We start from the raw sequence: 72,089 nt of genomic DNA on the forward strand, positions 1-72,089 counted from the left end.
CACCCTCATACTTACTAGAAGGTAGAGTGAGCACAGCCAAGCACAGGCCACCCAACAACACAGCTGGGCTGTCACAGCAAACAAAGAGCATACCAGTTTAGAAAGCAGACAGTTATGAAAATGATAGTTTTTATCAGAATAATGTGAACTTAATAGCCACTCATCCATTGAGACACCCACTCTCAAGGGCCTCTAGAGGTCCCTTGACCCCACTACAGCATTCTTCATTATTCTATCTAACAGCATTCTTCATTATTCTATCTAACAATTGTGTCAATTACAGATATTAAATGGCACTTTACTTCCTTGTGCTAGCATGCAAGGAAGTGCCTGAAGGATAACACTTCATGCATGAAACATACTGCATAGTTTCCAAACCGGTTTTTGCTGACTTTCTCTAGCACCAGCCAAAGAGAAAAGTGTTCCTCCACATCACAGAAGTGCTTTTTATTTCACACCATTCAGGATGCCGATGTGCCGCCTGCTGTGCAGCTTCTTCTTGGCCCTTATAATACTGAGCAGCATCCCGGCTAGTGTGGATGGATGTGATTATGCTCAGTCCATTTGCGGTGCCCAAGCTCCTGGTGATGTTGTGATTGGTATGATGTTACCATGTCATCGTAAAGTGTCTCTTCAAGAACGGATTAGACCTGAAAGCTTCCAGTGCTCTGAGTGAGTATAAGAACAGACATACTGTATTCGCTACATTAGATGGTATTCATATATGTGTCAGGAAGAATACCTTTTAGTTTTAGTATGTCGATTGTAGTGTTATTAGTTCTCGCGAGAAAAAATATTATATCCCTTCGAATTTATTTTTTCTGACCTTTTTTCCTCCAACATTTTCTGTTCTTATTAAAGGACAATTCTGGCGCAAAACGAACCTAGGGGTTAATAACAGATGTGTACCCACTAAATCGTTCTCTGGGACATGTTATCATGCTAATCGAATGTGTTTGTAGCTTGAAACAAGCGCGGACCGCTGATTAGCTTACAACGCTAGAAAAAAAAACAAATTGTCATTTATACCACTAAAAAGGCTCAAAATATCACCAAACTTCAACGGTAGCATAATGAGGGTCCCTAAATGTTAACCGAAGCATTGAGAACATTGTAAGTGTACAGACAGTTTATTGAACGAAGAGCTGCGGGAGGTCCGTGAAAGGGCTATGAGAGAGAGAGAGCTACCGGTAGTCAATGCCGCAACACAGCCTCGTACTTTGGGAAATTGGTGGTGTACCTGCGGACATTGTGAAGCTATGGCCACCGAACAGGAGTGTCTGTGTTGCATGGAGTGGGACCTGTTGCATCGCGACACCCAAGAGTGTACAGTCTGAAGATTTCCCCTGTCTGATAAACAGGGCTGTACTTGAAACTTTTTTTTCCCGAAAATAAATTGGAGACGGCGACCCAGACCGGAGGGACCAGATGGACAGTTATCCACTGGGTAAGTACACTACAAGTTATGTTTTACATCTGTGCAATTATTTCAGATATATTGAGCAAATTGCTTTTGCTAGTTTGCTAGTTTGCATCGACAGCTGTAAGTCATGACTGGTTTTCAAGGCGGCAGCGGCATGTAAACATGAACACTACTATCTAATCTATCTTTTCAATAAACTGTCTGTGCACTTACAAAGTTCTCAAAGCTTCGGTTAACATTTAGGGACCCTCATTATGCTACCATTGAAGTTTGGTAATATTTTGAGCCTTTTTAGTGGTACAAAATAGCGATTTGTTTTTACTTTCCATGTGCCCCGAATACTAGCGTTAGAAGCTAATCAGCAGTCCGCGCTAGCTTGTTTCAAGCTACAAACACATTCGATTAGCATGAAAACATGTCCCAGAGAACGATCGAGTGGGTACACATTTGTTATTAACCCCTAGGTTCATTTTGTGCCGGAATTGTCCTTTAAGTCATATACATAATAGTATGTGTATATAAATTAAAGAAACACAAGGGGAAAATATATGTGTATATGTATAACTTAATGATGTATATTTCTCACAAGTTTTATAATTTTTTTGTATTTTGAGAGGGGAGGGTTTAATAAGTTCCAAGTTCAATCTACATATTTTCAGTCATTGCTGTTATCTCCTTTGGACTTGTTACCCTATTCGGTAACACTTACAATCATAATAACTACATTAGTTAAGTATCTACTTAATTCATCATTTATAAAGCATTCTTCTTACAATAAACAAATTAGTATGTGAAACATAAACACAGCTATAAATGATTTGTTCTTGATTAATAAGCTCACCTATAATGTGTTACATTATTGTATTTTCATACTTGATGGATTTACAATTTCTAAATTAAGTATTATATGAATTACAAACCATTTATTTGGGCATTGTATGGGCTGAAATATGTGCCACCAGAAACTGAATTTGAATGATTTATATTTGAATTTGAATTGCTAAACTTGAAAAATTGCATTGAAAAACTGAATTTGAATCACATAATTTGAAATTGTATTGTTTAATTTGAATCATTGCATTGAAAAACTGAATCTGAATAGTATAATTTGAAATTGAATTTATTTGTTTGGAACTGAAGTCCAATCAAATTTGATCCTCACTGAAAATTCAACTCTCTATATATCTTCACATTCAGTTCTCACAATTCAGATTCAGTTCACCAAATTCAATTTCAAGTTACTGTGACAGACATCCGGGTAGTTGGAGGATGAAGGAAGAGCAATTGAGCGCAGATCGATAGAGTTCAGTGGCGAAAATACACAGTACGTTTTGGAGTACAGTACCTGCCATGAAACGAGGAAGAAGTGCTTGCCTTGCCTTGACCCAGAGACTCATAGATATATATACTGACTAGCTGTCGCCTTGGCTACTGCTGTTCATTGGAACGAATGTGCCACTATCTTGGCATGGGGAAGCCACTCCTCTACATTGGCGCTGATGTCAATGTAGGCAAGGGTCTAACGGAAATAAAATCACCATAAATCTTCAAAATCTCATGCGATTTTCTAGTTTTTTTGGTTTGTTCCAAAGGTCAGACTTAATAGGTTAACAGATTTAATAGTCACATTCTTCCACTTAAGTAAACTTAAAGTGAACTATCGCTACTTACCTTAGCCTAGCCTACTGCATGCAAAATGGCTACAATGGTGTGACTATCCATATTTGAAAATACATGTTAATTAATTTAAACATTTGAATGGTATTGGTTTACTTTGTACATCAGCAAGCCTGCAATGCCATGTGATGTAAGAGCCAGTCTGTTGTGAGGAGTGAGGAATAGTGGACCCAAACGCAGAGTGAGAGGCAGGCAGGCAGGAGCAAGGTTTGAGCTCGAGGATTTATTGAGAGAACAAAAAACGGCAGCACGGGGGCTGGAAAAACCACAGGAAAAGAATCACACGGAAAAACTCACAAAAGAACGCAGGGAAGGACATGAACACACGCAGGGTGGCAGGACACGGGCACAGACAGACACAATACGATCTGACAAGAGACATAGGGAACACAGAGTTAACCTCTGTGTTCTGTGTATTTAACATACATGAGGTAATGAACAAATGAGGGACAGGTGATACAACAGGTGAAACACATCAGGGCGGGGCAGGACAATCAACAAAGGCGGGAACACAAAAAGTAAAACTAGACATGACAAGACAGAAAACAGACTATCAAAATAAAACAGGAAACAGAAATACACAGAGAACAGAACAGTCAAAACAGGGTAAACAGAAACTACACAATGAACAGGGAAATACGTAAATACAAATATACACAACAGAAATATACAAAACAAGATACATACAGAAATCAATAATACAGGTAACAGAAATAGAACAAAATACAAAGTAAAATACTGAAACCTAACAGAAATGTCCAAAACCACAACACAGTCCCCTGAGTTTATACAAGATGTTTCCACATTAAAACACAAAATAGTTCAATTCAATTCAATTCAATTTTATTTATAGTATCAAATCATAACAAGAGTTATCTCGAGACACTTTACAGATAGAGTAGGTCTAGACCAAACTCTGTACTTTACGAAGCCCCAACTATTACAGTGGTTGCCTCAAGAGCAAGCATTAGCAGTAGCTATTGCGACAGTGGCAAGGAAAAACTCCCTTTTTTTTTGTTAGGAAGAAACCTCGGACAGACCCAGACTCTTGGTAGGCGGTGTCTGACGGCACCAGTTGGGGGAGTGGTGAATGGTGGCAATAATAGTCATAATAAAGATAGTGAAGCAGTGATCACAATGGTAGTCATAGTAGTTCATGTCATAGTAGGGCACAGCAGGGCGTTACGGGGTGTAGTGTGGCACAGCAGCCTGGGTGGACGCGGTTGGACGCGGCAGGACGCAGTCGGACACTGCGGGGAAACGCAGAGCGTAGCAGGGTGTAGTAAGTCCATAGCGTCAGCTGCACCCAGGACCCCGGTGTAGGTGCCACCCAATTCCAAGGCGATGTTCTGGGTGAAGAAGAAGCAAAGGGACTCCGGGGAGAAAACTCCCCAGAGATAGGTTAGTAACAGGCATTTCTGGGACTAAGACGCACACAAAAGGAGACAAGTGAAAAGAGAGAAGAGGGAGCGGCTCATTGTGTCCTTGGAAGGAGCTTCCCACAGCAGTCTAGAGTTATAATAGTATAACTAAGAGAGGCAGGCTAAAGAGAGGGGCCCTGGACCGGGCTCGTACTCTCCCCTGCCGGAACGGGCTTGTACTTCCTGCCTCCCTCTACTCTACTCTACTATGCTGCAACTCCTCACTCCCTAACTATAAGCTTTATCAAAGATGATGGTTTTCAGTTTATTCTTAAATGTGGCGACGGTGTCAGCCCCCCGAACCCAAGTTGGGAGCTGGTTCCACAGGAGAGGAGCCTGGTAGCTGAAGGCTCTGGCTCCCATTCTACTTTTAGAGACTCTAGGAACCACAAGTAGCTCTGAGTTCTGGGAGCGTAGTGCTCTAGTGGGACAATAAGGTACTAAAAGCTCTTCTATGTATGATGGTGCTTGACCATTTAGTGCTTTGTAGGTCAGGAGAAGGATTTTAAATTCAATCCTGGATTTTACAGGAAGCCAATGCAGAGAAGCTAATACAGGAGAAATGTGATCTCTTTTGTTAGTTCTTGTCAGAACACGTGCTGCAGCATTCTGGATCAGCTGGAGGGTCTTGAGGGACTTATTTGAGCAGCCTGATAGTAAAGAATTACAGTAGTCCAGCCGGGAAGTTACGAATGCATGGACTAGTTTTTCAGCATCGTTTTGAGACAGGATGTTCCTGATTTTGGCAATGTTACGAAGATGGAAAAAGGCTGTTCTTGAGGTTTGTTTTAAGTGGGCGTTAAAGGATAGATCCTGGTCAAAAATGACTCCTAGATTTCTGACAGTAGTGCTGGAGGCCAGGGCAATACCATCTAGGGTAGCTATATATTTAGATAATGAAGTTCGGTGGTGCTTGGGTCCCAGCACAATAACTTCCGTTTTGTTTGAGTTCAACATCAGAAAATTGTGGGTCATCCAGGATTTTATATCTTTAATGCACGCTTGAAGTTTAGCTAACTGACCGCTTTCGTCTGGCTTGATTGACAGATATAATTGGGTGTCGTCTGCGTAACAGTGAAAGTTAATTGAGTGTTTCCTAATAATATTGCCTAGAGGAAGCATATATAAAGAGAATAGAATTGGTCCAAGCACTGAGCCTTGAGGAACGCCATGGCTAACTTTAGCGTATTTGGATGGTTTATCGTTAATATTAACAAATTGGGATCGCTCAGAAAAATAGGACTTAAACCAGCTTAGTGCGATTCCTTTAATGCCAACTAAATGTTCCAGTCTCTGTAAGAGGATGGTATGGTCAATAGTGTCGAATGCAGCACTAAGATCTAATAAGACAAGTACGGAGACAAGTCCTTTGTCAGCAGCAGTTAGAAGGTCGTTAGTGATTTTCACCAGTGCCGTCTCTGTGCTATGATGCATTCTAAATCCTGACTGAAAGTCTTCAAATAGACTATTTCTATGCAGAAAGTCACACAATTGATTAGCGACTACCTTCTCAAGGATTTTGGAGAGAAACGGGAGGTTAGATATAGGTCTATAGTTGGCTAAGACCTCAGGGTCGAGGGTGGGTTTTTTCAGAATAGGTTTTATCACAGCTACTTTAAAAGACTGCGGTACGTGACCCGTTAATAAGGACATATTGATCGTATCTAGTAATGTGGTGTTGACCACAGGTAGTGCTTCTTTAAGTAGCTTCGTTGGAATGGGGTCTAAGAGACAGGTAGTTGGCTTAGCTGAAGAGACCCTTAACATTAATTGTTGGAGGTCTAAAGGATAAAAGCCGTCTAAATAAGTATCAGGTCTTATCGTTCTCTCTAGCCCTCCTGCGCCCAATGGTGAGTCGTTGGAAGCTGTGGGCAGAAGGTGATGAATTTTTTCTCTAATTGTTATAATTTTATCATTAAAAAAGGTCATGAAGTCATCACTGCTCAGAGCTATAGGAATAGATGGCTCAATAGAGCTGTGACTATCTGTCAGCCTGGCTACAGTGCTGAAAAGAAACCTTGGGTTGTTCTTATTTTCTTCTATTAGTGTTGAGTAATAGTCTGATCTGGCATTTCTGAGGGCCCTCCTATAATTTTTTAGACTATCTTGCCAATCCACACGAGATTCTTCCAGTTTGGTGGAACGCCATTTACTTTCAAGTTTTCGTGAGATTTGTTTTAATTTGCGAGTTTGGGAGTTATACCAAGGTGCTAGTTTCCTTTCCTTCATCATCTTCTTTTTGAGAGGAGCAACCGAGTCTAAAGTAGTCCGTAGGCAGGCCGTAGCAGCGTCTACAAAGTTATCAAGTTGGGAGGGACTAGAGTTAACGTAACAGTCCTCTGTTATATTAAGGCATGACATTGAGTTAAGTGCTGTTGGAATAGCTTCCTTAAATTTAGCTATAGCACTGTCAGATAAGCATCTAGTGTAGAAACTTTTATTTAATTTCGTATAGTCTGGTAGTAGGAATTCGAAAGTTATTAAAAAATGGTCTGATAATAAAGGATTCTGCGGAAATACTATTAAATCGTCAATTTTGATGCCATATTCTAGCACAAGGTCGAGGGTGTGGTTAAAACAGTGCGTGGCCTCATGCACCCTCTGACTGAAACCAATAGAATCTAGCAGTGAATTGAAAGCAGTACTAAGGCTATTGCTCTCAATGTCCACATGGATATTAAAATCACCTACAATAAGTACTTTGTCTGATTGAAGGACTACGCATGATAAAAACTCTGAGAATTCAGATAAAAACTCAGAATATGGACCTGGTGCTCGGTAAACAACAACGAATATAATTGGCTGTACTGTTTTCCATGTTGGGTGTTGAAGATTAAGAACAAGGCTTTCAAACGAGTTATAATTTAGTTTAGGTTTAGGATTAATTAACAGGCTCGAGTCAAATATGGCTGCAACTCCCCCTCCTCGGCCTGAGCCTCGTGGAATTTGGGTATTATTATGACTGGGAGGAGTGGCTTCGTTTAAACTAACATATTCGTCATGGCCCAGCCAGGTTTCGGTGAGGCAGAATAAATCAATGTGGTTATCTGATATCAATTCGTTTACCAATAATGCTTTCGATGACAGAGATCTAATATTTAATAGCCCACATTTGATTTTCCTATTCTGTTCTGTCGTTGCAGTGGTTGTTTTAATTCCAATTAGGTTGTTTAGTATAGCACCTCTTTTATTAGTGTTTGGTTTAAACGGTCTCAGTCGGGGGACAGACACGGTGGTTATGGGATTATGAATGGGTGATTGCTCTGAAGGGAGCACAGAGGGGCGTATAGCGCTGTATCTCTGATTATTGACTTTGGGAGAGTGTGTCTGGTCAGTGTGCTTGTGGGAGTGTTTACGGGATGTAAACAGTCAATCAGAGGTCTGGGTATGCAGGGCGTGGTGCAAATTTCCACGTAGCATCTGGCTTCCGCGTGTATTGGGATGAATCCCATCCCTGCTGAACAGGGAGCCACGTTCCCAAAACAGATTGAAGTTGTCAATAAAACCTATCCTGTGAATACTGCATGTGAGCTGGAGCCAGGTGTTAAGGGAGAGTAGTCTGCTAAAGAGGCCTGATCCGCGACCTAGAGATGGAAGTGGGCCCGAAATAAAAACCGACTTCCCAGTGCTTTTTAAAGCCTCAATGAGAGTGGTAAAGTCTCGCCTTGTGCGCTCACACTCCTGAATCCGAGTGGACATGTCGTTATGTCCACAATGGACCACGATGCGTTTGATAGAGGTCGGAAATGAGGGTATCAGGTCCATAACTTTAGCCAGGATGTCTGCAACTTTGGCTCCGGGAAAACAGTGTGTGACAGCATTATGAAACCGTAGGTCTCTAGTGATGGAGTCCCCAATAATTACTGTGGTTAGGGGGAAGAGCGGACGAGGAGTGGGGGGGTGTGGGTAGCCGGTGACGGGAGCAAAACAGTCAGTGTCGGTTTCAGATGGGCAGGGAAAAGAAGAGGAAGAATGCTTACCGTTCGGTTGTGGAGATTGTTTTTGAGGAACGTTGTCATTTGGCTGATCCAGGCAGTGTAGGCCACCGGACCGTCTGACTACCGCATCCCTCAGAAGCTTTCGCCGCGCGGTAGCAATCGTCTTCCGTGACGACGGCTGGTCAGTCTGCTTTGAAGCGGGGCGAGCCCGGTGAGCCGCACTGGCCACCACCGGCTCCGACTCCGACAAAGCATTGAAGCGGTTGGAGAGGCTGAGGGCAGGAGGCGATGGAGCCCTACCCGAGGCTCTCTTTCGGCCGCAAACCACCTCAGTCCAGGGTGGCTTGATAACCGGTGTCGAGCAGGACGATGGGCGTGGGCAGGCAGCTGGGTCCCATGGCGCGGTATCCTGGAAGGCCGCCGAGAGAGATGAGATCCGGAGCGACTGATTATGAGCCACGTCCAAGCAGGCGGTTAACAAAGCATCTTTGGTTTTTAAGTCCTCGGAAAGCCGACGAACATCTTCCCTGAGGTCAGCAATTTCTTTGTTTGTATTATTGAACAACGAGGAAATCCTGAGGGGGAGTGGGGACTCGCCAGGTGTAGAGGTAGCCATGAAGCTAGCGTTAGTTTAGCCGGTAGGCCTAGTCTTGATAAATTAGCGTGAGGCTAATACTTACTTACACGTAAAAATGTGTCTTTGGTTTTAAAAACACTTTATTAGTATAATAAAAACTAGGCGATAGAGCCGACTGTTAGGTAGGAGGTTGAAGGCAGCTGCCGGCTGCCTCGTCCCCGCCGACTGCTGTCGCTTGTGGATGACGTTCGCTTGTGGATGACGTGCAGCAGCTCGGCAACAAATCTGACTTGAAGTTCAATAGTGCATTATTATTGGAGTCTATTTTTTTCAACTCTAATCTGATCGTTTGTCTCCTTCCTTAGAGCATTTATATAAATATTAAAGTTAGTTTTGTTTGTGATTTAAAAGTGTAGCTTTATAATAATGTGCAGTAACAAACAAAACAAAGAGACTAATTAATGTGTTAATACAAAGAATTTGTATTATAATCAGTTCACAGATCTGAGTCCAAACGGAAACTTCACCCTTCTGAACTAAGAGTTTCTGCTTCAAAGTGAAATTTAAACAGACGGAAATGTCCAGGCTCACTCCTCCACTATTTATTCATTTATTTCTGCATGTATTTATTTATTTAACGAGACTTAAAGTCATGTTTCGTCATCCACAGTCCGAGTCCCACAAGACTCCCTTTAGGAAACCTGTGATTTAAACCTGTGACAGTCTGCTCCGCTCAGTCCTGGTTCTGGTTCTCCCAGGCTTCCCTTCCTTCCAGCGGGCCCAGCAGTACAGCCTGGGCCTCCAGCAGCGTGGTGTCGGTTTTGGCTCCCAGGAAGCGGGCAGTGAGCTCAGATCCTGCAGCCGCAGACGGACTCTGCTGCCCCGCTATAGTTTCTCTCCGTCCGCCGGCCGCAACACAGTGGACCTTCCTGCCGAAATATACGTACAGGTCGTCCTGGACTACGTGGAAGATTCTCCCGATCACCACTCTGTCTTTGTAACGCCCTGCAGTACCCTGCTATGGCATGAACTACTACGACTACCATTTGTAGTCACTGTTCCATTATCTTTATTGTGACTATTATTGCCAATGTTTATTACACCGCCGGCACCGTCAGACACCGCCTACCAAGAGCCTGGGTCTGCCGAGGTTTCTTCCTAAAAGGGAGTTTTTCCTCGCCACTGTCGCACTATATGCTTGCTCTTGGGGCAATTACTGGAATTGTTGGGGCTTTGTAAACTATAGAGTGTGGTCTAGGCCTACTCTATCTGTAAAGTGTCTCGAGATAACTCCTGTTATGATTTGATACTATAAATAAAATTGAATTGAATTGAATTGGCTGGATCAGCGGGAACCGGCGCAGCAGCGAGGCAAAGCTGTGTTCCCGCCCGGGGGAAGAGACGCTGCCTCCCGCCGCCGCTCAGATTACAGGTCGAAGTCGGTCCCTTGCTGCTTTTTTTTCTTTATTACTTTCGTTCGAACATCCATAAGCAGCACAACAGTCTGGCATCTTTAGTGCTGATGATCCTGCGCCACTGAACTCTATCGATCTGCGCTCAATTGCTCTTCCTTCATCCTCCAACTACCCGGATGTCTGTCACAGTAACTTGAAATTGAATTTGGTGAACTGAATCTGAATTGTGAGAACTGTGTTGTGAAGATATATAGAGACTTACATTTTCAGTGAGGATCAAATTTGATTGGACTTCAGTTCCAAACGAATAAATTCAATTTCAAATTATACTATTCAGATTCAGTTTTTCAATGCAATGATTCAAGTTTAGCAATTCAAATTCAAATATAAATGATTCAAATTCAGTTTCTGGTGTCACATATTTCAGCCCATAGAATTGTCAATGGTTCATAAGATCATTTAGAAAGTCCTACTTTGAAGTTGTAGAAACAGGAAGAACTAAAACTCTGTACTCTCAAACAGAAAAATACTTTGCACATTTATAACATGAGCCAGCTGCGTCAGATAGGGACGATCTGGTCAAAAGTTGCAAAGAAACTGCTGCACATGTTTATTTATTTACATAACATACAGTTACAAATTGACCAGCCATGTTCTCCTGAAGGAATATGAGTGTTTGTTATTTTAAATGAATAATTCACAGAGATACGTTTGTATTACATTGTTTGCATCCTGCAATTAAATAGGCAAATGTTCTATATCACTTAGTGTTGTGTATACTTCCCTTTTCTGTTTAGAAAATAACTGAGACTTTTGTGAGTGTTGAGGTACTGCTGGCCTTTCAGTCTCATTTGTAAATGTTTTGCGAGGCAAAGATAGGCCTCACTTTAGATGAAGTTGAACAAATACATTAATTAACAACTCGTAACTACCTGAATTGATCATGAATTGCAGTATTAAGTATTTCTAAAACATCTGTTAACACACTTACTAACATTAGTGTATGTCTAAAGCATTATGTAGAAATGTAGAAATAAATATACATCTAAATAGTTTGTTAATCATTTACTTACACTTTCTAAATGATCTTATGAACAATCGACAACTGCTAAATAACTTGATATAATACTTCAATATTGATATAACACTTATTTAAATCATTCAGAAAGTATGAAAATACAATCATAAACACATTATAGATGAGCTTATTCATCAAGAATAAAACCTGTATAACTGTGTTTATGAATTACAAACGTAATGTGTATTAATGTAGAAACAATACTTTATAAATGATGAATTCATTATTTAATAATTTTTAACTCATGCTTACATTATTCAGTAGTCTGGGAGCATATTTCTGTTCTCAGTTTTTATTATTTATTTTAACTAAGGAATGAAACAAAGATTACTCAATCAATCAGAAGTAATTCCACAATAAATTAACACTGTACATCTTAAATTAATGATCATGTGCCTTCAACAGAGGCCTTTTTCACAAAGTAGACTTAATGAATAAGGACCACTTTGCTGAGTAGAATCCACATCCACATCAGGTCCTTTCCCTTCTATCCATGTTCCAGATTTCAGAGGGTTTGACTTAGCAACGTTATCCATCCAACAGAATAAATATGCTTTGTTTAAGGGTTGGTTTACATAATTATTACCTAATATTTTCTCTCTTCCCAACAGTGGTAGAGCTAGTTTTTGATTTACATATGCAAAAGGGCTTAAGTTAACATCCTTTCATCCAGTGGTTCTCAAACTTTTCGAGTCGCGACCCCCAAGAATAATGAAGTTGGTGTTCATAACTTTCGTAATTTAAAATGTTTGTATATATACACATGATCTAATAAGACATACATAAATAATTAGGCAAAACACATATAGGCTGTTCATCTACTTTATCACATTACATCTGACCACCTCATGTTTTATGTTCTAAGAAGCCAATTATCCACCTTTAAACATGACTGAGCCTCTGACATGGAAGATTGCTGTGAGAGAAGGTGACTTTCACAAGCATGTTTAAGGCTTAAGCATGGAATGACTACAAAATAAAAACCTCAGTAGACAAAACATTTCATTAAAACTTATGTGTGACAAATACTGTATATGTTAAAAATCTAACCTTTGTTTAGCTGCTTGGTCTAGGAAGTGATTAGCAAACTCTGAGTAGCAAACTCAGATTTATATGTATAGTTTTAAAAATCATGCATGGAAATGTACTTAAAAAAATTGTTGCATCGAGATGCATCAATAATCGATTTACAATCGAATCGTTGGCCTCTGAATCGGAATCGAATCGTGAGGTGCCAAGAGATTCCCACCCCTAGTTTCTACATACCTCCCCCTGCAGAGTTTTGAGGGATTTTTTTGTGAATGCTCTGATTAATACATGTAAACAAATAATGCTTTGCTTTAATGACAGTTTAGTTTTAGTTTTAGCACCTAGTCTTGTCCAATGTGCTTCAGGCTCTGAGGACTTGCTGTGATGCGTTTGTGACTTTTTCTCTCCCCCCCTGACCCCGCCATCAGACCACTTTCCGTGTTCCAGGACCTCCTGATTTACAAATGAAGCTCTGAATATACCACATGGAATATACCAAACTCACACTGTAATGTAAAAACCATTCCCCAGTCTAGAATATGTTTTTTTCTTTTCTCCCCAACTATCTGGAGACCCCCAGACATTTTCTTGCAACAACCTTTGGGGTCCCTACCCCCAGGTTGAGAACCACTGTTTTAAAGCAGCCATATTATGCTCATTTTCAGGTTCATAATTGTATTTTAAGGTTGTACCAGAATAGGTTTACATGGTTTAATTTTCAAAAAACACCATATTTTTATTGTACTGCACCGCTCTCTCTCACTGCTGCAGATCCTCTTTTCAGCTGGTCTCTGTTTTAGCTACAGAGTGAGACCTCTTTTCTTCTTCTTCTTCTGTACTATCTTTGATTGCACTCGCACATGTGCAGTAGCTCAGATGTAGATCATGTCAGCTAGCTAGCTCCATAGGCAGTAAAAGAAAGGCTGTTTCTACAACTTCGGTCAGTTACAAGGCAGGATTAGCTGGGAGACTTCTAAATGAGGGCGCACATGTAAATAGTTCTTTTGTAGATTATGGTGAACTTGTGTGTGTTGTAGCAGTGCTTTGCTATTGAGAATGAGGTAGCATGCTAGCATTAGCATGCTAGCGTTAGCATGCTAACGCTAACGCTACGAGCTAATGGTTGCGGTTAGCCTGCTCGTTTCGGCTTGTGACGTCACAAGCCGTGCCGGTTTTGAACAGCTCACCCAGAGACTGAAGGCAGGACACATTCAGAAACCGTATCTCACTCTAAACAGCATGGATGGATTTTTTTCAAAGTTTGTATGAGTGTGGAAGCACCAGAGACACAAAATAACACCCCAAATCCCAGAAAAAGTGATTTTTTCATAATATAGGCACTTTAATCAATCAAGCTTAAAGTCCCAATGAAACGGAAGTTGGAGCGTCCTTAGCTTCTATGCTGTGATGTTTTTCCTGGGCCAAGTCCCTCCCCTTCCGGTGGACCACCATGGGACCTTATTTTGGAAAAAATATGTACTGTAGTGAATGCGAGCGCAATCATATTTTGATCCTGTTTGAATTGAGCCATGAATTATACCTGATTTAACTCAATTTAAAATATAATTTGCAAGTCAAGAAGTCTCAGTTTGTCATAAAACTGTTGAAGTATCATACTGAAGTGAGGAGTCTTTCTAACATTTTCACAAAGTCGCATGGGTGAGATCTTGCTAAAGCTACGATGCCTGTGTGTTTCGTACTGGGATGTAACGTTACTCAAACAAGCAACAGATCTTGTTTGTTCTTTTGCTTCCCAGTTGATGAATATAGACACTGGAGAAAACATATCAGGTAAGATACCGATACCGAACATAGCTAAGCTAGCTAGCTAGCGAGCAAGCCGAGAATCAAGCTCATTGCTCAATTCAAATGGGATAAAAAAAAAAAGTTCACTGCTCTATGTTCACTACCATACATATTTTTTCTAAAATAAGGTTCCATGGGGTCCACCGGAAGGGGAGTAACTTTGCCTCTCTATAATCTGGGAGCTATTGAGGACTGTTGGCAATGGCTCCACACATATTTCCCCATACCTGCTGTTGCTGTTAGATCAGGAGGACGATGAAAGCTGAATGGGAAACTTTGTATATTTATATAACATATAATATATATAATTTTATATATAATATTAATATAATATATTGTTAAATAGGTGCACAATATGACCAGAGATGTTATCTAAAAGAGTTAAAAAGGCATTTTTGATTACATAGACTTTAAAGTACAATCTACCTCACTGTAATTTTTTTCCGGTTATATGCAACTTAGGCATTTTGTAAGGGAAGACATCCCCCACTTTGAGTCCTTATGTGAGAGATACACTCTTTTGGATTTGTTCTCTCTTTCATCGGAGAGTAGGTAAGCTTATCACCAAATTTGTGAATTACTTCTCCAAATAATCTGTGTCTGTCAACTGGGAAAAGGTAAATCATTGCCATGTTTCCTGATAAAATGTGGGGAACTGCACTTTCCAGTATTCATAGTTCAATTTTAAAGTGATTCACCAGTGTCATTATTGTAAGGTTGTGTTACTCAAATACCGTTACTCCTCCGTGTTTCCAATGTGTGACAAATGTAAATCAAATGAAAATGACCTAGGCCTACTTGTATCTGTGTGTGTGTGTGTGTGTGTGTGTGTGTGTGTGTGTGTGTGTGTGTGTGTGTGTGTGCATGCGTGCGTGCGTGCGTGCGTGCGTGCGTGCGTGCGTGCGTGTGTGCGCGCGCGTGTGTGTCAGCACATGCGTGTGTGTCAGCACGTGTGTATGTTTAAGACTTCCTCTATGAAGTGAAACACTTTTATCCAAAATGTCTGTAAAGATTTACATGTGTACCAAAACTGTAAAATGTTTGCCTTTTTGCCACAGTTCCTCTAGCAAAGATTATTTATTGTTTTTCAACACTCTCCACTTTCAGTTTTGATCTGGTGTCGTTTATGAGATCCTTGGCTATAATCCACGAAATTGATGAGATAAATGCAGCTGGCTTCCTCCCAGGAGTGCGTCTTGGATATCTGATGTGTGACACGTGCTCCTTTGCAAGCAAGGCGTTGGGGAATGTGGAGCACATGCTCGAAAGCAACAAGACTTTAAATGTGAAGTGCAACTACACTGACTTCAGGCCCAAAGTCAAGATTATTTTAGGAGCTTCAAACTCTGATGTGTCCATCGCTTTGGCTGGCCTGCTAAATGTGTACATGGTCCCTCTAGTAAGTCACAAATACTGTCTAATCAGAAAATACTTTGTGCTAAGATAGGTTTAGCACATCCTGAAACATCTTGAGACTGCATTGGTATGATTTGCATATGTACAGTAATTCCTGGTAAAACCTCAAACAAGCATACTTAAATTATAAGTTTGTAACATTTGTAGCAGTCAAGTACTTATAGTACTTACTATAGTACTCTAGTACTTACCAAATATTGAAATATTACTAATCCTATTAAGATTTAAAGATGTACTACTAACTTTTGTAGTTTAAATTCAAAACAGTGTGCTGGCTGGATACCTTGGGATTTGAGGTGACTTTTGGGTGCACTAACAAGTGTAATTTACTTACAAGCTTTCACTTTATATTTACGTTTATTTTTTGTGCATTAAAAAGTATTTTTGTATGATTTTATCTCATCAGCTGAGCAGCACATCATCTGCAGCCAAACTGAGTGATAAGTTACGCTTCCCATCTTTCATGCGCACTATTCCGAGTGACAAGCATCAGACCAAAGCAGTGGCCAAAATGATGAAGCACTATGACTGGAACTGGGTCGGGGTTGTGTATGGGGATGATGAATACGGGAAAGCAGCTTTCCAGAGCTTCCTCACAGATGCTGAGGCAAATAATGTGTGCTTGGCCTACCAGGAGGTTTTGCCTCATTACCTTGATAATTTACAGACCATGCAACGTATTGAGCAAGTCGCCGCGCAGATCCGCTCCTCTAATGCCCAGGTGGTACTGCTAATCCTTAAATCAGATCTGGTGGAGGGCCTTTTTAAGGAAATGATCAGGACCAACACATCAAGGATTTGGATTGCCAGTGATGCCTGGTCCAGGAGCATTTCCATTGCCCGAATGGATAGCATCAACAAGGTTGGGGACATCTTGGGCTTCACGTTTCTTTCAGGCAAGAGTGATTCATTTGAAAAATATCTCAAGAATCTGACAGCAACCCCAGGAGGATACAACTACTTCATTGAAGAATACAAGAACCTGAGATTCAACTGCACCTCAGAATGTGACTCCAAAACACCTCCATCCTATTGTTCCATACCTGATCTCAGGAAAATTCAATCTGGCAATGCATGCAATTTCACGGATCCCCAAGAGCAAAATGATGACTATCTTGTAAATGCTCTGGATACAAGTCAAGCCTTCCTTCACAAAGTAGCTGTGCAGGCTGTAGCAAATGCCCTCAAAAAGCTACTGAAGTGCAACAGTTCATTATGCTTAGGAGAAATAAACTTCCCACCATGGAAGGTGAGAATGTATATAATCTTCAGATGAGAACATATTGAAATTTGAAAGTGTAGCTTCCTTATAATTTAAGAATTATGATGTATTGTGTGTTTATATCCCTTAGAATTCATATTAATAACAGTTACAGTGACTAATCTCTGTAAAATGACGATTTAATTTGGCATACCACCCTTTGCTTTGCAGCTTCTTGAAGAACTGAAGAAAGTTAAATTCGAGTATGACAACCAGACTTTCTTTTTTGATCCAAATGGTGATTTTGAAAATCTTTATGAGCTGATCATGTGGAAAACGGATGGGGAATATAGAAAATTTCAAAGGATTGGGAAGTACAATGTAACTTATGGAAACGTTGAAGTGAAGACAGACATCATCTGGCTTTCAACAGCCAATACCACGGTAAGACAACATCATACTCACAGCATTAACTCATATTGATATGATTTCTGCAACAGTCAGTGTAGTCTGTGTCTATGTGTCCTTATTAGGCAATACAGTACCACGGTCAAGAGAAAAGGTCATGTGGTCACCAAAGGCTTTTAGGGCATCAAACTTCAAACTGCTCGTCAGATCATTAACCAACTCTAAAAAACACCTTCCAGATGTTGGAATCACCATAACTTTCTGAAACAGACAATCCTACAGTTAAGCCCACTTTACGCAGCAATTTCTCACATTGTTGTGGAGGTGGGAAACCAAAACTTGAACATCCCTCGGAAGTTGATTTTATATTCTCTGGTACTACTTCCGTCACGTTTAAATGTGAACAACTGAGTGCAAACACCTTATTGCCTTTAAGAGGAGACTGCAGAAGTTGGCAATGCTAGACCCATTTGTATGATTAATTGCCTTGGGACTACAAAAACGCGTGCAAAGGAGAGAGTTATTGAAGAGAGATCAGGGAGGCAGCAGGATGTAGCCTGGCTATGATATGAGATTTACCGGTGAGCCGGTCTATTTGTGTGGGCTGAATGGGCCACACTCTGGTCGAAATTTATTTTTTGATCGGCCCATAGAGAGAAGAGAGATCACATGATTGGCCCATTTGTGTGTCTATCATGTGAACGCTGGCCATTCATATCCTTGGTCTTTGACTGACCAGCCCGCAGAGAGGAGAGAGATCCCATGATTGGCCCACTGGTTTGTCCTCATCTGAACATTGGCCAATCACATCCTACTATGGCCCACTTCCATCCTAGCGTAGAGAGACAGCACATTTAAGTCCCGCCCCCACCGGCAGCGAAATAACTCTGCAAAGTGCCGGTAGCTAGTTAAAAACTTGAGATTTAAGCATGTCAAACGATTATTTTAGCACCCTTTGTCTACCAGAGAGGACAAATTAGCAGTTTGTAAGCTAATGTTAGTTATGTATTAGCAAGCTAAGGCATTTGCAAACATAATAATAGTTTTCTGATTCATCAACATTCCACAATAACACACGTTGCAGACTGTGTACAAAATGCAGCTTTAGCTTAATTTACAGACTTGTCACTTGTTTACAATACAAGACACCCAGGCTCCACCCTCAACCTTTAGCCATCTTGCCATCAGGAGCCAGGCAGCCTTTTTTACTTTTTGAGTGAGTACATTATCATACTTATCTTACCACTCAGCTAAGTGACAGTATTAGGGGCTGGTATGCAGGGTTCAAAATTAACTTTTTGTCCACCAGCCAAATACTAGTGAATGTTAAAATTTTACTTATTTTGGGCTTGTGAGTCAAGCAAATTTACCAGCCAATTACATATTTTACCAGCATTTGGCTGATAAATAGTGCTAATGTTGAACCCTGATGTATGTACATGTGTTGAAGGGGAGTGCAAAGACTGTTAGTGTCCGGCTGAGTGTGGTGGGCTGGTCTAGTTCTCAAAAGTCCAGGGCTGATTTTTTTTTTTTGAGTGTGGCCATTCGGATACAGTTTGGACTTTAGATGTGATGGTATGACACATTGCAGGGCCTATTTTGTTTGATGTATTCTGAACCTTTAAGAAATCATCTGGGGCCTCGTTTATAAATGTGGCATTCGCACAAAAGAAGATGTACGCCGCTCTCTATGCAAGAATTGGGATTTATAAGAAGCAAACTCAACTGGAAAAGAAAATGTATGGTTCTCTACGGACACTCTAACCCAGGCGTAGGCACAGAAACAAGTGAAATGAAGAAACGAGACACAATAAGAGTCAGTTGTGATTTATGAAGGGAATCCGGTGGGTTTATAAATCAGAATATTTCTGTGCGAATGGACTTCCTATGTTTCGTCTGTATGCCATTTTTTACGCAAATCCGCCACATAGTTTTATAAATGATGCCCCTAGTGACCAGGAACATCCTTTAGGTATCTTTAGAAGCTCAAGTCAGCGGCGGTGTGTACGTACAGTTACTGGAAGCAAAATGGGAATCCGATCTTATATTAGGCTGGACCAAAGAATTTGTCATTTGATAAAACGACAAGTATTTATTAATTTTAACAACTACATCTCACATTTTGTGAGAATGCCTATGGGACACAGGGAAGTTGTAGCTGTTAAATGCTAACACAGTCTCTATTTTACAGTAGTAGATACTCATATCTTTGACCATTACCATACACCCCAGTTTTTTTCAGCTTTTTAGAAAGACCAAGTTTAGTGGAACAAAGACTATCCCAAACATGTACAGACAATCTCTCTACAGACTGATTAGTAATGGTAACTTGCGTTCTCTTTTGCTCTCTCAGATCCCTCAGTCTAGATGCTCACAGCGCTGTGCCCCTGGCTCAGTAAAAAAGATCTTCAACACATCCTGCTGTTACAGCTGCATCCCATGTGTGGAGGGGACTTATTCAGATGAACCGGGTAAGCGTGATTGAAATACTGATTTTATTTTCAAGTTTTACTTCAAACTGTTGTCAACAGAAAGAAATGCAAACAAATGTTATGTTATTTTTAATTAATTTAAGATTATTATCATCTATAATTTATTAACTATATATACTAGTATAACGTCTTCCTAAATTGCATATCATGTGTGTTAGGATTTTATTTCATATTCATTAGTCTGTTCCTGCCTTGCTGCTTCAGACTGCGTTCTCTCTGTAGCCTGAATGCGTGAGAGTGGGGCTAGCCTCTCTCCCACAATGCAATATGCATTGTACGTGGGAAATTATTATTACACATGCTCAGAGTGTTAGTGTGTTTAATGTAGACAGGGGTGTAGCACAACATTCTGGGCCCTGTAGAAAGGCATTTTCTACGGGCCCCTCCCCGCATCCACAGCTATTCATTCTAGCATCTTTTTGGGCCCTCCTCACATGAGGCCCTGGGTACTCAGTCCCCTTTTTTTCCCCAAGTCCGACGCCCCTGAATGTAGATCACACAAATATGATGCCCAGTGGGGCTGACAGCCCATAGCCCCACAACAGCGGCCTTTCATATTTCAGACTTGATTGGCTATCCGTCTGGCGGGTCGCCAACACTTGTCGGCAAGAATAGGGGAGATTGTCTTATCGTTGCTAGCTAACTTTAAAAAAATGAATGAAGTGGATTTCATACTCAAGCACTGAGTTGAACTCTTAACTTGAAGGAGAAACTGGAATTAATATGCCTTGGTGCTCACCAGCCACTGAATATTGTCATCACTCAAATTGCTAGTAAAAGTAACCGCGATTTAATGTGGAGTGGTTAGCATACAAAATAAGTCAAGTTTGCCCTGAGGAAAAACCGCTGTGTCGCCATTCTCTTCATGTAAGCCCTTGGCCTTGGTGAGTGAAAGCACATTTTTATTATCCTGCCTTTGTGGTGCTGGTCCATGCATTGGTCATGTGGTGTTGGATCGATTGATAGTACATTAGATGGTGACGAGTGTGTCCATGCTCATCCATCAAGGTTGTTGTCATGCAATGGATCTGTATGGATCTGTAACCCTAAAAAGTTGTCTGTGCGCTTCTTTATGGCCTTCATGGTGTTGAGCTCATAGCATTACTGTTTGCGTATTGCCCTGTAGGCGCATTTGTTTCTGGTTGTGTCACCTTAAATATTTCACTCTTAATTTAGGTTTGTGACAGTAGTAATTTTACATGTGTGTGAGAGAGAGAGAGAAACAACTACAACAAGGTACGCTCCTCACACACGCACGCACACACGCACACACACACACACACACACACACACACACACTCTCTCTCTCTCTCTCTCTCGCTCTCTCTGTCTCTCTCCCCCTTTGAGTGTTTTGTGGAGCCATGTTGTTGACATGTTAACAGAGTGAGATACAGGGTATTGCAGTTTTGGTATGTAGCCTATCTTTTGAAATGGTTGGGGCCCCACCAAAAAAAGTTGTATCACGTTTACAGAGTATAACTCCTCCCCCCACCCACCCCCAAAAAAAGAATTTCGTGAAAAAAATCGTGATACGAACCGAATAGTGGGTTTGGTGTATCGTTACAGCCCTAGTAGAGGTTTATTTCTCGACGCAGGTTCGAGTTTGACCTGTGACAGTTTCCTGCATCACGTCTTCCCCTTTCATGTCTGAGTTGTCCTATCATTAAAGGCGGATTAAATTACTATTAGTATAAGTCGTTTTGGTGCCTTATCCCCTTTTGTTGGGTAAATTCAGCTGTAAAGAAGTAACTGTAAAGATGGCTAAACGTGAGGGGGGGTGGGTGTAATTCGGCAGGGAGGAGAGCCGGTAGCTCGATGGTGTTTTTTGCCTCCAACGGCGCCTTCCAGGCAGCTAACCCTAACCTTAACCCTAAACATAACCATTGCCGCGCTGCCTGGGAGGAGACGTTGGGGGCAAAAAACACCAAAGACCGAACCGGTAACGCTAACGGAGGTGTAACGTTACGAATGGCCGCTGTTCTGACTCGGGTGCGGGCCTGGGTCTGTTTCCCGACGGTTCAGTAAATTGCCGTTAGCATTCTTAGCACCGGAGTTAAGTGCTGACCGGGTTTGGATTGCTAGCTGGCTGCTAGCTGGCTGGGGGCTGACTGTGGATGTGTCCCTGGGGCTGTTGTGAGCTCTGATCCCGTCTGAAGCCTTGCAGCGCTGGGAGAGTGAGGCAGACAAACAGTTTGTCTTCGTATTTGAATGTTTCACAACTTCCCTTCAGTTTCACTTTATGTGGCTCTTTTGGGAGTTTGTCTTTGCTGCTGGCTGCAGACTTTGCATGGAGCTCAACAGGTGATTGCTAGCTAACGTTAGCTTCCAAGATAACTTGTGTTATTTATACCCAAAGTCAGCTGTTGAAATACACTAGCCTGCTCAGAGGTTGCCTTTAATACGAAAGGGAAATTCAAATGTTAGTACAAGTTATTCACATTTATAGTTTGATCGTGATCTGTTGTGTGAGTCAAAGCTGTGTTATACAGTAGTTGGCTTGGCTCAGAGGGCAGCTAACTGGCTCGGTGTTATGAAACACCATAATCCTCGATGTGTTTAAAAGCTTTGAGAAGATAGTACAATTATAAAAGTTTATTTAGTGTTATTTATTTTAAACTGATTGAAACAAATGAAACTTTCCGCTTGTCTACTACACTGTTTAGCTTGTGCTTCCGGTGATTCTGCCGTACGTCATGGCGTGGTCACGTGGTCGTGGTCACGTGTTTGCAAAGGGTCTATAGTAGGCACCAAAGCACTTTTCCTCTTCGGTCCCCCGACAGGTTGGAAGCGGAATTGTCCATTACCAGTACCATTACCATTATACTTATGTCTCATTTTTTAAAACATTATTTTAAGATACAAAAGAATCTTTGGTGTTGGATCAATAGATATTGAAATCAATCAATATCAATAAATAAGGTCTCTATTGTATTACTGTGTTGCAAAGTGGCATGTAATCAATGACTAAACGATGCCATGTGGCAGAAAAAAAAGTTGTATCACGTTTAGAATAGAATTGTGGGTCAAAAATCGTGATACGAACCGAATAGTGGGTTTGGTGTAGGGCTGAATGATACATCGAATTTTCATCGTCATCGCGATATGAACTAGCGCGATGAACACATCGCAACAGACAGCCTGACACGATGAATAAGGGAAAACAGTTTACACACTGAGACGACGCAAAGCGTAATACGTCTCCATAGCAGCAGGCGGCGCTGCTCTGTATTGTTTCCATTAACAGTCTGATTATTTCACAGAAAATGAAAACCGGCAGCTGATTGGACGAACGCGTCACGTGGTTCTTTTTTCTCCGGAAATTCACAGCCAGACTGTCATGGCGTCTCGTTCAGAATACGATCTCATATTGTACTAAAATAGTTCACCGAAACGTGTTTCTGAAAACATTTTAAGCGAGAAATAGGCCATGCAGTTGCTGAATCTGTCTTCATTTCAGATCAACAAAGGTCAGTTTAAAAGATTTTCGTCGAACGTTAATTTCTTATAGTTATAATGCCTCATTTATGTGTAATTTGTTCAATAAAAGCATGTCAAAAATGATCTATTTGATTTCTTTATTCAGTAGGCTATTCAATGTTTAGGTTCGCAAAGAACCTATTAAAGCACTAAGACATGGGAACAGTATAGCTAACATTCACATTTGAATATTTATCGCAAGTCATATCGTCATCGCAATATTAAACAATGTTATCGCAAATCGCAGCTTTTCCTCATATCATGCAGCCCTAGTTTGGTGTATCGCTACAGCCCTAGTAGAGGTTTATTTCTCGATGCAGGTTCGAGTCTGATGTCAGCTCTCATCCCGTCTGAAGCCTTGCAGCACCGGGAGAGTGAGGCAGACAGACAGGGGTGTGCTAGCTGGCTAAAGCATTAGCATTAGCTACTTGTCAACCAGCACCTTTATAGACCCTGTGCACGTGACGTCATGCTCTACTCGCGCAAATTATGAACGCCATGCAGACGGCGGAAGAGCTATGCTGTGAACGGACGGCAAGTCAAATGCGTACGTGTTCGTGTTCGCTCATATAATAAAATGGTTATTTCTTGTTGTGTGGTAGGCTTCTATAGGCTTTGTGTTATTTCTGGTTTGAGTCATTGTGTTAACAAGGGGAACACACTTCTAAGGTTCCTTCGATATTTAATGTATCACAAGCTGGCACATATTAAATCACTCATAACGTAGAGCTAGCTAACTATTACCCACGTAATGCTAGCGCGTTAGCCTGCCTAAACAGCTTCTATTTAGTTAGGTTAGTTAAGTTTAATTATCTTAAAGTGATAACAACAACAGATCACACCGACGGTTTATTTCTCGACGCAGGTTCGAGTCTGACCTGTGACGGTTTCCTGCATCATGTCTTCCCCTTTCATGTCTTAGTTGTCTATCATTAATCTATCACTTAGTTGCTATCATTAAAGGCGGAAATGCCCATAAAAAATAATCTTAAAAAAAAAAAGCCACTGAAACCAATGTACGACACTGGAGCCCTTACAGGTGTCATTTGGGCTTTTAAGATAATTACAAAGGGATTTTATTTCCATCTCTGTGAACTTCAGATTCCAGATTTGGTGGCCTGCTGTAGACCTAAATAAACCAGAATGGGCTTATTTTACCTAATCTGTACATCACCATTTTCTCTAACAGATCTTCAAAACTGCAAAACCTGTCCCAATGGAACCTGGTCTCTCAAGAATTGGAGTGAGTGCAAGCCAAGAACAGAGTCTTACATGAAATGGAGCGATCCTCACCCAATCGTCATGATGGCTGCAGCAGCCTTTGGTATCTTGCTCTTGTTGGTTACCTTCATTATCTTTTTAGTGTACAGAGATTCCCCACCTATGAAAAGAGCTGAGGTGAGATTGTCCTGTGTGATGATGGCTGGTCTATCAGTGAGCTTTGCAAGTGTCATATGCTTCATGGGCAAGCCAAGTGTACATTTCTGCCGTGCCCGCCAGGTAATGTATGCTATGGGCTTCACCCTGTGTGTGTCTTGCATCCTAGTCAAGGCCTATCGTACTTTCCTGGCTTTCCTTCCCTTTGGTCAGCTGACAAGTCGGCAACTACACAAACTTTACCATCCACCTGCAATTGTCATCATCATAACTACTCTCCAGGGGATCATCTGTCTTCTCTGGCTGATCTTTGATTCTCCCGATATTGATGACACACCTCCACCTCCACAAAGCATGACAATACTAGTCCACTGTGATGAAGGTAACACATATATAGGTTTTGGCATTATGTTGAGCTACATAGCTCTGTTATCATTGATTTGCTTCCTCTTGGCCATCAAAGGCAGGAAGGTTCCACAGGAGGTCAGTGAAACAGGCTACATAATCTTTAGCATGCTAATGTACTTGTTTGTGTGGGTGTGTTTCATCCCAGTCTATATCACCAACAGTGAAAATGGCACTCCTGTGCAGGCTTCAGCCATTCTAGTGTCCAGCTATGGCATCATCTTCTGCCATTTTTTACCCAAGTGCTATGAAGCACTTTGGGGGTCAAAGACAGACACAATGGAGAAGATTTTAAGAAAATGGCATGTCATCCGCAGTCCAAATCTTGATTCTGTGACAGAGATAGATATAGATATCCCTGGAAAGAATACATACTCACAAAAGAGTGACAGATTTTCCATATCAAGTACATCAACTATATTGAGGAGCTCAGGGACACCAAGCGAGATCAGCCATACTGATTCAGTGCTGGACATAATGGATATGTCCAATGAAAAGATTAATGCCTATCTTAGGCTAAGAACAAACATTAGGAAACGCTGTATATCCTTCTGAAAATTGTTCCAGTGAAATTGTATTCAGAATCAGAATCAGAATCAGAAATACTTAACTAATAATCCCAGGGGGAAATTATTATTGTTACAAACTCCAGATATACAAACAACATATATTATTCAGACAACATATATATTAGAAACAGAATATAAATATATTAGGGCTGTCAAACGATTACAATTTTTAATCGCGATTAATCGCTGAATTTCTATAATTAACATATTTATCACATGATTAAAATTCTATTATTTTGCATTTCAGAACAGTGTTTAAGTACATATTAACAATCGAAAGCAATTTTTACCAGTGTATCTTGATTGGGAATCAAATGAATGCAAAGAAAGTTACTTTATGAACTTGATTTTAAGATTTGTAATTATTTATTTACTGTAAACAAAAGAAAAATGTGTGAATCTGTCATTATTGCACAATTGCTCCAAGTACCTAACTAAAAAAACTAAAAATCCCTATCCTTACTAGAGTCAATATAGTGTTTAGTAACTCCTAAATAATGTTGATTACTCACTGACGTCCAGTGATCACAATGAGACAGCGTTTGCAGCACCTTGCAGCTGTTCCAGTGTGGCTGCTTTCTCTGTGTCGTACAGGCTGTGTATGGTGAAACTACTGTCTCCCTCGACGGCAACGAGACAGGTCAGAACATGCCAACCATAGTACGTCTTTAAGACCCGAGTCTTCTACGATGCTGACAGGTCTGCAGTTAGTTGCCACCCATTTCGCAAGAGCTGTAGTAATTTTTTGGGATTTGGTTTCATCCACAAGTCGGCAAGTAGCACTCTCCAGCATGCTAGCGGGCAGCATCATGTTAACTGTACTACTATGTTTAGCTCCGTAGGTGGTAGCTCAAGCTTGACGTGTTTCGGTGATATTTTAATTCAGCTTTACACAACGTGCATATGGCTTTCGACTTGTATACGAGCCGTCCGGGAGTTTTGGAAAATAAAAAGCGCCATTCAGATTGTGTTGCTGCTGTCTTTCTCCATCATGCCTGCAGCCTGCAGCAGCAGGATGTGTTAGGAGGAAGTGGCAGCTTGATGATAAGTAACGGTGCTGCAAAGGGTCAAAATAGTAGCCTGTTAGGCACGACGCAAAGCCGAGTGAAGTGTAAAATAAATTAATAAATGCCGGCATGCGATTAAAAAAAATTTAGCGCATCGCGTCGGCCCTTAATCGCATCGCGATTAACGCGTTAACGCTGATAGCTCTAAAATATATATATATAAGAACAAATGTACAACAAACAAATTTACAAATTTAAAACAATATTCACTGTTCAAATATTATTCAAATATATATTCAAATATGCACTGATATTCAGTTATACTCTCTCTTCTATTCTATTAAAATATTTTAATATTGAAGAAGTTGTTTTTCAACCTTTTCTCGTCACTAAACAGTTTTAATGTCTTCCAGTCAGGTTTTTCGACCACACCATATCACTGAGACTGCCGTTAAAGTCTTCAACGACACCACTGAAATACAGACAGTGGCAACATTTCAGTCTTCGTATTACATGATCTCAGTGCTGCATTTGACCCCAAAATAATAATAGACCTATTGGAAAACTGGGTTGGACTTTCTGGCACATCACTAAACTGGTTTAAATCCTACTTGAAGAACAGGGACTACTTCGTGTCTACAGGTAATTACACATCTGAGGAGACAAAAATGACATGCAGAGTTCCCCAAGGCTTCATTCATAGGCCTCTTCTGTTTGACATTTACATGCTTCCACTAGCTTGGATGATGGAAAACAACAAAATAAGACACATATTTACATAACCATATCACTAGGAGACTATGGTCCAGTGCAAACACTGAGTATGTGTATTGAACAGATTAACAATTGGATTTGCCAGAATTAAAGACAAAACTGAGGTAGTTGTTTTTTTAAACCAAAGAAGAATGATGAAAAGTCGATGCTCAGCTTCAATCTGTAATGGGCAATGTTTAAGAAAAACTGATTAAGCCAGAAATCTTGGTGTTGTCATTGACTAAATTGCAATAGCCACATTAAGACAATTACAAAGTCAGCCTACTACCATCCTTAGACTACATCAATGGTTAAGAACTTATGTCTCAGCAGGATTTGGAAAAACCTGTCCATGCCTTTATATTCAGTAGACTTGACTACTATAACAAATAAAAAATCCATTAGACAGCTGCAGCTTTAAAAACGCTGCTTGAGTCCTCACTAAGAACAAAAAATTCATCACTCAGTCTTCACACTGGCTTCCTGTCTCTCAAATAATTTATTTTAAAACACTACTATTGGTTTATAAAGCACCGAATGGTTTAGGCCCAAAATACATTCCTGACCTGCTGCTACATCATGAACCATCCAGATCTCTCAGGTCGTCTGGGTCAGCTCTGCTTTCTGTCACCAGAGTCAGAACTAAACATGGAGTCGCAGCTTTAAGGTTTTTTGCATCATGTATCTGGAACAAACCTCCAGAAAACGGCAGGTCCGCTGCAACTCTCAGTTCTTTTAAATCAAGGTTAAAGACTTTTCTTTTTGATGCTGCCTTTGTTTTAAATCAAGTGTTTATTTGTTACACTGCACTGTAACTTGTATTGTTGTATTTATTGTATTTTATACCTGTCTTATTCTATTTGGGCTGTTTTTATATTGTCTTTAACGAATGTTTTTAATGTTTTTTTTACTCTTTGTTTTATGTAAAGCACTTTGAATTGCGTTGTTGCTGAGATGTGCTATATACAAAGTAAATATAGCTGCCTTCAACTAGCTTGCCTTGCCTTTCCATTTCCCCTGTTTATAGACACTCTTTTGTAAGATATTTGTGCTGTAAATACATGTAAAGTTAAAATATGTGTTCTGCTGAAAGCTGTTGTATTCTTCTATGCCAAATATAACTCATTTGTACTGTATAGGCTACAACTACAAGTGACATTAAAGTAAAATAAGTGCACCATTTGTCCTTAATCAAAAGTCAATCAAAGTCTTTAGCTTAACAGATACTGTAGCTAAACTGGATAACTTGCTACATAACATGGCCTTCTTTGTGTCAAGCTGATGTGAATTTACACAATGTATAAACTGTACGATCTTTGTGGATGGGCCGCATCACATAAATAAAAAAATAAAATGAAAAAACATGATAAAAGCCTAAGTGGGTGTTCAAACTAATAACATACTTCTGTTAAAGGTCCCATGGCATGAAAATTTCACTTTATGAGGTTTTTTAATTCCCCCAGCCTGCCTATGGTCCCCCAGTGGCTAGAAATGGCGATAGGTGTAAACCGAGCCCTGGGTATCCTGCTCTGCCTTTGAGAAAATGAAAGCTCAGATGGGCAAATCTGGTTACCTCCCCTTTCTCTGCTTTGCCCGCCCAGAGAATTTGGCCTACCCATGAGAGAGAGACATCATGGCTTTCAAACGAGCAAAGTGACAGTTGGTCAAGGCCTCTTGTTGTCGGTCTCCCCTCTTGTTGCACATGCGCATGACATACGTCACGACCAAACGTTAGCGATTGGTTATGGCAGATCCAGAGTGGCTCTGGGTAGATCCAATAGACAAAACTTCAACAGAGTACCCGCCTTCAAGGAAGTTAACACTTGTCAATGGAGAGAGGCCAGACTCTCTGTACAAATGGAATGTACCAGAGTCTGGTAGGGCCAGGCTAGTAATTCTGCACCAAGGCTGAATTTCGGGAAATAGACTTCAGATAAAGTATTAGGGGACCACTAAGGTCTATATAAAAACATCCAAAGAGCACCATGTCATGGGACCTTTAAAAACAATGTGCCTTGATGTTGGTATTGCTTTAGGGTACTGAAATATGATCCAGGAAGTCTTGTTGGAGTAGGCGATTAATGCATTTAAAGGCTCAACAGTACAACAGTTCTGTTTACATTCAGTGTTTCTCACCTAAACAAAGCATCCACTAGATTAGTGGACTGAAACTATTAGCAGGACTATTTATAACATCACGCATGTACATGCACAAGACAAACAAAATGTTGACCCACTCATAAAAAAGACATCACTACAGCACTACTAGAGGTCAGAAACTCCCCAGGTAAACTTTGGGAACTGCACATCAGTATGTAATACTCACAGTCCCCTTAAAAACCGGCAAAACCACAATAAGTTGTATAACGGTAGTTTTGGTGCCTACACTTAACTGTCACTTTTTGATACCTAAACTGCACCCGTACATACCATCAGAAACATAGATATTGATAGCTCTGATAGCTTGATAAAACAAGGACAGATAAAGCATATGCTGTTTATAAAATGACACAGACGAAGTTGAAGATAATCAAAGTTAAATTAACCAAAATATAATTTAAGTAAAACAATTTAATTATAATAATACTTATCAAATACAATAAACAGATCAATCCCTGCACGGACTTCAACTGCAAACTGTCCAGAACATAGATTCCGACAGAACAATAAATAGCTCCTGATATTCCTGACATGATCTCTGTCCTCAGTGGGGAGGTCAGCTTCAGAGAATACAATGCTTTTGTTGTGAAAGCCTGGGAGAAAAGGCTGGAAGGGAAACAGCTGAGAATAACGCAGTTACACGTTACACAACTGTCAGTCAGTCACTACTGATTCACCTCAAAGGTATTGAAGTCGGTTGTGCTGCCAACACAAAGACACACTGGCCACGGTCAACCACAATAGCTTTTCCTCCTGGTTATAATACATTAGAAAACACATCATTTTCTCTCTGATCATAGCTCTCATCTTCTTTCAGCATATATATTCCATTATCCAAGTCTGATCTTTTCCAAACTAAATTGTTACATACTTCCTCGTAACAGCAATGATAGAAAACAAACATTCTGTTCTTTCCAACTCTCTGTGTGAATGCTAATTTTGTACGTCAACAGTCAAAGTCACAATGCAGCTATTGTGGCAGTGTCTTTATGTTTTTGTTGTCGGATGGATGAACCAGTATACAATAATAATGATACAATAACTAGAACTGCAAGCAGTTATGACGGGTTCCAAGCCTCCCACGCCAGTCGCCCCCGACGCCCGGGGGAACCGGAAGCGGAACCCGAAGCCGGGCGGCGGGGAGGCAAACGGCGCTAAACACCGAGAGGCGCGAGCCGCGACGTCTGCGGTACGTCGCCGGCGCAAACGTAGCGGTCGACGGTTCACCTCCAAGCGTGTACGGACCGCCTTTAAGAATGCTCTACAACAAACAAACTTCTTAACCCCCCTGACCGCGGGAGACAGCGGAGAAAAATGAGAGAGTGACCGAGAGGGTGGAGGGGGGAGGCAGGTGTGGTTGTTGAAGGAGCAGGGGAGGCGGTCAAGTTGTTGTAAATGGCGTCATAGGCGCCGATTTATGTTTTCCTCCGTGGGTGCTTCGTGGGAAATTAAGCATCGATGCCACCGACTTAACCGATCACGCTACGACAGGTGCTCCACTTAGCACCAATTGCAATGTTTAATTGCACGGTATGAATGGTGTTGATATTGGATTTAAAAAGTGAGAGAAAAGAGTTGCATTTGTCCACTGTGAAGGTTGTAGAAACTTTGTCAGGTGGGTTAAGAAGTTTGTTTATTGTAAAAAACCAAAGGAGCACGCAAAAATGAAAACAAAAACCTAACGGTAGGAGGCAAACATCAGTAAATATTAAGAAGTGTGAGCTGCAAGGTCTGTGGTATATTTCCATTGCAAATATCCCATTAAAATTGAGTAAAAGGGCCAAAACTGGTCTACGTTGATTATAGCGCCCCCTAATGGCCGATCTTCGCCAAATTTGGTACAGCGCCTCAGAGCCGTATGCCGAACGAGCACCACAAGTTTCGTGGTGATTGCTTTTACCGTGGCAGAGATATTGCATATGCAAATTTTCCCATTTAAATGCATTGAGTCATTGGCCAAAACAAATAAACGTTGCTTATAGCGCCCCCTAAAGGCCGATCTTCGCCAAATTTGGTACAGCGCCTCAGAGCCACATGCCGAACGAGCACCACAAGTTTCGTGGTGATTGCTTTTACCGTGGCAGAGATATTGCAATTGCAAATTTTCCCATTTAAATGCATTGAGTCATTGGCCAAAACAAATAAACGTTGCTTATAGCGCCCCCTGAAGGCCGATCTTCGCCAAATTTGGTAGAGAGCGTCGTAGTGGCATGTTGAACAAGGATCCCAAGTTCCTTGCTGATAACTTTTAATTTGGCCGAGATATGATATGATACGTGTGTGGTAGCTAGCTATGAAAATTTGTTTGGTCGTCAAATGCGCATACTTTAACGTAGCAAAATTCCTTGAGTAACTTTTGGTCAGGTCCATCTGGAGATGCTACCTACCAGGTTTCGAGCTGATCCGTCGCACGGCCTAGGATGAGTTCGAAAAAGTTGGTTTTGCGCATTGCGCGATTTTGCGAAAAAGATTTTAAGCAAAAATGGGCGTGGCCTATATCATGTGATGCAGCTTGATACAAGGAACACGTGGATGTATGGTTTTCTAATGTGCGATGTGTAATGTGGGAGATAAAGGCAAAAAAACATTATAGCGCCACCTAGTGGTCCACATGTGTAATTTTTGGTAGGTGTGGTCCATGACCCATTGTCTATCTACCCTGTAAATTTAAAGTTGTTCACATTAGTGTAAGTGGTGAATCTAGACTTGGGTCCCATAGGCCACGCCCACTTTGACCCCTCAGTACCCCACTCTAGACATGGCCTCAGAAGTGTCCCTAGATGGTGCCCATCAAATTTTGTAAAAATCAGATGAGCCGTTCATGAGATATAAACTTTTTGTACTTGTAGCGCCCCCTAGTGACCAATCTTCGTAAAACGCGTGGGGCACCTCCAGAGGGTCATGGCAAACAAGAATCTAAAGTTTGGCGTTGATAGCATTTATTTTGGCCGAGATATGGGAAAGTTGGTGTTTTCTATGGGAAAGTTGGTGTTTTCATAGTTAGCTACACAAATTTGTTCGTGCGTAATATGCGCAATTTTTGTCCTATCAAAATTCTTTTTATTAACTTTTTGTCAGGTTAGCGCCACCTAGTGGTGGAAGTGGGTGAATGTTTGTGCCTGAGGTCCTTGCGGCGTTTGGGACTAGTCCTGAAAACGGCAACCCCCCACCATGTACGGTTTAGGCTGTAGTCGGAGTTTTACGCGGAGAAGAATAATAATTATGATGATGATGATGAAAAATCAGTAGAAAAACAATAGGGTTCTACAGCCCTGCTGTACGAACGGCATAGCTTTGCTATTGCCGGTTCTTACAGACTCGGGCTTGGACCCCTAATAATAATAATAATAATAATAATACAAGATGAACATAGGCCATAAGGAGCAGTACCCTCCATGGAGAAGGTGGCTAAAAGATAAGATCAAGGCAACACAGAGGGAAGTCAGCCAGCCATCAGAGCTACAGAAAGGTGTGATTAGGAAAGTGATACCTAGGAAGTACACCAACGTGTCCATACCAGAGGCACTGGAGACTGCTAAACAAAGACTTGCAGCTCTGAAGAGCCAGGAGAATAAACAGGATGTTCTCCACTGAACCATCTAAAGTGTACTAAAGTGACAATCAGCCATCTTCTCTACATGGATGACATCAAGCTGCGATAAAAAATTGCGATAAAAGTTGCAATGTCTTGTCTGTACTTTTGTTGCCCTCGACCCTCGACCTGCGATTCCAGGTCAAAAAGTGACAAAGCTGCATTCCGAGTTATTAACAACTTCAGGAAACATTGCCTGCATAGTCCACCTTCCACCTTCACCTTCCCTCTCTCTGTCACTCTATCTCTCTCAAACACGGCCACCCACCCACACACACACGCAAAAACTCCAGAATTTATCAATGAGGAAGAAAGAGTAGATGTGCTTCGAGCCCCTTTTCAGAATTTTTGTAATATTGTATGTGGGGAAACCATAGTAAACAAAATATTATTCATAGCCGAGTATTTTTTTACATACTTTAAAATGTGTCTAGACGTAAATGTAACCAGTAACTATAGCTGCCAAATAAATAAAGTGGAGTTAATCAAGTCGTATCAATTCAAGTCAATTTTATTTATGTCAAATATCACAAATCCAAATTTGCCTCAAGGGGCTTTACAATCTGTACAGCAGGCAACACCCTCTGTCCTTAGACCCTCGATTCAGAAAAGGAAAAACTCTCCAAAAAACACCCTTTAACAGGGAAAAATAGAAACCTCAGGAGGATCAACTGAGTAGGGATCCCTCTCCCTTGACGGACAGACATGCAAAAGATGTGATGTGTAAAGAATAGAAGAATCTGAATTCAAATGGAGTAGAAGTATAATGTAGCATATACTAAAAATGATCAAGTAAAAAAATAAAGTACCTCAAAATTGCACTAAAGTCTACTAAATAACAGACAAAGGGTTAGCAGACACCAGGCCTTGAGCAGTTTAAGCTCCTTCTGCTCTGCTGGCCAACAGCTTGCCCAGTTCCTGTTACTGCGATACACCTGGATGTGGGTGGTAAGGATTACAGAGATGCTTTGAGACAGATAGCTAGGCTCAGGCTTTCTGGGATTCTATGATGCTGTGATGACCCCCTATCTGAGAGTGCAGTTTTTTATAAACTCTTTAAATCCTGGGGAGAGTCAATAAGCCAGCTTGTTTTCAGCAAAGGCCTGTCTAACATTTACACAGTTGCATTCAGTGTCTGAAATCTATCAGTGAAAATAAAGTCACTGCCAAGAATAAGTACCACAGCCATACAGTATATGTTTAGTAGTGTTCCAGCTTGTTTTAGCCTGCATTTTGTGCACTTGATACTGTTCCTATTTGAATCTGCACACATGTTGATGATAAGCTTCCAGTTTCTTTTACCAGTGACACCTGTTTTTTTTCCTATTCTTATTCAACTATTTCTCAGAGGAATCTTTGTCTATTTCTCCCATTTTAATTTCCAGTCTAGTTGAACCATTGTACAGCGTTTTGTTCACCATGTACGAAACATGACTAACATGAATTAACTTTGTTAAGCCTGTCATGCAAAAGAATAGTTCAGTGTACATGTGCAGTTAATTTTAGCACTGGATAAATGCCAGGTTGCTGTTGGTGATAAAGTTGAGGCTAGTCAGGTTTGACAAAGAGATTTCCTGTTAAGAGATCAGACAAAGAGGGCTAAACTGTCACTATGACGTAAAAGGTATGACAAAGAAACCTGATAAGTGCCTAGTGTAAATGGAATTCACATTTATAGTCAGAGAAATTATAATGAACAGGAACTATCTTACTATAATTCCTGTCTTCATTGACTCTTGGCACAGAACTGGCATTTTTACCCAACACTTACAGTAAATGCTACGAATGAGTGTCCATGTGTGTGTGTGTGTGTGTGTGTGTGTGTGTGTAGTGTCTCAAAGTAAGTTGGAAATGTCTGGCAAACAAGAAAACAGAGTTGTTTATATCTTAAGTGAACCCACAGCACAGTGGATAAGGCTAAAAACACCACCTGATAAACATGGCTCTGAATTACCTGATGAGCTTAAAGTCTTACATGCAAATGCCTGTTTGTGTGTGTGTGTGTGTGTGTGTGTGTGTGTGTGTGTGTGTGTGTGTGTGTGTGTGTGTGTGTGTGTGTGTGTGTGTGTGTGTGTGTGTTGATGCACTTAACGTAACCATATGTGCGGGCTGAAGGAGAGAGAGGGAAGAAACCCCCCAATCCGTCTTATCTTTTCAGCTCCTTACGATCACAAGCCTTGGTAGATAGTCAGTACACTCAACAGGTTGCAGGTGTCGGCTGTGTCCCTGCACTGTTTGACTACAACATTCTGAGGAGAGAGCATACAAATAATTGAAGAAATTTAAGTCAACTGGCACGTGGAAGATGGACTGCCAACAAAAGGACATTGTTGAAGGATCCTAGAAGACCTTGTCTAACCAAATACACACATCCTTACCGATGGATATATACTTTGGCTTTCACTTTTTCTCCTGACCAATTTTTCTTCAGAGAAAGAGATCTTTCAAGGTTTTCTTGAATCACATTTGAATGCAATAATGGGCTCCTCTCCATCCAAAGGAAAAGTATTTTCAAAGCCAGAACCTCCTGGACCTCAAAAGGCTCCACAGCCTGTGGCACCACAACACAGTGTTGATTCTAGACCTGAAGAGGAGAAGAGCAAATGTTTCGAGACCGACGAGAAAGAAAATGAACTTCCTCTACCCACTGAAGAAGAACATCCTACGGAAGAGACTATGTGGTCTCAATTGGCCCCTGATACAGGTGCCCAAAACACAGATGACGTTAAAGAAACAGAGGTAAATGTGATGCCCCAAGAAAACGTCGATGAGGTTATACAAACAGATAAGATTAAAAAGATTGAGAAAAGAAAGAAAAATAAAGGCAAGGGAAGGTCCAACAAAAAGCAAAGAAAAGCCTCTATTTTACAGACAAAGGTAGACTTCCCACCACACATGGTGAGGGCTCACCAGGCAGCCTATGCCTTTCTGAACCCGAACATCTCCAAATATGAGACCCTTTTGGGCCTGCTGGACCAGGCCGCCCAGACACAGCTGTCCCTCCAGCCCACAATGTCTGCTTTGGTGTTTCGCTTCGAGGAAATCAACCAGGCCCTAGAGGAGATGGCTGAGGAGGGGGAGCACATGTTGAAGGAGCATGAGGACTACATGGCCTTGCCTTCTGGAATGATAGGCCCAGCTGTTATGCCAGCTAAACCTAGGACTGACACTTCCAACCCACCTTATCCACCTCCAGATCTGTTACAGCAACTGCTCCAGCATTCAACAGAGAAAATGAGGCATGTGGGGGGCTCGGTCCAGGCACTGAGTGACACCACGCTTAAGGAGGCAGTGGAGTACTTTTCTTCCCTCTCTAAACTACTGGTTGAGAAGCTGCAGGCCAAGAAGGCAGCAGAGCAGAGGATGGCTCAAGTGCTGTCACGGGTGGAGGAGGCCGCCATATGGAAGTCTAACCCAGAGGACTTGGCACTGCACAGTGAAGACAGCGGTTTCGGGGGTGAAAATGAGAGTCTGACAGGGTCTGAGAGGCACCGCCGCCACCGTGGGAGTGCTAGCTCTGGAAGTTGTGGATCTGGAATCAACATTCGTGGTGCATTAGATACTCTGGCCAGCAATGTACCCAACCTGGTAGGCTATAATGAAGATGAAAAAGAGGATGATGATGATGATGATGATGAAGAGTATGAGGATGATGAAGGTGATAGGCCTGAAAGAAAGAGGTCAAACTCTGCCCCACCAGATCCCAGTCAAGCTTTTCTTTTCATGTGTGCAAATTACATGCAGGATTGGCAGCCTACGGTCAAACGACCCATGACTGCTGTCACTGCAACCAAACCTGAACACTCTTCATCCACCAGGTGTGTAAACATTATAATAGACCTACAAAAGGGCCAGAGGAACTTGGATCAACAAATGAGAAAGATGTCTGAAATCCAAGGAAAGAAAGAGTTAGCAGGGCCTCATTATAACCTGTATAGAGCTGGACTAAGGAGGCATTCAGTAAGTGGATCAGCAGGTGCACAAAAAGGCCCCTTCAGAACAAATCAATCACCTGATTCCTTACCAATGTTGGCACCCCAACCACCCAAGCACCACTCTGTCAGAAGGCTGATAAATACATTTAGCCAAGGGGTTGATGGTCGACCAGGGCAGAGCCTTGATAATATTCCACCTCATATCAGGAGGCCCAGGAAAAGTAATGAGGGGGGAATAGTCATCAATGGCAACAATAACAACTGTTGGCCTGAGGGCAGGGATGACCTGGATGTAGACAACCTACCACCTCCACCCCCAGAGGTTCTGATGGACAATTCCTTCCAGAGTATTGAGGACATACCAGGAAATAAAGAAGGGTCACAGGAAGATTCAGTTGTGAGTCTCCCAATAATAAACCAAAAGAATGGAGTCTCCCAGCGCCTTAAGGCATCGGTGCACAATGTGGAAGTGCTGCCAAACCGGACCAGCGTAAGGCCGAGCTCGATCAGTATCTTGTCTGCCCGTCCTGTCAGGCAAGATGCTGTTATGGGGACACAAGATGCAGAGCAGCAAACAGACACTGATCTGGATCCAGAAATGGAGAAGGTTACCTTGCTCTACCAACAGGCACGTAAGATGATTCACCTGCGCAATGCAGGAGAATCTCCTGACAAGACAGATGATACAGAATTAAGCAGCAGAGGGCCACCCCTTCAAGCCAGAATGGGCCAGAGATTTGGAGGCAATGAATTATATGAGGGTGAAATGTCCTCTTACAGCCTGCCGGTGACAGCACCGCCTGTCTCTAGAGTCCGCTTACCACCATCTTGTCCTTCTGTGTGCCACAAATTTCCAAGCCCTCCTGCGTTCCGACCTCAGTCCACGTCTAGACCCTCATCTCGCCCAAGTTCTCCAAGAAAGGTAACACGTGCCACAGATAACTGCACTGAAGAGATCATTCCATCTGTGTCCTTTCACGATGCCCGCTCAGTCTTCTGTGGAAAGGACTCTCAGACCTGCATAGCCACTGGTAGTTCTGTACTTCCCAAATTATGGGGAGATGCCTCCCGGGGCAGACTCCACATGAGAGGGATAGACAACTCTACCCGCCGCACCCAATCAGAACAGAGGCCTAGTGTGACTTCCTATTCTGAGTTTTCCAAAGATGGCTGTTCAGCCTCTACCCAGGCCAAGGGGAACCAGCCTGTAAACACAAAATATAGGTAAGTAATATCACAAAATTGAGACTAACCTTGTTGATCTTTGCAGCTGATATGATGAGCTAATAAAATAAAGGACTTGACTGGGTACTTACCAATACCATAATTAAAAATGGACTCGTCAAGTCTTTATTTGAGGTTTCAGGCAGCTGAAAACTATTAAAAGCTGATGTACATTATTTCATATATTCTTTTAAAACATGACTATTCCATAGGCTTCCACGTAGCTAAAGGTCTGTTACTCTATAAAACATTAACAGAATTTGAAACAAAGTAAGGGTTAGATCATATTAGGGTATTATAAGTGTAACTAAAGCACTCAATTAGGTTAGTTTGAACTTTGTTTGTTGTTTACATTGAGTCAGGAGCCATATGTGTGGATTCAAGAGTCAAGAGCCATCTGTGAGGATTCAATCAACTTCCTTTCTTACTGTTTAAGCCAATGACATCAGCATGTCTGATCATTTGCATTCCCAGCAGACACAAAACAGATCTGGTACCACACAACTGGTTCAACTTATATGTGCTACACCAGATGTCCTTTTTTGGGGTGCGGACGGCTTTCTTTATTAGATAGTAGAAAAGACAGAGAGGTAATGGGGGAGAGAGACGGGACAACGCTAAGCAAAGGGCCGCAGGTCGGACTTGAACCAGGGCCGCTGCAAATGACTCAGCCCACATGAGGCGCACACTCCACTGGGCGAGCCAGAGGCAGCCCCCAGATGGCCTTCTTTATTCATAAAATAGTGCTCAAATGTTTCGATAACCTACATTATAACTTGTTGTTGTGAGACAAGGCATTTTGTCATAGTAATTGTATCATAAATCATTTGTTGACTGCATATTTGAAATATCATTTGATCAAGCCTGAATCATACCTTCAACTTATGTTGTAAGAAAATAAAACTGTATAAAGAGCATTAGACAATATGTACATACATATTGTAACAATACTCTGTTGCCAACAAAGAATTATCTTTAGTACAAAAAGGACTTTGATGTAGCATTTCTGCCCTTTCACATGATCTGAAACTGAAAGCATTCAGCAGTTCCTTAAGGCAAAATGACGAACTGAGTCTTCTGAACATGTAGAAAGACGACAAGAACCAGAGACAAAATTGAACTGTCAATTTCCAATTTGTTATATGTAATACATTTTTTTGAAATGATTAATTAGGTGAAAGGTGGCTTCGTACAAACAGGTGTAGCAACAACAAAAGACAGGATGAGACATATCCTCTGCAGTTGAAGGGAGAATAGGGTAGGGATTTTTGATGGAAACAGCTAATGTACATCCACACAAAAAAAAAAAAAAAAAAAAGTAGAGTTTTTACACTCCAGAAACTACTGGTCAGCAGCACATGCAAACCAAACATCAGGCTGCAGAAGAGGGGTAACCCCAAAACCATTTCAAGATGGGGTAGAGGCATGGCTGGATTACCCAGTGTTCAAAACTGGCACCTGCCCCTAAATCCCTGGGACTCCAAAGTCCCATGTTTACTCTGTCAATTAGCTGCACACAGTGTTAGTAATTGCAATTGTTATCACTAAGGTACACTATCAACTAAGGTATTATAACTTAAACTGATAGTACAGTTACATAGTAATGCACTTCCATGAAGCTGGAGCAGGAACATGTGAGAGACAAATTTAAAAGAGAATTGTCAAAATCAATCCAGAAAAGACAAAGATATCACAACTTTTAGTCCATAGTATGGGTCAAGCTCCAAAAACAATGGATCCTACACTTCATTAAGCACTGCCTGGCCCAGCCCTGCATAGCAGAGATAGTTCAGGAGTCTGCTATATCTTATCATTTTAAAATCTATGATTTACATCTTTGTAGCTCTTTCTTCTGAAGAGATTAACAGTAGACATTTAGTCACTCTGCTTCTATCACAACGTGTTTGGACACCTGCAGTAAGCATTTCTTCAAACAGTTTATCTCTAATTTAATCTATAGTCACAGTGCCCAGTTATGTGTTACTAGCTCACCTCCTCCCTCTGGAGTAACCACTTGGCCTAATTCAGATTGGATTAGCCCTCCCACCCCACTCTCCATCTATGCGATCAATTGAGCTCCTAGGAGCTCCACATAATCCACTCATGCACTAAAACTCCTTTGCCCCTCCTTTCTTGCTCTCCTATAGGCCGGGCAGCCCTCTGATAAAAGGAGACGATGCCCAGTTGGATCCAAGTGCTGCTGTGACAACAGCCTAGAGCCCAGTTGTGATTGGGCTGCGTTGCTAAAGTAAAATACAAGGTGGAAAGGGAATGAAGAACAGGATTATGGATTAGCAGGATTCTGAGGTCTAGAACCTTTCTCTTTTCTTTTCTTTTTTTCTTGTCTTTCCTTTCATGGTGAAAGAGGTTTGTTCTGAGAGTGGGTGATACATTTATAATATTAATTCAAGTGGTTGAAGGACCTGAACATTTCTCTTAGATTGACTTCTGAAAGGTCTGTCAGAATTTGTCTATATCAGTTTTTAGAAGATCATATGTAATCTTAATATACTGTACACGTTGACTATAATCTACCTTGAATTTGTTTGACGTTAAAGATAAATGTACACATTTTGTTATGGTAGCCATTGGCATCCCCAAATGTCCTTTCAGATCACTGTTGAACCTCAGAGCTGAAAGGAAAATGTGGGATTTGGGGATGCTTTTAGCTGCTATAACAAAATCAAAGAGTACCCCTCTAATTTATATAATAATCTGACTCAAGTGTTTTTGTATGTATTCTATTTTGTGTTTGGATGGTTTGTACTAGTTCAATCAATTCACAGTCCATCAGTGTCAACCATGTTTTGTACCTCGACTGTGTCCCAAAAAAAAATAAAAGCAAAAAAAACTTTGGTGTGATTTGTGATCCTTGCCTGACATTCCTGTCTCACATCAAGGCTATAACCAAGACAGCATTTTTCAATCTCAGTGACATCGCAAAAATTCGACCAATCTTATCATTTCATGATGCTCAAACTGTAATCCATGCATTTGTGTCCTCCCGACTTGATTACTGCAATGTCCCTTTTTCTGGCCTTCCAAATTGTGCCACTAGAGGCCTTCAACTTGCTCAGAACACTGCAGCCAGAATCCTGACAAAAACTAGAAAATATGATCACATAACACCCGTTCAATCACATCAAACATTTAAGAAATGTATCAAAGAATGGGAAACTTTTTTTAGAAGTCACACACATCAGTCAATTCTGGCATATGGAAGCACTGCTAATGAATGTTTTAGCTTTTATATGTGAATCTATTGTGTAGTTTTATTTACTACGAGTATTGGTTATACCTGAATAGGTATAACCATAGGCTTTGGTTATACTTTTTCACAGTGTCACTCAAAATACATGCCTTTTGTAATCCCCTTTTTTATGATCCTTCTGGAACTTCTTACTTTAATGTATCCATACTTAATGTTAATGTCTTTTGTCCTAAAAGATTAATCAAACTTTTAACATAAGGAACTTGAGCTCTCCCTTCGATCCAATCTCTCTATTTATCCTTACTCACTCAATCCATCCTTCTATACTGTCCTTTCTTTTCTCCTCACTTCAAAGGACCAAACATGCTTCCTGTTCACTTTTGCAAAGATACACTTAATGTTCTTCCTTGGAGACTTTATCCAGTATTTCCTTGTGAATGTGATAGACTGCTACTTGGTTAAGGCCACCTTAAATATTTAGTTTGTCAAATCGCATTTTCCCCCTTCGGAAATATGTGAGGTGCTGGTGACTATTCCGCTCGCCAACCAACGTTTGTAATAGTAACAACGTTACCTAGCTTGCAAGAGTATATTGTTGTTGACTCAGTCAACGTTATATTTACAAAAACAGAAAAAAGGATTATCCTGGGCTAAATTACTGAATTGCCTTCTAACAAACCAACACATTTCCTTTCTTTCTTTTCATCCCCTCTCTAAAGATAGACACTGAGTTTAACTGCTACAATTTTTCAAGTGTGGAACATGGCCGCATCCACAGTCCATTGTTGGTCCATAGACTGCAAACATTACTAGAGTAAAGTATGCAGACTGCCTGTGTCTGCTTTTTTGGGGGAATTAATCAGAGCAAAATCAGCTGCTTAATTAGTCAGAATCTGACAGCTGGCAAAACAGTAGCATATTAAGCATGATTATTTATTGCACTATAAATTATATATATTACAGTCAGTTAGTATAGTACTAACTGGCAATAAAGTTGTTGGGTCTTTGTAAATCATAGAGTGTGGTAAAGGGTTAGGGGGGTTAGGGTTAGGGGGTTAACTTCTGTTGTAATTTGACACTATAAACAAAATTGAATTGAATTAAAGAAAATATATCTTACAGCCTAAAGCTACCATGTATCATTATGATGACATGTAGAAATTTGCCTCCATTCCAGGCTTTGAAGTGGCTCATTACATGGTTCTGTTAACAAAAGATTTAGTGGGATATTTGAGTTCAATTAGGTGGAAAATTAAAGACAAGCACATAACCCCACATCATATAGTATATTAACATTGATGGGGATTCAATAGCTTGGATTGAGTTGAACATTTTTATGGATCTTAGTGTAGCAATGCTGCCATCTATTGTCCTGAATTGTTAAAGTATCTTCTATTTAACTTCGGGTCACATTGACCCGTTTTAAATTTTTGTTTTATATCAGAAAATATGGGACGTAGAAATAAGTGCTGAAAATGTGTAGAAGAAAAATTTAAATTTAAAACGTTGGAAAAAGCAAAAACAAACGTCAAAGGTGTCAAAAACGTTGGGAAAAAAAGTGTTTTTTTCAAGGTTGAAGGGAAGACAACACAAGGGTTAAATACTTGCTTGTGAGCTTTCAGTTAATTTGACTGACTAATTTTATCTTTGTTTTCATTATTTTGAGTTATTTAACAAGAAATTATCATTGAAATGTCTTTTTTATGGATTTCCTTTCCTATTTAATTGTCAATATTCAATATTTTCTTCCCAAAATTAACACTGTAGACCCTGTGGTCATTTTTGAAAAATCCTTGTAAAAGAATAAAATGATTCTGGAAGGTAATCATAATGACATCGACAATTAAAATGATGATGATGATGATGATGATGATGATGATGAGCTGAGCACACAGAAAGCAGCTTGGACATATGCTGTAATTTCAAACCTTTTGGAATTTTTTCAAAGATTTATGTCTCACAAAAGATTGATTCATTCATTCAATGTCAGGAAATAGAAAACATTAAATTGTAACTAGCACTGAGTTAGCACTGAGTCCCATCTTCTGGCTTAAAAAAAAAAATCTTACTGGAGTATGCTTATTTACACATTTTTGTATAAAACTACACTAAACGGTGTCACGTGACCTAATGGCGAACTAGTTGGGTGAAGGACGAGCTCCGTGTAGTGTACTGCTCTATTTATCCTTTTCAAGATTCTGACCAGAGATATTTGTGCTCAGCTGGGACGAGAAACATTCTGGATGCCGAAAATGTCAAAATCTAAAAAGTTAGCGGCCGGTGGAGACATCAAGCAGCATATTCTCCGTGGTGGAGACGCGGCTAAAAAGAGTCAAAATGGCACCGCTGCTGTGACTGTGGAAGAAAAGCAACAGGCTCACGACACGTCACAGAAGATATTGGTAAAATATTTGCAGCACTAGAGAAAATCTCAGCTGAGCTAGAAGGTCTGATGAAAATACGCCGCTCCATTGTTTCGATGGAGTCAAAGCTCTCCGGCTTGGTCACCAGAATAAATGAGGTGGAGAGCTGCATCGAGAGTTTAGAGGCGGCCAAGACTGAAAGACAGGATGACTCTGCCACCAGCAAGAGAGAGGTCAACTCTGGGAAAAAATTTAAGATTTTGAAAATTGATCCCGATGCAGTAATGTCCATTTTGTGGGCATCCCTGAGGGTAAGGAAGGTGGAGATACGGTGAAGTTTCTGGGTGAGCTGATTCGGGAGTTGCTGGAGACTGAGGGAGAGATTGAGGTTGAGATTGAGCGTGCACACAGAACCGCCGGCCAGCAGCCCCAGGCAGGAGGTAGACCACAGACCATTCTGGTTATCCTGGCAGAATAACAACACAATGCCATTTCCAGAGCGACACAGATAAAGCGCGTTAAAAGTTCAAGGTGTGTAAGAAAAAGCTTCATGAAAGAGAGGTGAGATTCCGAATCCTGTATCCTGCCAAACATTGAAATAGAAGCCAAGGTTGGAGTTAAGATTTTTGAATGCACCTGAAAGGCGATGGCATTCACAGAAAATATGGAGTGATTTGTCGCCGAGGGATTTATAATGATGTGCAGCCGCTGCTGATGGCTGCGTTACCTTTTTTTCTTTTTTCTCGGCTATCTCATGGAACGGACTGGCGCTAATGTGAGACACCGGCTGGGATTCTACTTGGACATATTTCCTTGTAGTACTCTGGTTGGACTTTTTTTTCGGTAGCAGTGCATGGGAGACAGAGCATGTGAAGTGAGAATGGATTACGGACCGAGAAGACGATTTGAACTGTGCATTCATTGTTCAGGTTCAGGTGCATGTGGACTGTTCTGTGAGTATTTGGGATTTAGTTGTGTTTAGTCATCACCACTTTGTATTTGCTGTGTACTCAGAAGATGGCTGTGATATTTTGATATATAGTTATGTCGTCTAACATTAAACTGTCGTTTCTCCACCTGGAATGTTAATGGAATTGGGAATCCCATCAAGAGGAGGAAGGTTATGTCCAGTCTTCAATCAAACAAACATGATGTGATATTTTTTGCAAGAAACGCATAAGTCAATTGTGGAATCTGAAAAATTGTGTGGAGGATGGGCCGGATATGTGTTTCACAGTGTGGGGTCTAGCAGGAGTAGAGGGGTCATTACACTGATTAGCAAGCACCTGCAATTTAAATTAATTAAACAAATTAAGGATAATTCTGTAAGAATTATGATCGTTCTGGCTGAAATACAAGGGCAAGAACTAATTCTGGTTAACATATATGCACCTAATGTAGATTATTAGGCATTTTTTATAGATTTGGAAAATGAATGAAAAGCTGCAGGGAACCACAGTATTGTTCGGGGGGTTTATTTGATAATGGATCCAGTTCTGGACTACAGTGGAGTTGCAGTACGCAAAAGCACTGTAGAGCTAGAGAGTTAAATCAAACATGCAGAAAAGGGGGATTAAACAAAGAATGTCACAGGATGGCCTAAGAAACCTGACTCAATTAAAATACCAATATAATAATATTCTATCTCAAGGTTGAATTCAATTTATTCAGGGCAAGACCAAATTATTTTGAATCAGGAGACAAAGCAGGAAAATGACTTGCTAGATACATAAAACATATTTCTGCAGTTAGATCCAATTCTGGAAATGTTTTTACAGCAACTGTAACTGTATTAAGATTTGTTAAAGAATTTTACACTGACCTCTATAGGTCATTATCTACCTCTACTGATGAAGAAATGTGTTCCTTCATAGAGCCACTAGGGCTTCCCAATCTGACAGAAGAGCAAAGAGAACTCCTTGATGCGGATTTGACTATAGAGGAAATTAAAGAGGTAATGAGGGCCCTGCCTTTTTTTTTTTGCAACTGAACTGGCTCCACTTCTGTTAGAGCTATATAGAGAGGCACTGGAGAAGGGTACACTGCCGCCAACATTTAGGCAGGCTTTGATAACTTTGATTCCTAAAAAAGGTAAAGGGCTGGGAGACTGTAAGAATTACCACCCAATTTCCCTAATGCAGTTAGACGTTAAGATTATTTCAAAAACATTTGGCAAAAAGATTGAATAAGGTTATTATTTTTTTAATTCATCCTGATCAGGTGGGGTTTATTCGCGGGCGTAGCTCATCCGATAATATCAGGCATCTCATTAATATTGCATGGACTGTAGCTGATAGACAATCCCCAATAGCTGCTATTTCCCTAGATACCGAAAAGGCATTTGATATGGTTGAATGGGGCTATATGTTCAACATTTTGGAAATGTATGGGTTTGGCAGCATTTTTATAAAGTGATTAAGGTGCTGTATAAGCACCCAGAAGCTGCAGTGCAAACTAACGTGTTAATTTCAGAATATTTTGCTCTTGGAAGGGGAACAAGACAGGGCTCACCTCTGTCTCCTTTGTTGTTTTATTTAGCCATAGAGCCCTTGGCAGCAGCCATAAGGGGGAAATTAACTTCTCAGGTGTAATGGAAAGAGGTGTGCACAAACTTACGCTTTATGCAGATGAGATATTACTTTTTGTAGCAGATTAATACCCTGTCTACTCGGGATCATTGACTCTTTCTTGAAATTTTCAGGTAAATTGGTCCAAGTCAGAAGTGTTAACTTTAACAGCTCAGTGCCCTGTAACAGCCTTACAATAAGGTGCATTTCAGTATATCTGGGTATCTTATTCCCTCCCCAGTTAAAAGACCTAGTTAAAGTTTATTTGGATCCATTATTTAATAAAATCTCTTGTGATGTTATTAGATGGGCGACTCTCAATCTCTCAACAGCAGGGAAGTTCAATGTTATAAAAATGGTTTATGTTCCCAAGCTGAATTACCTTATCCAACCTCTGGAGGTTCCCCTGTCATATTTTAAATGGTTTGACAGGATAACAAAGACATTTAAACTTTGCACAAAAAGTAAGGAAATTTGTGTATGGTAGATTATTTCTCTGTGGTAACAATGCTTTTTGGCAATAAATATACCGTTAGAAAGCCTGTTTAGTTCCCTTTCAGTTCCCCATTTGTAAGAAACATGCATTTGTTGGGATGAGCAGCAGCGCTGAGTATGTGGGTTGCGCCCATGAAAAATTTGCCAAATCTTCTCTGCCAATGCCAAACAGCTTATTCTGCCATTGCCTCGTTTCGTGTTTGGTGGATTGGATGATTGAAGTTTGAAGAAACAAGACATATTGGCAATTTAACAATTTATTCATTTCATAAACAGGAGCCTCAGTAGCGTGTGGAAGAACCATACACAGCCACAACAGCCTGGCACCTCCTCCTCATGCTGGTCACCAGCCTGGTCACACACTGCTGTGGGATGGCATCCCATTCTTCAACCAGCATTTGTCGCAAGTCAGCCAACGTGGTTGTGTTGGTCACTCTGGCACGAACAGCACCCCCAAGCTGATCCCACAATGTTCAATGGGGTTGAGGTCAGGACTGCTGGCAGGCCATTCCATCCTCTCTACTCCTACATTCTGGAGGTAGTCTCTGATAAACCCCGCCCTGTGGGGGCGAGCGTTGTCATCTTGGAGGCAATCTCAATGCAGAGAAATACAGAGATGAGATTCTGCAACCAGTGGCAATCCCATATCTCCACAGTCTGGGACCGAACTCTATCCTCCAAGATGTAACGGCTTTAACTTTGATTGTGCCTAGGAACGAATCCAAGCTGCATGGTGACGACTGTGTTGACTAGTCCAGGACTAGTATTATTGTCCTCCGTGTAAAATGGGAGGACAAGGGAGTAAAACAGAGATGCCTCCGGCAGGGCCTGTTGTGGGAATCATGACGGATAAATATGGACCAGAATCACTGGCATGCTTGTCAGTTTGTACAAGAGATTATGGATTTCCAAAAGGGAGGATCTTTAGGTAAACCTAAAAATAAAATGCTGAGAAACCATAAAGAATTAAGTTTAAAAAAAAAAAGGTAATTAAAAAAAAATGGTTCTGGTTAATTAAAGTGGAACATTAAGGCAGTTAATGTAAGAATAAGATACAATTGAGTCTGAGATCTGTAACATTAAAGGAAAAAAAAAAGAGAAGCAAGAATGCTAAACGACTGTCTTAAATAAAGTGATAATATTGACTGAGGAGCAGATAAAGCTCTGTTTTGTCTCAGTGAAACTGAGGAAGACAAGCTGTTGGATGCTGACCCTGTCTTTCTGCTTGAGCAGCACTGGTTGAAGCCTGAAAATACAGTATTGTAAACAAATTAATAACATAACTAATTACACTGGTCGGACTGTTCAGCTCTGTTTCAGACTGATACCTTCGGTTCAGGCTGGTCCTTATCCTCAACACATGCCTTTTTCAGTCGCGGAAAATACTTTTCAATACTCATCTGGATTGAAGCAGCAAACATTCAGTGTAAGAGTAAAAAAATGACATAACATTAATAATAAGTTTATTTGATTCACAGCTGCTACATATAGTGTTTTGACCTCGACAACCCAACTGCATTTTACCGCAAACTTGCGACTAGTTAACTTTCTAAAGCAGGCGCAATCGATTGTTTGCTAAGAGTCGGGTCGGGACTCCAACATTAATTATTTTATACATTTTTTTATAGCACTTTTTAATGTGTGATTGTATAAAGGTGTTCACAAGATACCAACCTTTCGTGAACTTGTGAATTTCGCCAGCCGTCTCCTCTCATTTTCATGGAGACAGACACTGTGTGCACGGAGGGTAGGGGCTGTGTGTGTGTGTGTGTGTGTGTGTGTGTGTGTGTGTGTAGCCTATGTGAGAGAGACGCATGAGTGACAGAGAGAAAAAAAAGAATAACGAAACGCAATATGTGGCGGCCGGTGTTGATTGTGTGGCGCACCGCACAATATAACGTGTGGGAAACACTGAACTGTACCAAGGTTTTCCAGGAGTTCAGCCCGACCTTGCCTGAACTAAGGAGACGAATGATGCAATCAAAAGGAAAAGCTGATAAAGATCTCCATGCTGCAGCACTGACCACATTCCAAAGCGAGGCCGAGATCAGCAGCACAGCGCAGGATCAGCACAGCATCTCCCTGAATTACTGGATTATTGTGACCAAACCGGAGCCGCTGAGCGGTAAAACTCTTGAGAGACTAACAGAGCTGATTTCAAGCTCACCATACACCATTACACATATATTCTTTCACTCATGCACCCACTCATCTTACTGAACTCATTGATTACACATCCCACTATTAGTTTAAGTTTATTTTTACTGTATGAGTGCTTATATTATGCTTTTTGGCTTTTTCCTTTCCTTTATTGTGTTATATATCTTTTTTGTGCTTGATATAGGTTTACAAAATGAAAAAGCCCAAAGCCACCCCAAAGGGACTTACCATCTCCAACAGAAAACACTGTTCACAAACTGCTCCAAACAGCTCTGTTTTAGTTCAGCCTTTACTGCAGTGACGAATGTGCGTCACTTTCGAACACACATTATAATGCTCACCTAGCTGCTAGCGCGGCACGCCCTCATACTCTGCTTCTGACTGGCTTGTAGTGCTGACCTTGGTACTGTGCATGTGCAACTCCCGACAAAGATTGAACAGAATTGAGATGCCTCACTTGGTAGCTGTAACGGAGAGCTCAACACACAGGGTGAAAAGAGGAGCTGCAGCAATGTGCAGTACAACAAAAATATGGTGTTTTTTGAAAATGAAACCATGTAAACCTATTCTGATATAACCTCTAAATACAATTATGAACCTGAAAATTACCATAATATGAGTACTTTAAACTAATAAATCATTTGTTGGCTTTGTTGTGTGCATCTCCCTTTTCATGGCCATGCGGCCTGGTTTGTGACACATCCTACTTACTTTTTTTTTAATTAACAATAATTTTTGCAATTAATGTAAGTTTGTTTTGTGTATGCCAGGGGCTGTAGATGGCTCCACCAGTGCTGGGTGGCTACACTAGCTGCTACTTTGTCTCTACCTGCTTTGCCTAAATTACACACTCTGTTTCCAGTTATTTGTTTCATCTGTGGTTTGTATCAGGACACAACCAGTATGGACTTAAATGCACGACTCAAGACCGAGTAAAAGTTCAATAATGGGTTTATTCCAAAACCATGTAACAGTGTCCAAATCAAAATCCAAGGGATGGGATCCGAGGTCCAAAAAATGGGTAAAAGTCAGAAAAGGCAGAGGTACAAAATCGCTTCGGCTAAAGGCAGAGTCAAAACAGGCAACAGGTCAAAAACTCACTAGAAAATACAAGATGAATGCTGGAATGTAGGAAGAATTTTTTTTTTCTTAAACCCCAGTTACGCAGTTTTCAAGATTCTGGCATTGACCAGTTTTCTTATTTGGGATTTGTTCTTAGGTAAGAACAGAATCTACGCACACTTAGTGTTATACTATTTTTGTCTGTTCTAATTTAAAATGTAATATTTCTCCTTTATAATTTTGAAACTAATTATCTTCATTAATAAATACACACTACACTTACACTTCTGCTCATTTGTAAAGCACTTTGAATTGCCATTGTGTATGAATGTGCTAGGTCTATATACTTCATCAGTTCTGTGCCCTTCTCCGGATACAGCGTTCACTGCATGAGTAATTGCATTCCATGCATCGGTTTTATTTGTTGTTATTAAATATGTCGTTTTTTGCTAACTTCTTGCAGCAGTACCTCCACTTCAGAATTACTTTAAGTTTTTCCTTTCTTTTGGAGTCGAGGCCTCCACCGTCTTTACCACGTCTTTTCGACATTTCTCTAAGTGTGCACACAGCCCTGCCATCTCATGCCCTTTTATGGGAATTAACGGGGCGTTTACCTATGCTAAATAGGATCAACGGGTATGAGCGTTCAATTTACTTTCTTAGGAACTTTCTTAAGAACAAATTTAAGAAAAAAATGTAGGAAGATATTGGTGAATGAGGCCCAACGTAGACACTAAGGTTCAAGACGATCTGTCAACTAAAGGGGGGTATATATACCAGTGTTTCCCATACATAGGTTGTACTTGGGTGCACCGCCCAGGTAGATTGAGACCCGCCAGATAGATAAAATCCAAATGACATTTTTTCCCTAAACAACGATGTATTGTTTACAGCGTACACAGACCAGCTGCCTCCAGCCCCTCGCCCTTGTGAAGTCTTGCGCCGCGTGCATGACAGCGTCAACAACGTTACACTTCAGGCTCAGAGGTTATCATTAGTAGCAGCATGCTGCTGGTGGTCTTGCCGTGGGATTAACTGTACTAATAAAACCGTAAAAACACCACAGCTACACCGCTGTGAAAGCTCCCCGAACGTCATTTATCAGAGTCTGGTTGTTACCCCAGTCTGGAACAATGCGGATTCCGTCCTGGTCGTGGAACAACGGACCAGATCTTTACTCTCGCAAGGATCCTGGAGGGAGCCTGGGAGTATGCCCAACCGGTCTACATGTGCTTTGTGGGTCTGGAGAAGGCGTATGGGAGATACTGTGGGAGGTGCTGCGGGAGTATGGGGTGAGGGGGTCCCTTCTCAGGGCCATCCAATCTCTGTACGACCAAAGCGAGAGCTGTGTCCGGGTTCTCGGCAGTAAGTCAGACTCGTTTCAGGTGAGGGTTGGCCTCCGCCAGGGCTGCGCTTTGTCACCAATCCTTTTTGTAGTATTTATGGACAGAGGGGTTGCAGTTCGGTGGGCTGGGGATCTCATCGCTGGTTTTCCTCAGGAGGGTGGCTGGCATCTCCCTTAAAGATAGGGTGAGAAGCTCAGTCATCCGTGAGGAGCTCGGAGTAGAGCCGCTGCTCCTTCGCGTCGAAAGGAGCCAGTTGAGGTGGTTCGGGCATCTGGTAAGGATGCCCCCTGGGCGCCTCCCTAGGAAGGTGTTCCAGGCACGTCCAGCTGGGAGGAGGCCTCGGGGAAGACCCAGGACTAGGTGGAGGGATTATATCTCCAACCTGGCCTGGGAACACCTCAGGATCCCCCTCTTAATGAGTGCAACAGGACATGTATAGTACAGAACAGTGGGCTATGTTTAGGAAGGACACTTCAAAAATGAACAATGACCTAACAAACAAAATGAACAAGAATTTACGGTAACACTTTACTTGAAGGTATCTACATAAGAGTGACATGACACTGTCATGACACAGTTAATCCTTACCCTAACCCTAACTTGTCATGCCAAAAACTGAATGACACTTACTAAAAGAAGCGTTATGTCATAAACGTTTATGACATTCATATAATTTGTTTTAAATACAACGAGCAATTTGTTGTATTTTAGCAGAATACTAAGCAGCAGAAAGGCAGAACTGAGTACATTTTAATATGTTTATTTATCGCAAGTAATATCATTATCGCGATATTCAATGTTAGGGCATTTTGCATATTTTCCTCATATCGTGCTGCCCTAATAACTAACCTGAAATTGTGTCAGATGCTGCATAGTGTTGCAATATTTTCATCTGTATCTTTTAGTCTAATTTGTTTAATATGTAAATAGTTATTTATTTCTGATCTGATAATGTCATTGTTTTCACCTTTGTTTGACTAGTTTATTACTGAAAATGGCGCCATAGGAGGTTCGGGTTGTGAGGAGACGCTTACCCCCTTGGGTGCACAGCAGGAGACTGCTGACTCGACACAAAGATAGCTGAGTTCAATAGTTCAGATGGCGTCATTGAAAGTTACAGTAAAACGGTCCTCTGGGTTGTGGCCATGGTCAGTCCCATTTTTTTCACAGTACACTTTTTCCGGTGAGCACTGAGTGTTACTGCGCAGCCTCCAACTGAGAGAGACGACGTAAATGTGACGTGAGCAACCTGTCTGAAAGTTGGAAGTCTTCTGGTAGCTGTGCCATGAGAAATCGCAATCATTCCCAATCTAGCAGAGACGGAGAGCGTAGGCACTGTAAATCATACACAACCAGGTTTTTTCATAGACCAAATAACAGAAACAGAAGTGGCAAACATCATAAGGACACTGAAAGACTCCAAGGATAAGGACATCTATGGGCTTGACACCAACTTCATGAAAAGGCACAAGGAGTCTCTCTTATACCCAATCACGCATCTGATCAACCTGTCCTTCAGACATTCAATTGTGCCGTCAGCTTGGAGGGTGGCCATGGTCAGTCCCATTTTTTTCACAGTGCACTTTTCCGGTGAGCACTGAGCGTTACTGCGCAGCCTCCAACTGAGAGAGACGACGTAAATGTGACGTAATGAAATCAGGGGAAAGATCAGAAATGGCCAATTACCGACCAATCAGCCTCCTACCTGTTGTATCTAAGGTAGCAGAAAAATGGGTTGCTAAGCTAATGATTAAACATCTAAATATAGGCAGTAATCCATTACACCCCATGCTATTTGGGTTTAGAGCCCATCACTCCACAAAAACAGCAAATTGCCTTTTTTGAGAGAAAATCAAATGCTCATTGGATAAAAGCTCTTATGTTGGTGCTGTGTTCTTGGATCTGAAGAAGGCCTTTGACACTGTAAACCATCATGTTCTTCTATCAAAACTAAATTATTTAAATTTTTCTGAACAAGCTTTCCACTGGATGAACTCATACTTGTCCAGTAGAAAACAATGTGTCTGTGTTAATAACACCAAATCCCCCCTTCTTGACTGTCCAGTAGGGGTCCCCCAAGGCTCCATACTTGGTCCAATTCTATTCTCACTCTACATTAATGACTTACCTGATGTATGTCAAAATGTTAACATTCAGATGTATGCATATGATGCTGTAATTTATACACATGGAAAAAATTATCAGGAGGTCTCATCTACTCTTACATCTGCAATGGTCCACGTTGATGACTGGCTTACTAGGTCATGTCTCCATCTGAACACCAGCAAGACCATCTGCATGGTGTTTTCCAAACAAAACACAAAGGTGACACAGTCTAATGTGTTCCTTAGAGGAGAGGAGCTAAAAATTGTAAAGGAATTTAAATATCTGGGGGTGACATTGGACTCTAACTTAACCTTCAAAAGTCATGTAAAAAGGGTGGCAAACAAGGTTAAATTCAATCTACAGAATTTCAAACCAATCAGGCCATTTCTTAGTCTAAGTGCTGCCAGAATGTATATACCAACCCAGTCTCACGGCAGTTCGTGTAAAACGTTATTTTTAATCTATTGATACGTGTTCATGGGGACGTTTTTCTCGTTTTTTACGTGGTGGCCAGCACGAAATACCCTACGGGGAAAGGATGCCTCACACGCCGGGAGACAGCCGCGGGGGACGCACGACAATAACGGGATGGCGGAGGTTGGGTTTAGGAAAAACACTACAGGGAAAGGACACCTCTCACAAGTTGGGAGACAGCCGCTGGGGACGCGCGACAATAACGGGACGGTTGTGATTAGGAAGACTACGGGAAACAAAACGGCACGCGATCCCCGCTTGCCCGGGTGAAAGTCCTGTGTTGTTTGACCCATCCAACTCCCCGACCAGCCTCCCTACGCAGATTTTTGGCTTTTCATACTACTCCCTAAAAACAAACAAAAACCTATCCAGATAAATCGCGCCATCCGGATAGCGTGAATTTGATTGTGGTTGGATGAGAAGTATAAACATATACTATTCCGTCACCCTATTGGTTTGTACGCGATCCATCGCACCTGCACATTTTACGTCACACTCCAGCAAGGAAAGTGCAGACGTATGTAGCCTACGAAGATGTCCGTGACAGAGACTCAAAGAACTCGAGCAAAATGTCCCAACTAGGCACCAGCGAGGAGGTTGGTAGCCAGGAAGACCAGCCAACCCTTCTACATCCCTGGTCGCATCTATCCATCTATTTGATAAAAGCATATTGAAGTAAGCTGAAAGTTTGTTATTATCAGTTTGATTGACAAAATATTGTAGTAAGGGACTGTTCTTTATTTATTTAAGGGGCTACCGAAGGAGTTTTGGGATCTTTAGTCAAAATAGACTTGACCCTCGTTTCGCCAGCAATACATTTTTCTATGACCCTCCAAAATGATTGGAAAAAGAGGCATGATCCTCCCCAATAATTAATTGATGCCTTCTGTACTGGTTTGCGCTTGGCAAAGATGTACAGATATCCACTGTATTTTTATAACTGTGACATATGACTTAACCTCTTTAACCGCTTTCTCATCTTACACATCACACTCCACTGTTATGGTGGCCATTTCAGTAGATTTAGTCACTAACATTGTTGTGGAAACACAATAAGCATGGAAACTAAATGCACACTTCCTGCATTACTGCATTACTTCAAATACAAAGTTACTCCTCTAGTAAACTAGTATTCACATGAGATAAAACAATAAAATACTGAGAAAATTCAACACATGAACTGGTTGCTATGGACTCGTCACTAGGCTTCCTCAGTCATTGTATATTTTAGCATATAGGTAAAGCTGCCGAAGCTGAACATTATCCAAAACTCCATTTCTCAGACGAGCGTCAATTTGGGGGCTTGCATGCTACCACTCCTTCCTTCTTAAATGCCTTGAAAAGGCTGTCGTTTGCACATTTTCACAAATAATCACCGGAACCAAAAGGATGTTTGAGTCGGGTATGGCTGCAGCCTGGAGACCTCCTGTCTCATGCCGTCCCGGCTGGTGCTATCCCCGAGCTTTGACTTTTCAAAATAAAAGCTCGCATCTGGTCCGCTAAGTTTTTGTACTTTGTTGTTTTGGATGTTTTTGAACTAAACAGTAAGGCAATCAGGCTAATGAATACAATTATTTTTTTCAGCAGATTAGTCTTAGTTACAACACGATGGAGCTAGCATAGCAGTTTTGTGTGTGCGGGCGGGATTTATTCAGTTTGGGAAATCCCACGGTCTCTATAAAGCTATAGCTCAAATTGTCTGGCTGACTAAACAGGGAGGGACCCATCTGCTAGCGATGGGGGACAGAGACTGAGAGCTACATGGAAAAATATGCACCAAACAAGCCACTTTGAAATGTTGCTGTTTTCATGAAAGTTGGATGAAGGCACAGGAATTAGGTAATTGGAGTCAGATTTCTCTGGCCTTAGGACCTTATTTCAGGCCTGTATTTTACATATAATTCCCACTTCAGTACATGCCAAGACATACCTTTGTTTGCTCGCTAGCAGTAGGCTATGATTCAAAGTTGCAAGTTCGTGTGGTGGGCTCTGTGTGAGATTTGAAATTCGACTTTAGCCAAATGTTATCTGAGCTTATATTATTGCTATATGCAATATTTGTAAGTTAATTGTGCAAAGCTATAGTCTACAGCTAGTTGATAAAGCATGTACTAAGGATAGGCATGATGATCCTGTCTGTGTATGAGAGTGTGCGCGCCTGTGTGGGGCAGGCCCTAGGGGTCCTTGTAAAGAGGTAATAGGCCCAACTACCAACTATCAGCCAAATGCAGTTTAAAATGAATTTAGTCGGACTATCTCATCAATAATGCTACTTTTCAGTCATGCCAGCAGCTGCTTGTGGTCCTAAAACAGCTACAAGAGGCAATATTCTGGTCTGCTCAACATAATTGCATAGACCAGTGAAACTGCTCCCTAACTTGTAGTCTGACCTTCATTCCTGAACTTCAAGCATGACATTTAATACAGCGGAAGTCCAAGATAGTCTGAGCTTGTGGTTTGAGAGAAAGTCAATCTCAAACCGCAAGCTCAATCTGATCTCAATCTGTGCCTGTGCATTCATTTTCACCACAGAAGAAACACCCCACTCATCTAGAGGTACACACAACTTTCTTCAGCAGCCCTCACAAGGGAGTCATCCACTGAAGGTTCTTTGATCCCACCCTCCAAACAAACCAAGCTGTGGGAGACTCAAAGAGTGTCCCAGGCAAGTATGGATAAAGTAGTCCTCAAATTCGTTGTCCAAGGCTTGCACCCACCACACATTGTTCAGCAACAGGGCTTCATTGATCTTGTGTAACATCTTTAGCCAAATACGAATGTCATGTCGCGCAATACTGTTGTAAACAAAGTCACAATGGCCTCTGTTGAAATGAAAAGAAAACTGAAAGCTGCACTTAGTGAAATTGAGTTCATAGCAACAACAACAGACTGCTGGATGGCACACTGTCACGGTTTAATTGGTGTCGCTAACACTGGTTTAACCCCCAGACCGTGCAGAGCTCCTGTGCTGCCCTGGCATGCACGCAACTTAAAGGGTCACATACATTTTCTGCCCTGACTGGTGCCCTAAATGATATTCACACAGAATTCAATATCAGAGAGATCGTTCGCACTACAACTGACAACGGATCAAACTTCCTGAAAGCCTTCAGAGTTTATGGGCAGACTGACGAGAACAACAATCCTGAACATGTAGGAGAGGGTGATGGAGAAGAGGATGATTTGGGCCAAAATGATGATTACAATGAAGAGGAAAGCATTGAGGGTGTTGAATTTGTTGATGCCGGAGCCCTGTTGGAAGAAGATGACTACTTGGAATACCAGCTACCCAATCACCATCGCTGCGCCTGCCACCTCCTCGCGTTTCACGGTCCACATTTGCCAAATGTTCTAGCCTGTGGAACAAAAGTTCAAGATCAACCACCGCATCTCAAGTAAGTGAAAACCACTGAAAACTCCAACTCGTAAGGCCTGTTGCTACAAGGTGGAATTCACTCTTCTCAGCCGTAGAAAGAATAGTGAGAATAACAAGGCAAAGGAGCCCTTGCAGCTGTCTGCAGTGAACTAGATACACCTAAGTAAGTGTTTGTTTTTCTCCCTTTCAGTTAATGAAGTGATTAACAATAGATTAAGTCACAGTTTTATACTTTGAATACTGTAGAACACATTTATGCACTATGCCAATATGCAGTCCCCATATTTACTATGGATGTGATTTGTAGCAACACAACTACATTTCCAAAAGTCTCAGATGACAATATTTTTCCTTTTTAATTTTCAGTTCCTCCAGTTGAAGGTGCTACATCAAGTAGGCTACATGTTCTATGTTGTGTTTTTCTTTTCTTCTTTGTAAAAGTTTACTATAGTGGAACTTGCATTTCTTGCAGACTATGCGAAGACAATGAGCCCAGTTGCAAAGGCACTTGATCTTCAGGGAGAAACCAGTGTGCAGATGGGATGGTTGGTTCCCAGCATAACTCTCCTAAGGACCAAGCTCCTGCACCTTCACGTTGCCTCCAAGTTCTGTGAGCCTTTGATTGCTGCAAGCGCCAGGATGAAGGCGGTAGAAGTCACGCAGAAGGTCATCATCAAGGATTTGACGTCGAGGAATCCAACTCCTCTCTTCAGGACCATAACCCTCCCAGTCCAGGAGATACTGGAAACCCCGACCCCGCCGTCTGGAATCCATGATGCGGCGCACCGTGTAGACAGGACCACCTCCGATCATCCGAGGGGGAGGAGGATGAGGAGGAGGGAGCAACAGAGGACTGAGGAAAACAGGCTTGAGGCAGGAGACATGAAAGGCGGGATGGACTCTGAGCGTCTTGGGCAATTTGAGTCGAACCACAGCAGGATTAATGACCCTCTCCACCACAAACAGACCAATGATTGCTGCACTTCTTTCAGGCCTTGAAAAATGCTTCGGAGATGCTTGCAGATTCAGAGCTGATAGCCGCAGCCATTCTAGTTCCCAAATTTAAGACCTGCTGGACAAGTGACGAAAATATCCTCAAACTTGGTAAGTGTCTCACTTTTCAACTTCCCCTTAATTTGTGTAATTTCTATGGAGAGAGTGAAATGAGTTTGAAATGACATTTAATGACACATGCCTTCTCCGGGAACCATCACCTTATCGTGGTGGAGAGGTTTGTGTGTCCCTATGAACCTGAGGGCTGTGTTGTCTGGAGCTTTGTGCTCCTGGTAGGGTCTCCCAAGGCAAAGTGGTCTCAGGTGAGGGGCCAGACAAAGAATGGTTCAAAAACCCCATGAAAAAACGAGGTAGAGATGATGTGAGCCTGCCCGGAGGAAGCCCGGGGCCCCCGTCTGGAGCCAGGCCCAGATGGAGGGCCCGTCAGCAAGCGCCTGGTGGCCGGGATTGCCACGGAGCCCGGCCGGGCACAGCCCGAAAAAGCTACGTGGCACCTCTCTCTCCAACCCATGGGCCCACCACCTGTGGGAGGAACCGCTGGGGTCGGGTGCGCTGCCACATGGGTGGCAGTGAAGGTCAGGGGCCTCGACGGACCAGACCCGGGCAGCAGACGCTGGCTCTGGGGACGTGGAACGTCACCTCTCTGTGGGGGAAGGAACCGGAACTTGTGCGGGAGGTGGAGCGCTACCAGTTGGATCTGGTGGGGCTTACCTCTACGCACAGTCTCGGTTCTGGAACCATACTCCTGGATAGGGGTTGGACTCTTTTCTTCTCCGGAGTTGCCCAGGGTGTGAGGCGCCGGGCGGGTGTGGGGATACTCACAAGTCCCCGGCTGAGCGCCGCTACGTTGGAGTTTACCCCGGTGGACGAGAGGGTCGCCTCCCTACGCCTGCGGGTTGTGGGGGGGAAAACTCTGACTGTTGTTTGTGCGTATGCACCAAACAAGAGCTCGGAGTATTCGGCCTTCTTGGAGACCCTGAATGGAGTCCTGTATGGGGCTCCAGTAGGGGACTCCATAGTTCTGCTGGGGGACTTCAACGCGCACGTGGGCAATGATGGAGACACATGGAGAGGCGTGATTGGGAGGAACGGCCTCCCTGATCTAAACCAGAGTGGTTGTTTGTTGTTGGACTTCTGTGCTAGTCATGGATTGTCTATAACGAACACCATGTTCGAACATAGGGATGCTCATAAGTGTACTTGGTACCAGAGCACCCTAGGCCAAAGGTCAATGATCGATTTTATAATCGTTTCATCTGATCTGAGGCCGTATGTTTTGGACACTCGGGTGAAGAGAGGGGCAGAGCTGTCAACTGATCACCATCTGGTGGTGAGTTGGGTCAGAGGGTGGGGGAAGACTCTGGACAGACCTGGTAAACCCAAACGGGTAGTGCGGGTGAACTGGGAACGTCTGGAGGAGGCCCCTGTCCGACAGACTTTCAACTCACACCTCCGGCGGAGCTTTTCGTGCATCCCTGTGGAGGCTGGGGGCATTGAACCCGAGTGGACAATGTTCAAAGTTTCCATTGCTGAAGCTGCGGCGGGGAGCTGTGGTCTTAGGGTCTTAGGTGCCTCAAGGGGCGGCAACCCACGAACACCGTGGTGGACACCGGTGGTCAGGGAAGCCGTCCGACTGAAGAAGGAGTCTTTCTGGGATATGTTATCCCAGGGGACTCCGGAGGCAGTTGCAAGGTACCGAAGGGCCCGAAGGGCTGCAGCCTCTGCCGTGAAAGAGGCAAAGCAGCGGGTGTGGGAGAAGTTCGGAGAAGACATGGAGAAGGACTTTCGGTCGGCACCAAGGTGCTTCTGGAAAACCGTTCGCCACCTCAGGAGGGGGAAGCGGGGAACCATCCAAGCTGTGTACAGTAAGGATGGGACGCTGCTGACCTCAACTGAGGAGGTAATAGGGCGGTGGAAGGAGCACTTTGAGGAACTCCTAAATCCGACTAATACGCCCTCTATGGTAGAGGCAGAGCTGGAGGATGATGGGGGATTGTCGTCAATTTCCCTGGTGGAAGTTGCTGAGGTAGTTAAACAACTCCACAGTGGCAAAGCCCCAGGGATTGATGAGATCCGTCCAGAAATGCTTAAAGCTCTGGGTGTGGAGGGGTTGTCTTGGTTGACACGCCTCTTCAACATTGCGTGGAAGTCGGGGACGGTGCCTAAGGAGTGGCAGACCGGGGTGGTGGTTCCCCTTTTCAAAAAGGGGGACCAGAGGGTGTGTGCCAATTACAGGGGTATCACACTTCTCAGCCTCCCCGGTAACGTCTACTCCAAGGTGCTGGAAAGGAGGGTTCGGTCGATAGTCGAACCTCAGGTTGAAGAGGAACAATGCGGATTCCGTCCTGGTCGTGGAACAATGGACCAGATCTTTACTCTCGCAAGGATCCTGGAGGGAGCCTGGGAGTATGCCCAACCGGTCTACATGTGCTTTGTGGATCTGGAGAAGGCGTATGACCGGGTCCCCCGGGAGACACTGTGGGAGGTGCTGCGGGAGTACGGGGTGAGGGGGTCCCTTCTCAGGGCCATCCAATCTCTGTACGACCAAAGCGAGAGCTGTGTCCGGGTTCTCGGCAGTAAGTCGGACTCGTTTCAGGTGAGAGTTGGCCTCCGCCAGGGCTGCGCTTTGTCACCAATCCTGTTTGTAGTATTTATGGACAGGATATCGAGGCGTAGTCGGGGTGGAGAGGGGTTGCAGTTTGTTGAGCTGGGGATCTCATCGCTGCTTTTTGCAGATGATGTGGTCCTGATGGCATCGTCGGCCTGTGACCTTCAGCACTCACTGGATCGGTTCGCAGCCGAGTGTGAAGCGGCTGGGATGAGGATCAGCACCTCTAAATCTGAGGCCATGGTTCTCAGCAGGAAACCGATGGAGTGCCTTCTCCAGGTAGGGAATGAGTCTTTACCCCAAGTGAAGGAGTTCAAGTACCTTGGAGTCTTGTTCGCGAGTGAGGGAACAATGGAGCGGGAGATTGGTCGGAGAATCGGCGCAGCGGGTGCGGTATTACACTCAATTTATCGCACCGTTGTGACGAAAAGAGAGCTGAGCCAGAAGGCAAAGCTCTCAATCTACCGGTCAGTTTTCGTTCCTACCCTCACCTATGGTCATGAAGGCTGGGTCATGACCGAAAGAACCGAAATGGGTTTCCTCAGGAGGGTGGCTGGCGTCTCCCTTAGAGATAGGGTGAGAAGCTCAGTCATCCGTGAGGAGCTCGGAGTAGAGCCGCTGCTCCTTCGCGTCGAAAGGAGCCAGTTGAGGTGGTTCGGGCATCTGGTAAGGATGCCCCCTGGGCGCCTCCCTAGGGAGGTTTTCCAGGCACGTCCAGCTGGGAGGAGGCCTCGGGGAAGACCCAGGACTAGGTGGAGGGATTATATCTCCAACCTGGCCTGGGAACGCCTCGGGATCCCCCAGTCGGAGCTGGTTAATGTGGCTCGGGAAAGGGAAGTTTGGGGTCCCCTGCTGGAGCTGCTACCCCCGCGACCCGTTACCGGATAAGCGGAAGAAGATGGATGGATGGACATACACACGCACGCACACACACACACACACACACACACACACACACACACACACACACACACACACACAACACTATCTAATATACAATTAAAATACTGTCATATGGTCTAAATTGTCCTGATTTTTGTTTTTTATCCCACAGGCCTTGACTATAGCAGAAGCCACTTGGACTGTCAGGTCACATCAGTGAGGGCTCCCAATCATCTGAGGAAGAGGACTTCTTTTCCGACCGGCCCTCTTGAAACGACCCAGCAGTTGGATGCGTACCTGGGGTGCCCAGGAGACAGTAGAGGTACTGAAGTCTTTCCCAGCTGTGTGCCAGCTATCACTTAAGCTTAATACCGCACTCCCTGCCTCAGCAGCCTGTGAAAGACTGTTTAGTGTTGCAGGGCTGATCTTCAGGCCAAGAAGAACATGCATTGGCTCAAAGAACTTTGAGAACCAGCTGCTTTTGCGGCTGAACAAAGCCTATTAGTAACTCTTTGTTGCATGTTCTGTGCTTAACTGATGTAGATCCTGATGTAGATTATACAGTTGTACATACAGGATTGAGTCAAGTGTTTGTCACATCTTCTAGTTAAATTTGACATTGTTGCCATTAGCTATAGAATTGAGCAGGAAGGTATCAATCAGGAAGGTATCAATTTCAATTTATCAAAAAAAAAGAATTATTTTAGTTTTTTTTATTTAATTTTTTTTATTAATCATTTAGATTAATCATTCAGTTTGACAGCACTAATGTATACTGTATATAGACAACCATACAAGGGTAATTGTTACTAAGCCTGCCCTGGGTACACCAATCTTCTTGTCCAGTTTTGTTATCTTACATCCGTTGCCCTCACAGATTGCTGCAGCTAAACTTGGATGTACATTTACATTCCAATAAAGGCTATTGATAACATGCCTCTGAGTTTGATTTTTTGCACCATTACAATACTTATAGGCAACTAGTCATCATATCTTCCGGTCCATGAAACACGTTAGTAGTACACATATACTTTAATGTATTTGCATTGTACTAAAATGCGTTCATTTTCAATGGGCATAAATGCGGCTGAAACAGGTGCATCCCAAATTTTTCAACATTAACATTTTAATATAACATTATAGTCATTATGGCCTTTAGAAAAATGTTTTTTGGGGAGGTGTGGTAGTGCACTATAGGCCCCTGCGGCGTGGCCTAAGCTTTTGTCCTTAATGGTATTTTTTCCCCCTTACATTACTTTTACTTTTATACTTTAAGTAGTTTTGAAACCAGTACTTTTACACTTTTACTTGAGTAAAAACTTTGACTTGATACTTCAACTTCTAGAGAAGTCTTTTTAAACCCTAGTATATATACTTCTACCTGAGTAATGAATGTGAATACTTTTGACACCTTGTATTTCTATGGTTTTATTAGAACAGTTAATCCCACGACAAGACCACCATCAGCATGCAACGATAGCCTCTGAGCCACGTGCAAGTGCAACGTTGACGTGCGCTGACATGCACACGGCGCAAGACTTCACGATGGGGAAGGGCTGGAGGCAGCTAGTGTAGGCACGCTGTAAAAAATACACCGTTGTTTTAAAAAATGTATATATTTGATCTACCTGGGCGGGTCAGCCGAACCACCGGTACCGCAGTGTGTCGAGACAGTCCCGGCGTGGGCCTGTGTAGGCAAACAAAATCAGCTGTTAGCCCACCAGGCTGTATAACAAACAATCCCCTCGTTAGCAAGCTTCTTAGCCTCCGGCCATAACGCCACGTTGGGCACAGAGTCCTGAGTGAACAAGAGAAGTGTTTGTTGTCAGAACCTCGAAGATCAAGACGCCAAGTGCTCTTTGTATCCCTCTCTAAGTGTGCTTTCTTTGTTTCTTACATGCTGACCTCACACACACACACACACACACACACACACACACACACACACACACACACACACACACATTTGCTTAGCTAACGGCTAGCCCCTAGTCATGTGGTGTGTAACAAAGCTTCATACACGCACCATTTTGAACAGCTGACTCACACTAGCAGTCATTTTGGATGTTTTTGTATTGAACTACAAAGGATCTCACATCCAGCAGTGCTTCATCCGCCATCTTGATCACGTGGCTTAGCTACCCACACAATCTCGTCACCCCTTTTTACACACACACACACACACACACACACACACACACACACACAGACACATGCTCACCACGTGTTTGCTGTTTTAGCTTTCATTGTAGTTTGTAACAGGTATATAGGTTTATTGATTGAAGAACTATTGATTGACATTTGAAAGTTAAATAAATTCTATTATACTTTAAATAGCAGTTGTTTGTGATTATTTGTGTATTTGTTGTAATAACTGCTGGTTGAACAGATCAGTGCTCGAATTTCACCCTTCTTCTGTTCCTTCCAAAGATACCAGATCTGTATTTTAAAGGGAGCACCACCTATGAGCATCGGCGGAGCGGGGGGGTGGATAATTGGGCTTAAGCCCCGAATGTTTTGTCAAAAGCCTCGAATCTTTTAGGTTTTTTAAAATAACTTCAACTTTGTTTCATTTCCTCTCTCAGTCTTTCTGACTGGAGCGGCAAAAAATGAAACAAAAGCTCTATTACCGTGCGCATCACTCAGCTTGTTTGCCAACTGCCAATAAAAACTAACGAAGAAGAATATAAATCTTCTTCTTCGTCGTTAACTTGTCATCAGAGGCTGGCGGGCTGTTGTTATGCATGTTGTCATGTTGTATGTTTCATCGGTGTCGCGAGCTTACTGGCTAACCGGCTGAAGTTATGGATATAACAAAGTTTTTTATACGGAACAGGAACACTAGTAACCATAGTAACAGACCTCACCGGCTGGAGAGATTCAGGAGCAGCGTCAGACGAACCGCGGACAAGCGTTGCAGGTTTGTGAATCCGCTGTTGTAACACTTGAGTTAAGTGACTGTATTGCTGGCTAGCTAGCGTGTTAACATTATTAGTTGTTAAAAGAGAAATTAGTTGCTAATAGAGATGGGCTTGTATCAAATGCTAAGTTATCTCAGGGCATGTTTTACAGCTAATCTCGGCACATTAGTGGGATAAGAAGAGAGACTAATTGAGAAATATTGTGATAAAGATCAGAAAGACAGAGTTTATTTCCTCCTCCTGATGACAACAATTCCAAGTACAGATGCATCAATATCACTGGAAAAGTGATTTTTTCCCCCCCATACTTTAATTTAAAAAGTAAATCTTTAATATATTCTACATTCATTACATAAAAAGTAAAATATTTCAAGCCTTTTATTGTTTTAATCTTGATGATAAGGGCTTACAGCTCATGTAAATCAAAACTCAATTTTTTCCCCCCACACCTCATATAGTCCATATGCATATCCATTTATGCCACACAACATGCAATCAGTATATCCACCTTATTTTTCAACTTTGAAGCTAAGTAAGCTATTTTCTGTGAATGTGTGAGACTTCCGGTTCATAGGGAAATAACGAGATGAATAACAAAGGGCTATTAATGATAAAAATATTTGTGCTACAAACTAGTGTTTACAATTATGACAAATTCAATACATCAAAATAATAGGGTAGGGTAGAAAAATACCACTTTCCAATATCAAGAAGCATAACAAGCTTTTTTGTACAGCTAGAAATAACTGTAAGCAGATGACATCGGAAGCCAGACACATTCCATTTACAAATGTCCGTACCACTCTTTTTTTTTTTGCCATTATTCGGTGAATAATAAGGTGGATACCATAGGCCAAAAAATGTCCCCTAAAAAGGTGTTAGGTTTGTTTGATTATTAGTTGTATGTTTTGCCTCTGATTGATTTGTGCTTATCATTTCTTGCAGGATTATCAGAAGTGCTGCCGCTCTTCTTCCTCTCGACACCATCACTACCCTCCTCACCTGGCCTTCATCCTCACCTGTACTGCTTTCTTTCTAAATTTCTATTTTACCTGTTAAGGATATGAATTAATAAATTGTTCTTGTTTTAAAACAGATTTTTATTGTATTATATTACATTATTAATACTTGTGTATTGTTTAAAAATACACGATAAACCTTGTTGTGCAGTTAAAGCTTAAATTGTTCTTTTTTCCATTTCATGGATTCTGATGTAGCAAATTTATCAGCTAAGCACAAACTAAACAGAACTGAACTCTTAAGATTAGTAATGATGTTTACACCAAATTCCAATTTTACCTATGTAGGCTAACTTCAAAATAGTCAGATAATGGTTGCCTCTTTTTAGTTGCCAGGGGTGAAAATGAGTCATCCTTAACATTGTTGGTGTTTTGGATTCACTACAGCTGGAGAACAATTAAATACAAAATAGGATGTAGGCTCTACTGGGTGATTTTTAATTTTTTACTGAGTAACTATCATCATTTTCCCAGATAGTGTATAGAATTTTAGGCATTCTATTATCTCAAACAGCCTGAAAAATAGTGCATTTAGCTGACGTAATTGGGAAAAAAAATCTCCATCGGGAGAGCATGCCCCCGGACCCCCCTAGGTTTGGGCTAAGCCCCGAATGTTTATATCGTCTGGCTCCGCCCCTGCCTATGAGACTGTTTCACAGCTCAGTTATTGGTCCCTGATTCCAGGGTGGTGGACCGTTTTGATTATTTGTCAATTTAGTAAAGTTATGAATATACATATTCATAACTTTATTAATATTGATAAAACATATTTGATAAATTGCCAATAATTGAATCTGTACCCCTCAATTCCCAACATCAGTCTGCATTGTTTTATAGCGAACTTATTCAGATCAGATGTTCAAAAACGTGCATGGTTTGAAATAAAACAAATCTACCTGCATTTTTTTTATTTGATTATTTGTTTGCAAAAGTTAAAATGAAGCAATGCCTTCTGGGAATTTCAAGACAGACTCGAGTACACCACGTCTGCGTCAGCGTGGTTGTTGGAAGTTGAACATTGGAAGTTGGAAGCTATACTGTTCACAAAAAAACTGCAAACTGACTGATTTGTTTTTAAAATCAAGTGCAGCTTTAGCTAGCACTAGCGCTAATTCTGCTAGCAGTAATGTTAGCGACACATCTGAGCCAGCACACCAGGGAGAAAGACAGGACAGTGAGGAATATGAGGAAGAGGAAGAACAAAACGAGCAAGAGGAGGATGAAGAGATAGACATGGATAACGAATCTATGGAACTAACCAACACAGAACAACAAGCCTGCTGTGGGTCTGAATGTGGATTACCAGAAGCAACAAAGATGGAGACCAATGCTGTAGGACGGAGTGTAGCAACAGGTACAGTAAGTGTGGCTACTTCAGAGGATCAGATAAACTATTGTGTAATCATATCTTACCTGTCTTACATGTCAACTATTTCAGTCGGCGACTGAAATAGTTGACATGTAAGACAGGTAAGATATGTTTTTATTATGGAGCGGCTGGCTCTGATGATCTATTCATTGTTTTTATGCATTGGGGTTGTGCATTGATATGTCTATGTTTTGGTGCAGTTGTTTATAGCATGGGAGTTTACATTCACCATCACTGGGGCTATCAAAAGTGCGTATTCTTTCCGTGCGTCAAAAGTTCTATCTGCGAGTTGCGCAACCCACTGAACTGAAATATTAAATCTAATGTATTCACCTTTTTCCAGATTAGCGAATTTACCAATGATTCATATCGGTTTTGAACCGGAAGTCGGTTCTCCTTTTCCGGTTCAAACCAACCAACCATGGATGTTTTAACAAGTTGTGATGACAGTACCGTAACAGTCCCTCATCCATCCCTTCTGACTGAGTGGCTAGATGACATGAAGCAACAGCCCGATGTTAGCTACACCGATGTTGTTAATTACCTTTTATTTATGCTGAGGGAAAGTGGGAGTCATTGAGACAGTCGGCTGCTCTGGCCTAAGTCATGTAGCCATGCAGTAGAGCTGTCAGTCTTCCTCTATAATACCATTCAAATTTGTTATTTTTTTTAATATTCGAATATTTAATGCTCAAATGCAGCCTGTTAAATATGTACTACACTACTCAGGCTAATGCATTGTCAATGCCATTATAAGCATGTGGTTGTTACATGTTCTGTCCACTAGAGGGACTTCCAACTTCAGCCTGGCCTGGAAGGGGATCTACGTCATGGCGCATTGCATTCCTTGCACGCCGCTCTCTGTTTACCTTATATTCCACCATGAGCACACAGCGACAAACACAAATCAACAGAGAACTCTGTAGGCCCGTAGCCAGCCAACCACTCCCAAATACACCACATCATGTGTCACACAAAGACTTCAGAGACAGTGTGGACAAAGCCCCCATCCAACCACTTTTTGTCCTGAAGAACACTTTACTCATGAAGTGTTATAATGCCTCACCATCAGCAGAACAACCTAGCACTAGTTACAGTGTATTAAGTTATGTGTGTGTTCATAACTGAATAAAGACACCGAGAGCTGTGTGAATTCCACGTGAACGTTTACTCAAACTTGTATTACTCACATGACAGACTTGTCTCATACAGTGGGGAATAACAATTTGTTGCCCCCTGAGAAGCAGCTCTCCTGCCAGCGTGAGTGTCTCTCTCTCTGGCCAGTATGGCCTCAGTTCCGGAAGGAGGACATGTTTCTCAGGCTACCCTGTCTTGCAGTATCTTTTGCGTAGTATTAGTTTTGCACAAACTAGGTCAGCTTATTGTTTCTCTTGGATTCAATCTTGCTTCTGTGGCAGGAAGGCTTTGGATGATGGCGTTCACAAAGACTTTAACCTCTGTCTTTTTCCTCCTGTGTGAGTGTGTGTTTTACAGGGACTCTTGATAAGGCGTCTGCGGTTATTAGGCACTTGCCTGGCACGTGTACATGTTAAAAGTGAACTTCATCAGCCTTAGCCGAAATCTCAGCACCCTGGGAGGGAGTTCATCTAGAGCCTTGGTACTCAGGAGTGGCACCAAAGGTCAGTCTCTACAACCCAGTCTCACGGCAGTTCGTGTAAATGTCACGTTATTTTTAATCTATTGATACGTGTTCACGAGGACGTTTTTCTCGTTTTTTACGTGGCGGCCAGCACGAAATACCCTACGGGATAAAGGATACCTCACATGCCGGGAGACGGCCGAAAAGGACGGCCGATATGCCGGGAGGCGGCCGCCACAAGACGGCCGCGGGGGACGTGTGACAATAACGGGATGGCGGAGGTTGGGTTTAGGAAAAACACTACAGGGAAAGGGCGTCTCACATGCCGGGAAACGGCCGCTGGGGACGCGCCAAAATAACGGGACAGGGACGCGGCACAATAACGGGACGGGGCACCTCACTCACCGGGAGACGGCCACTGGGGACGCGCGACAATAACGGGACGGTTGTGATTAGGAAGACTACGGGAAACAAAACTCCACATGCGGGACGCGATTCCCGCTCACCTGGGTGAAAGTCCTGTGTTGTTTGACCCATCCACCACCCCGACCAACCTCCCTACGCTGATTTTTGGCTCTTTATACTACTCCCTACCATTTTCGTGCTGTGACCACGAAATATGCTTCCCATTGAAATACATTACTTCACATTTTCGTGCTGGCCACCACATAAAAAATGAGAAAAACGTCCCCGTGAACACATCAATAGATTAAAAATAACGTGACATTTACACGAATTGCCGTGAGACCGGGCTGGTCTCTAACTTAAACTTCATTCCCAGGAGGTAGGGCGTCAGCCGTTCACATGCCCAAGTTGCAGCTAAAGCCTCCTTTTCGATCTGTGCATAATGTTTTTTCGGCCTCAGACAGGCCTCTGGAGATGAATATGATGGGCCTCCATGTTCCATCTGTCTGTTGTTGGCTGAGGACAGCCCCCATACCAAAGGATGAAGCGTCAGCCGACACGCAAGTCTCTGCTGTGGTTGAGTAAGGGGCCAGCACATGTGGTGAACTCAGTTCGTTTTTAAGTTTCCTAAAGGCCTCTCTCTGTGGCGCTCCCCAGCACCACTCATTCTTCTCACTAAGCAGGTCTTTAATGGGTCTCGTGTATGATGCAAGATGGGGTAAAAACTTTCCAAGATAATTAACCATACCCATCGCTCTCCTCACATCCTCGACTCCAGTTGGTTCAGGCATCTCCATAATGGCTCTGACCTTGCCTGGGTTAGGTATCACACCATCTGCTGTGGCTCGATGGCCCACAAACATGATGCTCTCTTTTGTAAAATCACATTTTTCATTCAGCGTGAGCCCTTCTTCCTTCAACCTCTTCAGCACCATGTGCAGTCTCTCATTGTGTTGCTGAATGTCCTCCCCATGTTAAATGCTGTTGTTATTAACTGCTCAAATTCATCCTATTATTAATATTTACGACATTACACAGGCTTATGCATTGTCAATGCCACTATAGCATGTGGTTGTTGTTACACGTTCTGCCCACTAGAGGGACTACTAACATTACAATAAACATTTAGAAACAGGTGATTGCTTTCTTATTAACAATAAAACAGCGGAACAAAATGAATGACTTTAATTTGTCAACTTTAATGAACATTTTTTTATATATATAAAAAAACAATGGGTGCTGAGACTGCATCAATAACTGCACAGCATTTTTGTATACAACAAAAAATCAATGGGTGCAGGAGACTGCATCAATAACTGCACAGCTTCTATTGAACACAACCGATCTTCACAAATTGAAGAAAAACAATTAAAATAAAATGAAGATGCCTTAATCAAAGTGCGTAACATTTACATTCAACATTTCAAACAACATTGGCAGGATTTAATCCCTAAGGTTGTTGGCCAAAAACACAAGACGATCAACGTTTTCTGAATCTAGTGCAGAGCGTTTTTTATTTACTATAATCCCAGCCGTGGAGAAAACCCTTTCTGCTCTAACTGAGGTGCCCGGGATGCTCAAGTAGTGCCGTGCCAGCTGGGCAAGATGGGGGTACTTAGACTGTGACGTCTTCCACCATGATAATGGGTTGCTATCGGTGGGTAGAGGTGTCTCACTTTCGTAGATCAACATTTCTTGCTCTAGCACGGCTCCTACATCTAAGGGACCACCTGATGCGTCTCCTCCTTTGCGGTAAACATCACCAAAAAGGTCCCCCATAGCACTGAGAGCAGTTTTCTCCTGGTGCGTTATCCCCGTAGCCATGGCTGCTCGCTCCGCAAACACTGGCAGCTGACTTATCTCTCCTTTTATTTTCTCCCATACCTCCTGCCATTGGTCTCGTTCCAAATGAATTAGCCGATGGAAACGCGGGTCAAGGTAGCTAGACGTATTAAGCAGCTTGAAGGCATCTTTGTCTGGACTGTATCGATTGTAGAGGTCTGTCTTTATCTTCGTTTTCATTTCATTGAGTGCTGCCGGATCACCGGTGGATGGCTGAAGATGTGACAAAAGTACATACTTCAGGGGGAGAACAGCTGATGCTGTTGGAAATTGGTCGGTGGATAACGCCTCAGTGGCCACTTTGAATGGCCTAAGCACTGCTCTCACCTACGAAAATACACACAAACATAATTAGAATAACTTTATGGCTAGCAGCTTAACGTAACGCAGCTATGCATAGGCTGCTATGCATATGCTGCTATGCCCTCTTCTATATTATTAATGAAAAATCTAGCCTATTAATTGGTCAATTAATATCACCTGGTTATTACATGTAATGCATACATACAGTATGTACATCATTTTTGTCACTCACCTGCTCCATAAGGGTCCACTCGCTGGTAGTCAACTCGAGATGACCAAGTTTCTTCTCCATGATGACCGCTGCTACCGGAGCTTGTTGCTCGGCTGCCCGACACACCATGTCGTAAGTGCTGTTCCATCTGGTAGCGCAGTCGCTCATTAGCTTTGCAGGTTTAAGACCAAGCAGCTTCTGCTTGGATTCCAAAAGGTAGCTGTCGGTGGTGGATTTGTTAAAATGCAGTGCTGTGGCCTTCACTCTGCTGATTGGAGTTTCTATAGCTCGCACTGCCAGCCCTTTCCTCACAGCCAGGTTAATGGTGTGTGCCATGCACGGGACATTGACGGCCTGCAGGTGCCTCTCGACAGC

General features: G+C 42.2%; 2 protein-coding genes across 2 annotated transcripts; both read left to right on the plus strand.

Moving 5' to 3' along the window:
- The first annotated feature begins 404 nt into the window (after positions 1–404).
- LOC116053512 (G-protein coupled receptor family C group 6 member A) lies at positions 405–27,851 on the plus strand. Its single transcript, XM_035995231.1, has 7 exons — positions 405–672; positions 15,472–15,763; positions 16,187–17,029; positions 17,213–17,425; positions 19,743–19,860; positions 24,548–25,718; positions 27,020–27,851. Exons 1-6 carry the CDS (start codon positions 467–469, stop codon positions 25,693–25,695), a joined length of 2,820 nt encoding a protein of 939 aa, XP_035851124.1. The 5' UTR covers positions 405–466; the 3' UTR covers positions 25,696–25,718; positions 27,020–27,851.
- A 7,524-nt stretch (positions 27,852–35,375) lies between these two features.
- On the plus strand, positions 35,376–41,225 carry LOC116053513. Its single transcript, XM_031304591.2, has 2 exons — positions 35,376–38,380; positions 40,528–41,225. Exons 1-2 carry the CDS (start codon positions 35,700–35,702, stop codon positions 40,595–40,597), a joined length of 2,751 nt encoding a protein of 916 aa, XP_031160451.1. The 5' UTR covers positions 35,376–35,699; the 3' UTR covers positions 40,598–41,225.
- The last annotated feature ends 30,864 nt before the right edge of the window (positions 41,226–72,089 follow it).

The sequence above is a fragment of the Sander lucioperca genome, chromosome 19 (assembly GCF_008315115.2).
Source record: "Sander lucioperca isolate FBNREF2018 chromosome 19, SLUC_FBN_1.2, whole genome shotgun sequence".
NCBI classification, from domain to species: Eukaryota; Metazoa; Chordata; class Actinopteri; order Perciformes; family Percidae; genus Sander; species Sander lucioperca.

Coding starts and splice junctions, on each gene's coding strand:
- LOC116053512 (XM_035995231.1), top strand. CDS start 467: ATGCCGATGTGCCGCCTGCTGTGCAGCTTCTTCTTGGCCCTTATAATA. Junction 673..15,471: donor GAAAGCTTCCAGTGCTCTGA/GTGAGTATAAGA, acceptor CTCCACTTTCAG/TTTTGATCTGGTGTCGTTTA. Junction 17,426..19,742: donor TTTCAACAGCCAATACCACG/GTAAGACAACAT, acceptor TTGCTCTCTCAG/ATCCCTCAGTCTAGATGCTC.
- LOC116053513 (XM_031304591.2), top strand. CDS start 35,700: ATGGGCTCCTCTCCATCCAAAGGAAAAGTATTTTCAAAGCCAGAACCT. Junction 38,381..40,527: donor CCTGTAAACACAAAATATAG/GTAAGTAATATC, acceptor GCTCTCCTATAG/GCCGGGCAGCCCTCTGATAA.